The sequence below is a fragment of the Apium graveolens genome, chromosome 5 (assembly GCF_009905375.1).
Source record: "Apium graveolens cultivar Ventura chromosome 5, ASM990537v1, whole genome shotgun sequence".
Classification (NCBI taxonomy): domain Eukaryota; kingdom Viridiplantae; phylum Streptophyta; class Magnoliopsida; order Apiales; family Apiaceae; genus Apium; species Apium graveolens.
Window position 1 is genome coordinate 103,691,513 of NC_133651.1, and position 72,089 is coordinate 103,763,601.

Consider the following 72,089-nt stretch of genomic DNA (forward strand, 5'->3'; position numbering starts at 1 on the left):
GAAATTCTTACAGAATATAGCTTGATATGTTTCTCTGAAAATAAGCCTGCTTTGTTTTTTGTTCTACTAGCTACTCTTGGTTTATATATATTACCAAGTTACATGACAGTAATACAAGATAATAAAACAAAATGAATCTAGTCTAACTTCATGTTGCTTCACTACTCTATTCCAGCATCTTTGAAAATCTTCACATTTGCATAAAAATGGTAATGCTTCTTTGTTCTCAAAATCCTGCTTAACAGGCTGCCACATTCCTTTTGCAAACACCCGACGCATGTGACGGTGTTGTCACTATCAACAGTTATTTTGAATTTGATCATCCGTCGGGACTATGTTGGTCATCCGTCGGGAGTCTTGTTGATTATCCGTTGGGAGTCTTATAGATCATCCGTCGGGAGTCTATCTGTCACTTGACTCTACTTCACTTATACAGAATTACAAGACATCTCATATTTACAATTAGTCAACCTATTCTGTATATCAATCTAGTAGTCAATCATGACTTAGAGAACCCTATAAAACTTTACTAAAACATGTTATTTGCAGAAATGTGCTACAGTACTTATTTGTTACATAAGCTACACTCTCGATGGATGTCAAATTATCATCCGTCGGGGCTATATTAGATCATCCGTCGAGAGCTACAAAATACACTAAGTCAAATATACTAAGGTGTTTTGTTTAACTTATCATCAAGTTCACAACATATTCCTAACAATCTCCCCCAATTTATGTCTACTGGAATTATAGCAATAAATTAAGAGAAACTTGATGATAATAAAACACCCTAAATATACAGATTAAAAGATAGTAGATAAAACTGATAAGTGCTACAAATTTATTGAAAATTGAACAAAGTAAAGTGAACAAAGAATTCTCACAATTATTATCAAGGTGCTCCTCTAGTCTGAGCAAATAATTTCTATTTCCTTGATTGTCTGGATTTCTTTCCAAGCTTCCTGTCATTTTCTTCTATTTGATTCTGGAGTTGTCTGTGGAATTCAAGTTCATCAGCTTCAGATAGATCCAGCTTTTCTTGTATTTCCAATAGAGTCTCATTGCTAGAGATACTCAATTGGTCATCCAGTCTGAAGAATCTTCTAACTCCCTTATCATCCATAAATTCCATTAGCCAATAGGGCCTCAAATGCACTCTACTTCCTGTGAAGGGAATTGTTAGAGTTCTTGGAAGTGCATTCTTGGCTTTATCACTCCTTAGATCTTCAATCTTCTTTAGGACCAATTTCCTTACAGTTACATTGAAACCAAAGTTGTAACACCCCCAGATCCGGGGTCGGGGATCCGGGTCGTCACGGTCTTTCTTTCCACAATATCACTTCACTTAATTAATAAATAACCTTAGGCTGTGACCCCACACTAACACACACCACAACCCGTTATAGTCTCAGAGATGAAATTTAAATAAGTACAAGTCTTTGAATCCACAATTTAAAAGTTATTACAACCCAAAATGATTACTTGATAAATTTACAGTTAATTGCCATTATCTGCCACAAGTTATAATTATACATAATTGATTCTCAAAAGTAGATGGTCTGATCTACAATAGATCTACCTCTGCAGCTATAGCAGCTACAACATTAACGGGAAGACGCAGGACGCTTCCCACGCGCTTGCGCTGGGTCTGCTGGAGTCTGGCCATCTTTCCTAACTGTTGTTGTGTGATGAAGAAATAAAGCAAGGGTGAGAAGCAAGCCCACCAAAATAATATGTATAATGATTTACAATATATGAGCCTACTCATAATACTCATGAAAGTCTTGGTCAAAAGAAATGAACCAAGTTTGATATCTTAATGCGATGAAGTCGCAAAATATTCAGTATATATACATATATACTTTTCAAAATATTGGAAGTCCTCTTCCATGCATAATATACACAAAGTCCCAGTATATAACTGTAAAATATCGTTGCAAGGTGATCTCATATATCTAACCTTGTCTCAACGTTTTTCTGAAAATCTTTGTCATTCATAAGACAATTATTAATTAGATATAAGTTTAAAAGATGAAGTTACAAGATACCCCAATATACTTATATCTTTCCCAAATACTACTTGAACTACCACCATTCAAGTTATAATTAGCTTGAAAAGTTCATCACATAGATGAGACTATAAGACAAGATTTGAATAGATTAAATCTTTAAAATATTATCAAAATAAAATGAAGTTACGAGATACTTCATTTGATGTAAACATCATTTTGAAAACTTGACCCTGCCAACACTCAACAATCGCCCAACCGTAGCCTTTCCATCGAAGTGCTCTGGGTAGTGTTGCAAAAATTATCCAATTGGATGATGAACTCATTACGGGAGTTTGCCGCGCCAGGAAGACCACTTACGATGATCAGTCGTAGTAGTACAACCCCACCATTTTCTACATGTAGAGGAGAACCTGTCGGATTTACTTATCAACCGAACACTGAACTCCTAAGGAATGGACCGCCTTAGCGGAACTTCCAGGCCATTTGGGCCAATATAATAAGGCTGGGCCGGCGCTACTCGACCACTTACGCCACTCCTAGTTCAGATGAAATCCATGACTCTGAAACGTAAAGCTCGTTTCCCCCTTTCCCCAAGTAGAAACTTGTTGATACGGCTCCACCAAGAAGTCGTACCTAGTTGGAAAGGAAAACTCACCGATATTTCCCAGGCGATGCCTGTTAATGGATTAACTTGTTCCAAGAATTTTACTTCCCGAATATTGGGTAAGTAATCAAAAACTCTTTTACCAAGACAGCAACCTTGTTGCGAATATAAAACACACCACCGAGCCGGATCCCCCAGGTTTTGAGCGAGTATTTAAATCCCCTTTTTAAAAGGAAGATCTTAAATATAAAAATAGTTTTGGGATCCGCTCTAACTTTTGAAAATCATTTTAAAGACTCGAAAACACTTTAAAGAGTGTTTGGAGTAAAACTGATTTAATGAAGTAAATCAGTCCCCAGAATATTTAGAAAATGTCTGAATATTATTATTTAAATAATATTCCCATAAAAAATAATCTTTATAAAATAATTGAAGTAGAAGTATTAAAACTTATACTTGAAATGAATAGCAAATAATCAAAGATATACTTATACGAAAGTAATATCTTTATTTGAATAATCAAAAATAAGTTTGATTATCGACACCTTATTCTTTAATAAAATAAAGAATATATCTCAGCAAATAATCGGAGTCATAGATCCTCAAATGAATATTCAAATAATATTCAATAAATAAAATAAGCTGAGTCATAATACCTCGAATGAATATTATAAATAATATTCATTAAATAAAATAAAGGAGTCATACATCCTCAAATGAATGTCCAGGTAATATCCAATAAATAATGTAAAGGAGTCATACGCCTTCGAATAATATTCGAAATAATATTCAATAATAAAATAAAGTTAAAGTTATCGAATAAACCTTATTCGATTAATAGTTTTAAAAACTATATCCATATATATATATATAAATAAATATATATATATATAATATACTCGGGAACATCGACTCCCGGTTTAGAAATATGTTCACCTTTTATCCCCTATACTAAGGGTATACGCAACTACTTGCTTATTTCTAGCATAGGTATTATGCAACTATAAGCATTGAAATCAACAGATAGATAACCAGATTACGAAACAGACATGCATATATACCATATTAGCATGCTCCAATATATCGCAAAATTTGCTAATAACAATCATGCAATATCACAAGATAATGCATATACATATATTTACATCACAACAACAGTATAACGGATAGAAAACTTGCCTGAGCGACTGGGGTTACGAATGGCTCGGGACGAGTCTGGTAACCTATAAACAACAAGTAAGTTGGAATTAAACCAAAGTCACTTGTAAATCTATACTTTAACTAACTTAGACTCTAACGCTTGTTTTGCGCTCACTGATTCGCTTAAGCCACTCGGGTACCCTCGGCTCCACCATTTTTAATAATTTAACCTTTACGAGTTTTAAAGCAATTCCTTCGCGAGTGTCTTACCAACTGCCTAACACACTTACCATAAATGTTTCATACATTAATTAACCCTTTTTGGTCTTTAACCTATGTTTCAAAGTAAGGCGAGGGGAAAAGTTTCGTTCGCGAAACGCCGTTACTTGAAACGGTCGTTTCTCCTAAACCGTGCATCGGAATCGAACGAACTACATATCAAAACGAAGCTCGTAACATGAGCTATCTAAAAATGGCAGTGGTCATAATCTAGCAGGGGGTTCTCGGGTCCTAATGTTATGCACAAAAACAGTCTACAGGAAATCAGACGTTACGACGGCTATGTTTACGCGATTTCCCAATTTTTTTACCATTCAAAACCAACCACAAACCAACCTCAAATCCAATATACAACCAACATCCATCCTCATCACATCATAACAACCCCAACCAATTCAATTTAATCATCATACTTATGCCTAAACTTAACTTTAATCATACTTAAGTTCTTTTAATCAAAACCACAATATTTACCATTCCATTTCACTACCATTCCAAATCCCAAACTCTAAATCACAACAACAAGCTATAATATCATCCTACTAATAAAAATCATCTTATAATATATAGGAATCTAGGGTTTGGAGATGGTATACCTTCCTTGAAGTGGTGGGATGAGCTAGGAAGCCTTAAGAAGCTTTGAGAAGTCTTAGGAAAGCTTGGATCTTCAAGAAAAACAATAAAACTTCAAGTTAAAAAACTTGAAAACACTATTCATAGTCTTCTTCTTTGATTAAATGAAGAAGATTGAGAAGGAATTGATGGCTTAAACTCATGGTATAGCCCTAACTAAGCATGAAGATGATTAGGGAATTTACTCACCAATTTAGGAAGCTTGGATCTTGAATTTTTGAAAATTCTTGCCTAATGAATAGTAAAAAGCCGAGAGCTTCAAGAACAAAGCCTTGGTTGCTTTTTGATTTTTGATGAAAATGATTTTTGTTTGGCTTGGTTGCTTGGTTTTTGTGCTTGCTTTAGTCAATTACCTTCTTGCCCTTGAATTTGTGTGGTTACAAAGCCACCACACCTCCTTCCTTCCCATGTCATGCTTATGTCATCCTCATGATGTCATCCTCCCTTCCTTGTCCTCTTTCTATTGGTTGGATGACATCATTCCCACTAATCCCTTTGATTAACTTCCTAATCGTTTGCCTAATGACCGCTGATCTGTTATACGGTTCGCTTAACTTTCGTTTTCGTTTATCGTTTGAAGGATCATACCCGGGATCTTATTACTTAGGTTCCCTGAACCTTTCTCAATACATTATATTCCTTTTTATGATCCTCTATTATAATCCTTTAATTTAAATCCTTTTTATCCTGTTACCTTATACTCAATTCTCTCCGTATCTTGTGGATTTCCGGGAAAAATCAAAGTGTTCGGAATTGGATTCTGACGATCTTTACATACACTTATATACCACATAGAGTACTAATAATATCCCATAAGATCAATAACAGGACCCCTACATAGCGTGGCATGAAAAGTTTTCTCGTTCAGCAAAAACACTATTCATAAGGGTTTCAAAATTTCTCAAAAATTGGGGTTATTACAGTCTCCCCTCCTTAAAAGGATTCCGTCCCGGAATCAGATAGAAAACAAATGGGGATACTTTCTTAGCATTACCCTTTCTAACTCTCGAGTCAATTTTCCACATTGTGGTTCTACCACCAAACTCTGCCTAGTTTGATAATCCTTCTCCTAAGCACTTGTTCCTTTTCACTCTATAACCCTTCCTGGTTGCTCCATATAGGTTACGTCGGGTTCCATATCTATGCGCTCATATGCCTCTATTTATCTGGCATCCGAATACACTTCCTTAACATTGATACGTGGAACACGTTATGAACTTGCTACAGGTTCGGGGGTAGGGTTAGCTCATATGCTAACTTCCCAAACGTCCTAATATATCCAAGGGTCCAACAAATTGTAGACTTAGCTTTCCTTTCTTTCCGAACCTCATCAATCCTTTCCAAGGGATACCTATAACATTACTAGGTCCCCTATTTCATACTCTTTATCCTTTCGTGTCAAATCAACATACTTATCATGTCCATCTTGGGCTACTACCAGCCGTCCTCTGATTAGATCTATCATATCCTTGGTCCTTTGGACTACTGCGGGTCCGAGCATCTTGCGCTCTACAACTTCATCCTAACATAAGGGAGATCGACATTGTCTTCCCTCAAGGATCTCATAAGGCGACATCTCGATAATGACATATGATCTATTGTCGTAAGATAACTCAATCCGAATTAAGTGATCATTCCAAATTCTTTCAAGTCTATTGCACAGACTCTCATTATTGCTTTTAGCATTAGAGCTTCTGCTTCTCAATACCCATTCTTTTCCAGTTCGTAATCGCTACTACCTTCCGTTCCTAATATTATACGGGTTATACTTTTGCTCGTTAGCGTTCTATAACCTTTTAATAACCATGTCAACCTTAGTATCACGAATGTGTTTCCATTCCGCATACTACCACCACTTTATTACTCCTTTTTCAGTTATTTCTATTCTCCAAAGTTTGATTAATCATATAGAAGTAAAGGAATTTGTTGAGAGATCACTATGATCATGAACACTTGTTATATCGCATAGTTAGTACAGAAGGTGGCCAGCCTTTAGTACTTGACAAGCAATTAAACAACATGTGGTATCCTACTAGGCTTCTATCACAAAGATAGATAGTCATTCGGCAATACCTCCCCTTCTGGAAGGGTTGTTCTTCTCAGCTTACATGAAATGAAAAGAAGAGAAAAGAACGAACTGAAGAGAATTGTATATATGAAAAAAATATACTGCCACAAAATATCTGGCTTGGAACCTACCTCTGAACTATAGAGGTTTGTCATAGGAGAACAAAACATATACGTATTTATATCAACATCAAGTATTATAGCATCGCATTTCACGTGCCTAAATATTTTCGCTATCCCGTCCATCATTCTATGGACCCATGCTCTTCCTCGAGCTTATACATAATCACCTTTGAAACTCCCTCGATATCGAAAATCGAATCTGGGATCTCATTCTATACATCACCGTTACTAAAATTCTATGCTTGTACCGCAACCTTCCTCATATAGTAATACGACTCTCTATTGATAATAAAGAATAAATATTCAATAGGTAGACACTCTACTTAATTAGTCTATCAATGATAACTTATACACTACCACGACCCGATTAGTGGTACTCAATCTCAACACCCATTCCAATACAACTCTCACGGTTGTAATCAGCTCAATACTCGCAGAATCATTGCTGCCTTACTATGGTCCACCACTGACCTACTGTCGTCATTCATTTTCCATGAAGTCTTAATAGCTAACCTTACGGAGTCCATACATGTCGTATCAAATCCTTCTAAGGAGGTAACATAATCACCATTCATGATTCATGGAGTACACTCCTGATCCTGACATACATACATGACATGAAGCATATAAGATTGCAGAAGAGTTTCAATCAAAGCACCGATAGCAGGTTAATACCATTCTAAATCATATGCCTTAAATAGAAGACTTACTCAAAGGTTCGTCTAGTCCTTTTTGAAACATGGTCCTGGCTTATCTCAAGATAGTACCTTCTAAGATAGATAGCCCGTTCATGGCGATTACACGAATTATACCTTTACCAACTACTATTACGGTTGGGTATTGCACAGTCATCAGAAGGAATGTCAATCTTCCAAACCATAATACCACCTTCACAGTTTTAACCATCATCACTGTATTCTTTTGGCACACGCGCCTATAATTATCCACTTACCTTTAAAGTGTCGGCCACCTCTTTGGCCTTTCCTGATAGTAAAATTTCCTTACAGTCAATGTCATTTTAACCACCTCCAAATAAATTTTCTACCTTATTTCAATCACAGCTTATGTGAAAATGCTTTTCTTTAATATCTGATGAGTAAATAAATAAAAAAAACAATATCACCATTTTTCCATAAGTTATTGCCTCGGTCTTTAGAGGCTAATCACTGTCAAGACTGACTCTCAATCATACTTAGAACATCTTTTATCTTAAGTCCTAATTGCCCTGAACAATTTCGACCATTATTGGTTCGATCCATACCTTCTCGTGGTTTAACACGTGCCTCACTTGGCATCATTATAATTACGTCCTATTTCCTTTATCAACATTTCTATTCTTGAAAATTTTGAATATTACCTTTCTCCTTGTAAAACCTCTAAGGTTATCCTTCAATCGTTCCTCCTGTATTCCCTATATACAGGGCATATCAAAATACCATATACTAATACTAGAATCATTGTCTATATACTTTTGAAAAAAAAAAATCTCCACTGATTCTTAAAGGTTGTTGTTACCTTAACCCTTTCCCAATCATACTGTCAAAACTCATACTGTCCCTATTAAGGGTGACATGCCAACCTTTATGCATTTCCCTAGGATTCGTTTTAAGTTACCGATGTTCTATCCTTAATTCCACCTTTAAAAAGGTACAAGCATCCTTCCATGGATAAATCAAGTCATACATCCTTGATAAGGGTATCTTATTCAATCATTTCCACCTCGATAGTCTATACCGAATTTCACAATAGCATCCTTATTCAAGTTAAGGTCAATCCACATGGCCTCCAAAAGATAACAATGGTCATCCACTTTTCTTTCTTGATTTGGTAATGATAACATGGATGTTCTGGAAGATATTGGTCATGTTCAACGTGAACTTCTTCTTAATAATTCCTTATTTACTTTTGTTGTTTATCTCAACAGTCATCTCAATGTTGGGATATCTTTCATATCTAGCGTCTCCCTTTCTGGGTATCATGCCACCGGTCTTACACTTTACCTTCTTGAAGGTCACTTCCTTCATCCAATTTTCTTAATTTCTTACTTTCTTGTCTCCTCAGTCTATCCGCGTCTCATTATTTATCCTTCGAATTATCTCAAGGTTTCCTCGAATCTTCCCAACTTACAGGGGATAAAATATATGTATCTCTTATACCTTCAACCATCAATTTAACTCATGGTGAATCACTCTCATCCGGACGATTACATACTTTTCTATTTCTATTTCTACGAGTCTTTAGGGTTTCCTCATACCCAACTCCCTTATCATTCCTCAAACTCTCTTGCCTTTATATTCCTTTCTCTTATCGTTATTTCATGAACCAACACAACATAAGCATTGATTTCAAACATCCCGTCATCCTGGATTCGTGTCTTCATAACGAATCTTGATAACTTTTACAACTTAGATTCATAATTCATCATACTCGTCTGCCTTTGTTCTGACTCTTAAGCTTTTACACTATCTCCATAACCTTGGGAAGTACTTTCCTGAAAACAATTGACTGGACTTAAATCAGTTTATTATAATCTCTTGCTCCGTGCCTTTCTTGGTCTTTCACCAGCGGGTGGTCTCTCTCTTAGGAGGGTAAGTGACAAAATAGTCTTTTGTGGTTCGTCAATCATTTAGAATCTCAAATGATTCATCTATTTCCTTTAGCCAGGCTCTTGCCTCGACTGGGTCAGCTTGTTCCTTGGAACTCTGAGAGCTTAGCGACTTAAAGGTCATGAAAGAATTTCTCACCGCATTGTTTCCTCAAGGTGGTGGTTGGGAATAAAATATAAGTTCTGTTTAGACAGGTTCATGAATTTCCGTATAGGAGTACCGTCTCGGGTCTCCTTATCTCGCTCGACTTTTGTTTCCTTAGTCTAAATATTTCTTCCTACTCCCCATAATTGGGGTCATCTTACATAATTTAAATCCTCATTTTCCACTTCATCATGTTATGGGTTCCTTTTGTCTTGGTGGCAACCTCCCTGACTATCACGTTCAGGGTTTGCTCTAACTCTTATTCCTCAAACTAGATTTCATCTAAGATTTCATCTTTAAGCTCTTAAACCTTTGGAATCCAAATTCTATAGGAATACCTCATTATTCCCTTATCATCACTCTCGGTATTAATCTCATACCTATTTGTTGGCTCTCTGCCTTCATTCATCACTTTTACTGGCATAATATGTTCTTTTCCAATACTTCGGGCTGTATTGCTATCTCAAACAGCTTTTCGGTACCGGCTCCGGTTACCTTCACTTCTATTTCCATTTTCTCAAAATCTCTTATAAACTCTCCAAAAGACATTATCATCTTGAGTCTCTCCTTTTTACTAAGGGCATCAGCCACCATATTGGCTTTCCTCGAATGATAAAGAATCTCCCAATCATTATTCTTGATTAGCTCTAACTGCCTCCTCGGGCATATGTTGAGCTCTTTCTACGTAAGAATGTACTAGAGCTCCTATGGTTTGTGAATATCACACTTCTCTCCATACAGGTAGTGCCTCAAATCTTTAGGGCAAAACTATTGCCACGAGCCCAAGCTCATGGGTGGGGATATCGAATTTTAAATTCCCTTAATTGTCTTGACGCAGACGCGATTATCTTGCTGTGCTATATAAGAAGCACCCTAATTCCTTATGCGAAGCGTCACTTACAAATCACAAAATCTCCTTTTTCCCTCCGGCAACACCAACATAGGGGCCGTCACCAACCTTTGCTTCAGTTCTTGAAAGCTGTTCTCGCATTTCTCTGTCCATTCGAACTTCTCAGTCTTACGAGTAAGCCGCGTTAAAGGGGCTACTATCTTTACAACTTGAACGAACCTCCGGTAGTGACCGGCCAATCTTACCTCTGGTAGTCGACCAAACCATGGTCATCAATTCATCAGTGGTCCTTTATCCAATCCTGTCAGGATCCTCCATGGGATCCTCCTCAACAACTATCCCTACTAGGACAACATCCTCAATATCAACATCATCCGGTCCTGCATTAGGACACTCTATCGGATCCACAATCTGATCTCCAATAACTAATAAAACATCATCGCGTTGATGTTCCTCAACTTCAGGGTTCGGAGTCCCGCTACCATATACGATAACGAACTACGCTCCTATCACGATATTTATAAGGGTTCCCATAAGGGTTTTAACTGTCAGTACTACGTTAGGTAGCCCGACTATGAACTTGGCAAGAGTTCTTATTATCTTAGTGAACTTATTATCTTAACGCCCCATCATCTCTGAGGTTTATAACGCTTAGCTCTGATACCATTTCTGTAACACCCCCAGATCCGGGGTCGGGGATCCGGGTCGTCACGGTCTTTCTTTCCACAATATCACTTCACTTAATTAATAAATAACCTTAGGCTGTGACCCCACACTAACACACACCACAACCCGTTATAGTCTCAGAGATGAAATTTAAATAAGTACAAGTCTTTGAATCCACAATTTAAAAGTTATTACAACCCAAAATGATTACTTGATAAATTTACAGTTAATTGCCATTATCTGCCACAAGTTATAATTATACATAATTGATTCTCAAAAGTAGATGGTCTGATCTACAATAGATCTACCTCTGCAGCTATAGCAGCTACAACATTAACGGGAAGACGCAGGACGCTTCCCACGCGCTTGCGCTGGGTCTGCTGGAGTCTGGCCATCTTTCCTAACTGTTGTTGTGTGATGAAGAAATAAAGCAAGGGTGAGCAGCAAGCCCACCAAAATAATATGTATAATGATTTACAATATATGAGCCTACTCATAATACTCATGAAAGTCTTGGTCAAAAGAAATGAACCAAGTTTGATATCTTAATGCGATGAAGTCGCAAAATATTCAGTATATATACATATATACTTTTCAAAATATTGGAAGTCCTCTTCCATGCATAATATACACAAAGTCCCAGTATATAACTGTATAAAAAAATATCGTTGCAAGGTGATCTCATATATCTAACCTTGTCTCAACGTTTTTCTGAAAATCTTTGTCATTCATAAGACAATTATTAATTAGATATAAGTTTAAAAGATGAAGTTACAAGATACCCCAATATACTTATATCTTTCCCAAATACTACTTGAACTACCACCGTTCAAGTTATAATTAGCTTCAAAAGTTCATCACATAGATGAGACTATAAGACAAGATTTGAATAGATTAATCTTTAAAATATTATCAAAATAAAATGAAGTTACGAGATACTTTATTTGATGTAAACATCATTTTGAAAACTTGACCCTGCCAACACTCAACAATCGCCCAACCGTAGCCTTTCCATCGAAGTGCTCTGGGTAGTGTTGCAAAAATTATCCAATTGGATGATGAACTCATTACGGGAGTTTGCCGCGCCAGGAAGACCACTTACGATGATCAGTCGTAGTAGTACAACCCCACCATTTTCTACATGTAGAGGAGAACCTGTCGGATTTACTTGTCAACCGAACACTGAACTCCTAAGGAATGGACCGCCTTAGCGGAACTTCCAGGCCATTTGGGCCAATATAATAAGGCTGGGCCGGCGCTACTCGACCACTTACGCCACTCCTAGTTCAGATGAAATCCATGACTCTGAAACGTAAAGCTCGTTTCCCCCTTTCCCCAAGTAGAAACTTGTTGATACGGCTCCACCAAGAAGTCGTACCTAGTTGGAAAGGAAAACTCACCGATATTTTCCAGGCGATGCCTGTTAATGGATTAACTTGTTCCAAGAATTTTACTTCCCGAATATTGGGTAAGTAATCAAAAACTCTTTTACCAAGACAGCAACCTTGTTGCGAATATAAAACACACCACCGAGCCGGATCCCCCAGGTTTTGAGCGAGTATTTAAATCCCCTTTTTAAAAGGAAGATCTTAAATATAAAAATAGTTTTGGGATCCGCTCTAACTTTTGAAAATCATTTTAAAGACTCGAAAACACTTTAAAGAGTGTTTGGAGTAAAACTGATTTAATGAAGTAAATCAGTCCCCAGAATATTTAGAAAATGTCTGAATATTATTATTTAAATAATATTCCCATAAAAAATAATCTTTATAAAATAATTGAAGTAGAAGTATTAAAACTTATACTTGAAATGAATAGCAAATAATCAAAGATAAACTTATACGAAAGTAATATCTTTATTTGAATAATCAAAAATAAGTTTGATTATCGACACCTTATTCTTTAATAAAATAAAGAATATATCTCAGCAAATAATCGGAGTCATAGATCCTCAAATGAATATTCAAATAATATTCAATAAATAAAATAAGCTGAGTCATAATACCTCGAATGAATATTATAAATAATATTCATTAAATAAAATAAAGGAGTCATACATCCTCAAATGAATGTCCAGGTAATATCCAATAAATAATGTAAAGGAGTCATACGCCTTCGAATAATATTCGAAATAATATTCAATAATAAAATAAAGTTAAAGTTATCGAATAAACCTTATTCGATTAATAGTTTTAAAAACTATATCCATATATATATATATAAATAAATATATATATATATAATATACTCGGGAACATCGACTCCCGGTTTAGAAATATGTTCACCTTTTATCCCCTATACTAAGGGTATACGCAACTACTTGCTTATTTCTAGCATAGGTATTATGCAACTATAAGCATTGAAATCAACAGATAGATAACCAGATTACGAAACAGACATGCATATATACCATATTAGCATGCTCCAATATATCGCAAAATTTGCTAATAACAATCATGCAATATCACAAGATAATGCATATACATATATTTACATCACAACAACAGTATAACGGATAGAAAACTTGCCTGAGCGACTGGGGTTACGAATGGCTCGGGACGAGTCTGGTAACCTATAAACAACAAGTAAGTTGGAATTAAACCAAAGTCACTTGTAAATCTATACTTTAACTAACTTAGACTCTAACGCTTGTTTTGCGCTCACTGATTCGCTTAAGCCACTCGGGTACCCTCGGCTCCACCATTTTTAATAATTTAACCTTTACGAGTTTTAAAGCGATTCCTTCGCGAGTGTCTTACCAACTGCCTAACACACTTACCATAAATGTTTCATACATTAATTAACCCTTTTTGGTCTTTAACCTATGTTTCAAAGTAAGGCGAGGGGAAAAGTTTCGTTCGCGAAACGCCGTTACTTGAAACGGTCGTTTCTCCTAAACCGTGCATCGGAATCGAACGAACTACATATCAAAACGAAGCTCGTAACATGAGCTATCTAAAAATGGCAGTGGTCATAATGTAGCAGGGGGTTCTCGGGTCCTAATGTTATGCACAAAAACAGTCTACAGGAAATCGGACGTTACGACGGCTATGTTTACGCGATTTCCCAATTTTTTTACCATTCAAAACCAACCACAAACCAACCTCAAATCCAATATACAACCAACATCCATCCTCATCACATCATAACAACCCCAACCAATTCAATTTAATCATCATACTTATGCCTAAACTTAACTTTAATCATACTTAAGTTCTTTTAATCAAAACCACAATATTTACCATTCCATTTCACTACCATTCCAAATCCCAAACTCTAAATCACAACAACAAGCTATAATATCATCCTACTAATAAAAATCATCTTATAATATATAGGAATCTAGGGTTTGGAGATGGTATACCTTCCTTGAAGTGGTGGGATGAGCTAGGAAGCCTTAAGAAGCTTTGAGAAGTCTTAGGAAAGCTTGGATCTTCAAGAAAAACAATAAAACTTCAAGTTAAAAAACTTGAAAACACTATTCATAGTCTTCTTCTTTGATTAAATGAAGAAGATTGAGAAGGAATTGATGGCTTAAACTCATGGTATAGCCCTAACTAAGCATGAAGATGATTAGGGAATTTACTCACCAATTTAGGAAGCTTGGATCTTGAATTTTTGAAAATTCTTGCCTAATGAATAGTAAAAAGCCGAGAGCTTCAAGAACAAAGCCTTGGTTGCTTTTTGATTTTTGATGAAAATGATTTTTGTTTGGCTTGGTTGCTTGGTTTTTGTGCTTGCTTTAGTCAATTACCTTCTTGCCCTTGAATTTGTGTGGTTACAAAGCCACCACACCTCCTTCCTTCCCATGTCATGCTTATGTCATCCTCATGATGTCATCCTCCCTTCCTTGTCCTCTTTCTATTGGTTGGATGACATCATTCCCACTAATCCCTTTGATTAACTTCCTAATCGTTTGCCTAATGACCGCTGATCTGTTATACGGTTCGCTTAACTTTCGTTTTCGTTTATCGTTTGAAGGATCATACCCGGGATCTTATTACTTAGGTTCCCTGAACCTTTCTCAATACATTATATTCCTTTTTATGATCCTCTATTATAATCCTTTAATTTAAATCCTTTTTATCCTGTTACCTTATACTCAATTCTCTCCGTATCTTGTGGATTTCCGGGAAAAATCAAAGTGTTCGGAATTGGATTCTGACGATCTTTACATACACTTATATACCACATAGAGTACTAATAATATCCCATAAGATCAATAACAGGACCCCTACATAGCGTGATATGAAAAGTTTTCTCGTTCAGCAAAAACACTATTCATAAGGGTTTCAAAATTTCTCAAAAATTGGGGTTATTACAAAAGTTTTTCTTGAAGGATGAGAAGATCTTTATCAATACTGAATAGCTTTCCTAAAGAATCTTGTGAAGTGGCCATGTAATTTCTCTCCCTCCCTTGTACTTAAACACCAGTCTTTCAGGAAGATGTCTATAAGTATCAACCCCTATTACTTCTTCCAATTCATCCAAGTAGAGGTTTATATCTGAAAATTCCTTGATGTCACAGATATATAAAAGATCTCCCTTGTTGACTGCAGGTTTAGATTTGGTTAGGGTCTTGGTTCTGAGAGTCATAGGCTTGACTTTCTTGATTGCTTTAGTCTTGGTTTTCTTTGGCTTGTTGAAAATAGGTAAATTGAGTTCAGGAATTGGCAGACTTTCCCAGTCTATTGGCTCATCCTTGGGAATTATAGGCTCACCATGAAAATTCTTTGTTGGATCTACCTTGAATTCCTCATGTACCACTGAGGGCTTGGATGTTTGAGTTGAAGTTGTAGACTGTTTGGGAATGTAGTCTTCCATTTCCTCATCACTGAAGTCCAATTTTCTTTTAGAGTGAAGTTTGTATCTAAATTTTCTTTTCTGTGGAGGTTCATTTTGTATTTGCTGATCTTGAGCTTCAGTAATCACATGAGGTTTTTCAGAGATTTCAATTGTAGATTTGACAGCTTGAAGTTTTGCCAAGATAGCAGCTTGCTTCTTCTTTTATTTAAGCTTCTTAGCATCTAAAGCAGTCTGCTTCTTTTCTTGCTTGATCCTTTCTTTTTCTTCCTTCTTAGCTTCTACAAACTAAGGGTGTCCAACCACCACACAGATTTCCTTACCATTCCTGGAGATCTGGCTTCTTTTGTACTGAATCAGATGGATCTTTGTAAAATGCTATGGACCTTGCCAACAACTTCTTTTCATCTGGTTTTGGAGTCTCAAACATGAGATCCAACGGATTCTTGTTTGATGACTTTGGATAGTTCCTTTTTGGTTTCAAAATCAGATTGGCTTTTGGAGATTTGATGCATGAAGTTTGGCCTTTTTCCAAGCTAGATAGACTCATTTCATCCACTGAGATTTGCTTGACTTGAGAATGATGATGAAAAATCTTGTCTAGTTTCTGTAGCTGACCAAATTTCTTCTGAATATTTGCATCAATCTTCTTCCATTTTTCATCCAGCTCCTTCTCAGCTGCTGCTACATCAATCATTTTCAGTTTATCATTTGATTCCAGTTTTGCTGCTACTAGTTTGATGAGATCAATGCTATCCATAGCTGGTGGCTTAGTGAAAGCAATTGCTGGCACAACTACTTTACTGACTTGGATGTTGAGCAGTTTCTCCCCCTCACTTGATGAGTCCCCTTGACTAACTAGGATGAGTGAATCTTCCTCGCCCTTTTTGTTAGCATCAAGTTGGTGAGAAATAGGGAGTTGTGCAACCACCAACTATTAGAGCAGAGCAGTCTGATCTTCCTGATTGGAAAATATCTTGGCTACTGACTTCTCCACATTTGTCAGTCTAGAGTCCATGGCCTCAAATTTCCTATTCAAATCAGCTTCTTTTCTCAATTTCTGAGCTATCTCAGTCATGGTGGTTCCAGGAAGTCTAGCATCTAACCTTGCTACAAAATCCTGTTTGACATCTGAAATTTCTTGCTTAAGTTCATCCACATTTTGACTGTGTTGGAGAGCCTAAATTTTATGCAATTGTAGAGCTTCAAGATATGTTGTGAGTACCCTTCTTGTGCTGGCACTTGTAGAGGCTTAAATAGCTGTTTGGGTGTCATGAATAAGCTTGAATAAAGTGGATTGGAAATGTGAATATGAACATTCTTTGGTTAGCATCCATGAAGGAATATGTGCACCTCCCCCTATGCTCATGATGTCATTCTTCTCATTATCCTCACCATCATCCCCAAAAGAGTCTTCAGACAATTCAAAATTCAAACTCACTACCAGTTGTGGATGGCATAGCAGTGATGGCATCCTTTGCCCTTTGCATTCAGGTAGTTGTATGCACCAGGTTCAGCATCCTCTCAGCATCCTCATTGCCCTTTCCACCTAAAGTTTGATAAGCCGGAACAGGATGAGTAAATGTCTAAGCATCCAAAGAGATAGAATATATAGCAGCTTGATATTCTTGCTGAAATAGTCTCTCTTTTTCTGCTTAATTGACATCCATTGACTCACTAGCAATGGTTTCCATCCTTATAACTCTTGTACCTGCATTTCTCTCAGGTTCTCTCTTTTGTTGCATCAAGGGCTCCCCTTGGCTCACTACCCTCACACCCTCACCTTTACCTTCTAAGGTGGAACTCCTCTCACTCTCTTTTTCCAAACTGGAAGAAATAGCCTGCAGTTGTTCACTCCTTTCCTCTCATTTTGCCTAGGAGCAACCCAGCCTCTCACTCATTTAACTCATTTCCCTCAGTCCTAAGAGTGACTGTACAACTACTAACTCATCTACACTTTTAACAATTATTGAAATTTCAGTGTATGTAGAGAGTACCGACGGATGATGAACATCCATCGGGATAGTAGTTTGGCTAGTCGAAGGATGACTGCTATTAGGCACATCTGTCAGGATACAATCACTAACTGACGGATGAACAATATCCACCGGAATAGAAGAAATGAATGAGTTTGGAGTGGAGACTATTGTAGACTCTGTGCACATTAATGAAAATTTAGGCACATATATCTCAATAGATCCTGAAAGAATTGGCAAGTGAGCCAACAAATCATCCAAAAGATGATGCTCACTTGCACCAGATTTTGGCTTCCCCAATAGAGTTAAAGAAGGGGAATCAGGAATTGATGTGTTGATCATATCCACATCCAGAGAATTTGTGGAAGAGTTTGGTGTTTGTGGTGATTCTATTACTAAAGATTTTGGCTGTGACTCCATATTTATTGGAGCTACATCAAATTGACTTTGAGATGGTGCAGTGACTGAGTCTTTAGCTTCAGTTTGCACAGTGTGTGTTCCATGTGCATCCCTAATAGTTTTAGATCTCTTCTTTCTGGAATAAGTTTGGGGTGAGCTTGTGTCCCTTCCCTTCTTGGCCTGTGCTCCTGGTTGGGAGCTTGTTTCAATAGTGACATCCTTTTGGGAGGATGAAACTAGAAGTGAGCTGATTTCTTTATTAATCACCACAGTTTGTTGAGAAGCTATGGTGTGGCTAGGTTTAGGTACACTTGCCTCTCCATCCTTATCCTTGGGATTTTTTTGATGTTCACCATGTCCATCACCTATCTCACTACCCTTCATACTCCCCTATTTAGTTTTGGTGGATTTTGCAACTGGTTTCTTTTGAGAGAAACCAGAGGGGGTTTTCTTTGTTTTGGATTTTGAAGTTTTTATTTTGGTAGCTTGGGTAGGCATCTGTTGGGTCATTGACACAGATGCCATAGCCACACTCAATGGCAAAGAAGTTTGTGAGATTGGAATAGTAGAGACAGTGGTGCTTACCTCACTTACCTGAGGCTCCTCCATGATTGGAAAATATACCAAGGGCACCTCCTTGTGGTGATCAGCTCTATTCAAGTCTGCAATTACCCTTCTTTCTTGAAGCCAACAATCTAATTTGTTGGTTGGGTTCTCAATTACAAGTTCTTCACAGATATGGTTAGAAATAATTATAAGGAATCTAGCATAATAGATATGTTTAGTTCTCTTATTAACCTCTCCTAACTTATATCCTAACTCAAACATAACATCATCACTGAAATTGAAGTACTTATCAGTAAGAAGCATGTAAAGTATGTTAAGCATAGTAGTATTGACAGAATCATAGTTACTTATCTTACCAGAAAACACTTTGGTAACTACATCACAAAAGAAAGTCCACTCTTTTCTAAGACCTAGCCTTCTAATCCCACTTAATTTAGTAGTAGGATGTGCATAGCCCATGGAGTTAAGCAAATTAACTATATCAACATCTGTGTGTGGATTAGTTGTGGTGTTATCTGGAATCTTAAAGCATGCTTTGATAATGTCACAGTTAATGCAGTGTTCCTTACCTTTGATGGAGAGAGTGATGGTTTTGTCACTAGCCTGATAAACAGCAGGTGTCCACATCTCCTCCAAAACTTTGCAGTAGATTCTCGGTGATTCCAGCATGGCATAATTAATCTTGCATCCCTTCATAAAATCCATCATTTTGTGATAGTTTCCAGATGCTGGAATCCCTTTGTTCATAAGTGCCACAAAATTGTTCTTCTCATAGATAAATCCTGACTGAGACGTGATTTTGACTACTGGTGCCATTGTTAGAGTAAGATAACTTGCAGAAAGAGAGAGAGTCTTTGCTTTGAAGAAGAAGAGAGTAGTTAATTGCAGTAGAGAAAGATAAAAGAAAAGAATGAAAATGAATTTAGCTTTTATACTATTTCAGAAATAAATTGTCAAAAGTAATAAAGTAACCAATCAAAATTTCCTAAAATAGCCGTTTAAAATAAAATAAACTGTCAAAATTCTGTCAATTATCCGTCGTGACATACTTACAGATTGTAAGTATATCTGACGGATGAGAATGAAACAGTTATCCGTCGGGTATGAAATAATCCAGAAAAAAATGTTTTTTACCAAGCTATTCTATTTCGACGGATGATCAAACTCGATAGATAATAAACATCCGCCGAGATGTAAATTTTGACTTAGCCAAAATTTCATCTAAAATCGAAAGATCAATTAAATTTATGGCTGCATCATAGTTTGCAAAACTATCAGAAATAATTTAAGAATAATTAAGCATACCTAAGTCACTTACCAACCTAGAAAAGGTGGATTCATCAAGTGGCTTGGTAAATATATCTGCAAGCTGCTTTTCACTTGGAACAAAATGAAGTTCCATATTACTATTGATCACATGTTCCCTGATGAAGTGGTACTTGATGTCTCTGTGCTTTGTTCTTGAATGCTATACTGGATTTTCAGTGATGGCAATTGCACTTGTGTTATCACATAAAATAGGAATTATGTCCACTTATAGACCATAATCCAATGGTTGGTTTTTCATCCATAAAATCTGTGCACAGCAAGTACCAGCTGCAATATACTCAGCTTCAGCTGTAGAAGTAGAAACTGAATTTTGCTTTTTACTGAACCAGGACACAAGCTTCTTCCCTAGAAATTGACAGGTTCCTGTTGTACTTTTTCTTTCTATTTTACAACATGCATAATCTGCATCTGAATAACCAGTTAGATCAAAACCAGAATCTCTAGGGTACCAAATGCCAAGTTTTGGTGTTTATTGAGATATCTGAAAATTCTCTTAATAGCTATTAAATGAGATTCTCTAGGATCAGCCTGAAATATAGCACCAAGATAATTAGCAAACATTATATCTGGTCTACTAGCTGTTAAGTACAGAAGTGAGCCAACCATGCCTCTATAGCTTGAAATATCCCCGGACTTTTCAGTAGTGTTTAATTAAAGCTTAGTTGCAGTGACCATGGGAGTTTTTGCAGATGTGCAATCCATTAGATCAATCTTCTTTAAAAGATCATAAATATATTTGGTTTGACTAATGAATATTCCATCACTAACTTGCTTAACTTGTAAATCAAGAAAGTAAGTTAGTTCTCCCATCATGCTTATTTCATACTTACTTTGCATCAATTTGGCAAACTTTTTGCAAAGTTTTTCATCTGTAGAGCCAAATATAATATCATCTACATAAATTTGAATAAGTATACTAGAGCCATTAACATTTCTAAAGAATAAAGTTTTATCAACAGTACCTCTTGTGAAGTGATTTTCTAAGAGGAACTTTGATAAAGTGTCATACCAGGCTCTAGGTGCTTTCTTTAATCCATGAAGTGCTTTCAATAGATAATAGACATATTTTGGAAAATTTGGATCTTTAAAACCAGGACGCTGACTGACATAAACTTCATCCTCCAAATCTCCATTTAGAAAGGCACTTTTGACATCCATTTGATAGATTTTAAAATTGGCATGGGCTGCATAGGCTAAGAAAAATTTGATGGCTTCAAGTCTTGCAACAGGAGCAAAAGTTTCATCAAAATCTATTCCTTCTTGTTGACAGTAGCCCTTGTCAACCAATCTAACTTTGTTCCTAACAACTATGCCATTTTCATCCATCTTGTTTCTGAATACCCACTTGGTGTTAATTGAATTCTTTCCCTTAGGCTTGGGTACCAGCTTCCATACCTTGTTCCTTTCAAATTGGTTTAGCTCTTCCTGCATAGCTAAAATCCAATCAGGATCCAACAAAGCTTCTTCTACCTTCTTTGGTTCTTCTTTAGAAAGAAAATTGCTATATAGACATTCTTCTAGAGTTGCTTTCCTTGTTTGAACTCTAGAAGATGCATCATCAATGATGAGCTCAAAGGGGTGATCTCTAGTCCATTTTCTTTGTTGAGGTAGATTAGCTCTAGATGAAGAGGCCTCATTGTTTTCTTGATGTGTGACTGAGTTTTGATTATAAAAAGCTCCCCCTGAGTTTGTGATTCTTTGATTTGAGGAAGGGGTTCTTTCTATAAATGATCTGTTTTGACTCTCAACTTCTCTCATTATTCCGACAGATGATGTACTTTGTATCTCGACGGATGAAGCTGATCGTCTATTGACGGATAAAGCAGATTATCTATCGATGAATGAAGCATTCTGTGACTCGACGGATGTGGAATTATGTGCTTCATTAGTTGTAGATTTTTGTGCATTATTCTTGGCCACTTTTTCTTGGTCACTTTCATCATCACTGTCATCACTAACCATCTCCACCTTATCAAATTTGAGGCTTTCATGGAAATCTCCATCTTGCAGTCCTTTAATCTCTTTATAATCAAACAAAACATGTATTGATTCCATAATAATGTTGGTTCTTAGATTATAAACTCTATATGCTTTTCCAACAGCATATCTAACAAAAAATCCTTCATCTGCTTTGGCATCAAACTTTCCATGTTAATCAGTTTGATTTCTTAGAATGTAGCATTTATAGCCAAAGACGTAAGAAATTTAGAGTTGGCTTCCTATTCTTGAATAATTGATAGGGTGTCATGCCTTTTGCTTGATTAACCAAAGAAATGTTTCGAGTGTAGCATGCAGTATTCACAGCTTCAACCCAAAAATATGCTGGTAACTTTGATTCTTCTAGCATTATTCTTCCAGCTTCAATAAGAGATCTGTTTTTCCTTTCTACCACTCCATTTTGTTGTGGGGTTCTAGCTGCAGAAAACTCATGCATAATCCCATTTTCTTCACAAAATGATCTCATCACAAAATTCTTGAACTCAGTTCCATTGTCACTCCCGATTCTTCTCATTTTGAAGTCATGATGATTGTTGACTTGCCTTATGTGATTGATGATGATTTCACCAGCTTCATCTTTGGAGTTCAGAGAATATGTCCAAGAGAACTTTGATAAATCATCTACAATTACAAGGCAAAAATCTTTTCCTTGAGATGGACAACACATTGACTGGTCCAAACAAATCCATGTGCAATAGTTGCAAAGGTTCTTTAATTATTGAATCAAGCTTCTTTCTGAATGATGCTTTGATCTGCTTTCCTTTCTGACAGGCATCACACAATCCATCCTCATTAAACTCCACTTGAGGGATACCTCAGACCAACTCTTTCTTGACTAGGTTATTCATGGTCTTGAAGTTTAGATAGGACAACTTCTTGTGCCATAGCCAGCTTTCATCTTAACCTGCTTTACTGAGAAGGCAAGTTACTGATTCTGCATTTGATGAGTTGAAATCAGCTAGGTACACATTTCCTCTTCTCACTCCAGTGAGAACCACTTTGTTCCACTTTTTGTTTGTCACAACACAGGCTTCTGAATTGAAAGTAATTGAATTGTCCTTATCACAAAGCTGGCTGATACTCAACAAATTGTGCTTGAGTCCATCAACTAAGGAAACCTCTTTAATGATGACATTGTCCTTTAAAATCAAGCCATATCCCACAGTATAACCCTTGTTATCATCTCCAAAAGTAATACTTGGGCCAGCTCTTTCCTTGAACTCAGTGAGCAGGGTAGAATCTTCAGTCATATGCCTTGAGCAACCACTGTCTAGATACCAAAGATTCTTTCTGTCTCCTTGTACACATCAAAACCAAATCAAGATGATTGTGGTACTTAAGTTTCCTTGGGTCCTTCCTTGTTAGCCTTTTTCTTTGGTTTCTGAGGTTTGATCTCATTTGACTTGGGGATCTCAGATTCATCCTTAGTCATTTGAGTTGAACCTTTGAAGCCAGTCATTGAAACAGAATTATCATGCACATTTTGGTTTACTTGAAAAGACATGCTATTTGCAAACGTGTTATTCCAGTAAGGCATGCTAAATGGCATTTGTGTCATACTAAATGCAACATAATAAGGATTAGGTGTAAATGGCATATTAGCAAATTATGCATTCATATTCTGAGCAGGCATTGCAGACATGGCTGTCATGTTGGAAAAAGGAGAGGGTGCAGTCATGGGAGTAGGCATAACAATCTTGCAATTAATAGACAAGTGATTAATACTATCACACTTAAAACAAATATTTCTTGGTGCATATTTATCAGGTATGTAGTTATGTTTGTTAATCCCTACCTTCCCATTTCTATTGTTTTTCTTTTTAGCTTCTATTATAACCTCAATCTTTTCTAGCCTGTCATTCAATTGCTTGATAGACATATGACCAACATTAACTTTCTTTTCTTTTCTAACTTGACTTGATTCTCCTGGAACAAAGTTTTTAGAGACTGATCCATATTTCTCATTCAACTTAACTAACTTAGCTTTGCTAATTGGTTTGCTCACAGCCGACAGATGTGGCTCCTTGTCTCTCGATGAGTAATCCTTCAACCATATTAGAGTCAAGCTTCTCTTTGATCTTTTTCCAGGCTGCATCAGAAAAGGATTCTATACCTTGAACTTTAGTAATTTGAGCATGAACATCTCTAGATGATTTTCATGCTTTAATTACTTCATGTTCTCTATCAAGCTGTTTCCTTAAAATCTCTTCTTTCTTCAAGGACTCAGTTAATTCATCTTTAGCAATTTTACACTCAATTCTCAATTTTTCAAATTCAATAAATTGAGACTCTAGCACATTATTCCTCTCACTTAAAAACAGACAATTTTCTTTAATTTTAGCATTTTCCTTAGTGAGGGTCTTAAGTGTAACACGTAGGTGATATAATTATGTAGACATGCCATTTATTGCATCATTACACTCAGCTTTAGATAAATGTGCTAGGTTAGTGGTGATTACCTGATTGCTTGAAAAACTGGTCTCTGTTTCATCTGATATGGCCATTAGGGCTAAATTGACATAGTTTGTTTCTTCATCTTCATCCAATCAATCTGCATCCCAGTCATTCTCATGTGTGATGAAAGCCCTTTCCTTTTATTTGAGAATCTCAAAGTATTTCTGTTTATAATCAACAGACTAAAACTTTTTTTTTCCTGGAATCAGACTTTCTACACTCACTAGCAAAATGACCTGCCAAGCCACATTTGAAACACTTGAATTTTGACTTATCAACCATGTTTCTATTTGGCTTGGCTGCTCCAAAATTCTTCTTGAATTTGAACTTGGAAAATCTCCTGGATAAAAATGCTAGATGCTCATCAATATCTTAGGTCCAAATATACATACAGAGGGAGGGGGTGAATGTATGTTCTTCGTTTTTCGTTAATTAATTGCAGTGGAAAATAAACCTCAAAAACGAAATAAACACACATTAAGAGATTCACGGAATAATTCTTATTTATTAAGAAATTAAACCATAAAGATTTGCTTACAACTCCGAATATAAATAATTCGAAGCAACAAATATAGAGGGAACCAAAATAATATCTATCAATCTAGATTCTATCTATCACTCTAAGAATTTAAAACTTCTGTCAAAAGATATTAAATACAATCAAGAGAGTTATAAATAATGAGTGTTACAAGTTTGTAAGGATTTAATTGATGTGAAATAAATTTGGTAGCACTTCTCTCTTTAATTTCAATAAATGAAATTAACTAACTCTACAAGAAAAATTCCGCAGAGCTTTGATAGTATTTTTGCTGAGAAGTGTTTAATCTGCTGCAAATCTTTGGTTTGTAGATGGTAGAATGTTGAGGAGAGATAAAAATTAAATATATGACTTAACCATGTCCACACATTTAAAATTTTACGACTTGCAGAAATAAGCTGTAAGGCGACCAAGAGGAAATAACACATGAAATAATTTATTAAGTCTCTCTGGTGACCAAGGACAGTTCTGTGGTGATCAGCTGAGTTTCCTGTATGTCCTGCTCTGTGGCGATTAGAATAGTAGAAGCAAATAATTGCATGCCTTTGATTTTCTATTTTTTCAACAGGTACAAGGCATCACATGAGGAGTTTTGTGGCTTTACACGGCACAAGCAGATGAGGGAGTCGCTACACGTGTTGTTCACGCGCGATAAAAGAAAACAACAGCCGCCTTCGCCTTAATACATTATTCGCCTATGGCGACCTATGACTTGGTTCTTTCTATTTAAATAAGCAAAAGAGAGACACCACATGCATGCACAGGTTCTCGCGGATAAAAGAAAAAGACGCTAGGAGGATGTTTGTGTTGCACGCCCGGCGGAAAGGAAGGGGAGCTTCGCGTCTGGCGCCACGCGCGCGTGGGAAATGGAATACAAATGAAACGCAGCATGACAATTCTTTTGATTGTACCTGATTTTGTTTCCATTTTTCTTTCATTTGCTTTGTTCTGGGTCCCATGGCAATTCTATGATTCAAACAAACAACAAAACACAGACCATTGCTCTGTTTTTTTTGTTTGTACAAGCCGAGTTTGATTTTTTTTGACAAAAATCAAACAAGTGCATTTGATAAACTAATTCTGTACACATCCTAACTTCTTTTATATTTTTTTTGTTTTGAATTCGATTGGCTGGTAATTAAAGTAAATATTTGATATTTACATAAATAAAAAATAAACTGTGAATTTATTTATTTATTTAAATAAAATTCAAACATTAATTTTAATTTACCAAAATTAAATATTGATAGCAAATTTAAATAAATGAATCTTTTGAGATTAATTTATTCATTTGATAAAAATTAATTTTTAATTTATTTATTTAAAAACAAATGTGATATTAAATTAAATAAATAATTGATTAATTTTCATTTATTCATTTAATAAAATCAGTCATTGATTTAAAAAATAAATCCCGTAAATCCTCAGGCTGTACTCCTCTGTATCTGCAGGCCTTCTAATCTCCAGGATTTTGTACCTCAACATATTTCCAGACTCCTCGAGTACAAAACCCACTTAACAGTGTTTCTAAAAATAATACTCTATTTCCTTTCACGGATCACTAACGTCTCGGGCACGGGTCGGATTCACAGACGACTAGTTCCGCTCTCAGGCCTTCGTAATATACACTTACAAACCACTGTTAAGATTCTCACCAAATATAACTAACTACACTAGGAATCCTTGAGGTTTTCACACTGATTCTGAAAACTGTTTCGAATAACTCTAACCATATTCCTCTGATGCCTGAACATATTAATGAACCTCATATGGATCACTGTTGACGTCTTCTTCACCGCAGCTAACAAAACATTTTGTTCATATACCTAATAAATAATCTGTACCGATTCCAGTGGAACATAGATTATTTCAAAGTCCTCGTTCTATGTTGAGTTATCCAAACCAGTATTGTTGAGATAAACATACAGCTTCAATCTTGCTCAACAATCTCCCCCTATTTGACTATTACACCTGACGGTCAAATAATAATGGAGAAGCAACAGTTTGGAGGATAACTCAACTAACCTTATCCAAAAATCTTCAATCAGCTTTCAACTTTCAATCCTGGACTTGGAAACAATACTATCCTATATCAACCGCATCTTCTATATTGTAACATCCGGGAAATTCGGGTATCATATTATTAGTATTTTTATGGATTGTGTGGTTTATGTGGAATTTTGTGAACTAGGGAATAATATTTAAATATATTTTATTCCAATTTGACAAGTCACTAAGTGAGTTACGATATAGTATGATTGTTATGTGAATCAAAATTTGGTCAATATGTGTTTTATGATTATATCGTAAAAATGAAAAATTATTAAATGATTAAATAAAAGAGAAATTAATTGAATAATACTTCTTGAGTGAAGAATGTATTCTAAATTTAAAATTATATGTTTACATGTCATGTACGTGTTTGTTGTGTAAGTAAAATTGTTTGATTTATTAAAAATGAATTGTTATGTGAAAATTCTAGTTTTAATGATCTTTAAATATTTTTTATAAAATTATTGGTACATGATAAAATCATGATTCCTATTTTTATATCTCTGGAATGATATTATAAATATTCTAAAAATATATGAGTATTTTACTTTGGTCGCCTTGCATTTTTAAATGATTTTCAAATCACTATTTTACTTAGTGACCGCTGATCTTGTAGAATTCATATAAAATAAACTGTTCGCTTAAAAATTATTTTAAAAATATGGAAAAAGAGATAACTTCAAGCTCTTTATTTAAAAATAGGATTTGTGATATTTTCTGATTTTATAAAGATGTTTTATATTTTACAAAAGAGAGATTTATTGATTTTAGAATAAAAGAGAGAAAAGAAAAACAAGTTTCTAGAATTAGTTGGCAAATGACCATTTTGCCCCTCCACTCACTTATAAATAAACCCACTCTTCCTTCCTTTCCTCCCCACTCTCTTCTTCCTCTTGGATCACTCTTTCTTTCTCTTTTCTTTTCTCTCTTCTCTCTATTCGAACTCTCTCCCCCTCCCAAACTTCTCTCTCTCTTGCATGCAAATGCTAAAACATATCCAAATTTCAATCTCTCACCATTAAACTTCATATTTTTCAAAGCTCTACTCCTCCATAGCTTGCATGTAACTAATTTTTATTTTTTTTAGAAACCCACTTTTTAGTTTATCCAAGAACAATTAAATTTCGTGAGGTGAACCTAAAAAGAGATGTTAGATATGTAGCATATGAAATGTGGAGGTCAAAACATGGTGAAAAATCTTATGAAGGCATCACCAAGCTTCAACCCCCTCTAGGCCATGAACAATATGAGAGTCGAGGGGATGTTTTTGAATGTTTAAGATTATGTTTTGATATTAATTGAAATATTGGTGTGTACTTGAGATGTATGTTAGTGGTAAGTAGTTTTCGAATTTTTGTAAATATTGTATCTTATTCGTTATATATCGGAATGCTTTGATTTTTGTTTTGATGAAAAGATAATTAGATTATCTTCGTTTTTTGTTCTTTGATCTTCCTGAAATTCGGCGTGTAAGCATGTATTTTATGCTAATCCTTTGGCATGAGTTTAAATGATGTTGATGCTTGATTTCATGCTATAAGACTTATTTTAATCTTGTGTGTGTTTGCATGTCATTGATTCTTGATGCATGTTGATAATTTGAATTGCATGTGGTTCATCATTGATGCATCTTGACATAGATAGTTGCATGTCATAATTTTTGGGTCAATCAGATGATGATCGTAATAAGTGGATGTGTCTTTATTTATTTTTTAACTGCTGCTTTTAGTCAATTCGTTCAGGACTTAATTAAATTCGGATCTTTAAAATAATTACATATTTGGATTCCTTGCGAAAAAATAGATGGAATAGGCTCTTGAATCATGTCCATTGAATTTAAAACGAACGAGTTATGTGTGGTCGAAGTTTGGCTTTATTTGTGTAAATTTTGATTCGAATTTTAAAGGTTTAATTCGAAAATTGATTTAATTGTAGATGATAATATCAAAATAAACTCCAGTTAAATGATAATATCATATGTGTAAGTGCATGTTAAGTACTAGGTGATTTTCTTAAGTTATGGTTGTAATTAAGTTATAATTTCATTCAGTATTAGTAAATGTAATTACAAGTAGTTTTGTTCTTGCGTATCCTGTTTCTAGCTCTGTGTTGCTCCCGTTATATGTCTTCTTTGCATTCTAAGTCTTCTGTGATTATGTGCAACCTAGAATCTAGTTTAGGCACACGAAAACTTAGTGTCATTTGATTTAACGAGTAAAACTTTATGCATATTTTACTCAAGTCTGTGGAGAGCAGAAATTTATGTGTTCTGTTTATAATTTAATCAGTTCGTTTTTGGTCTAAATAAACTAATTTCGAAATGAAATTTTTATGTCGATTTGAGATTATATTCATAAGGAATCCTGAATAATTTCTTGTCAAGTTGATTATTTTCGATTTACTAAAAATGTTTTAGTAAAGTGTGCGCGGTATAAAATTTTGGGATTTTGAAATTATTTAAGTCGATTTAAATAATTGTACATGCTTGTTTGATCAAGATGATTGTGGAATTGATTTGTTTGATAGTTTAATTTGAATTAAGAGGATATTTAAATCGAAGTTCATTTTTTTAACTGCTAAGTGGAACTTGTATTAGTAATTAGAATGGTGGTTAAATGTATAGTTAGTTGATCGTGAATGAGGCATATAATTGATATGTATAAACTACGTGGCCTATGTGTTAGTAAATGACTTGAGTCATCGAATGTGTAGGGACTTGTACGCATACATGTTAGTATATATAAACAATTTAGTATATATAAACAATGTGGTATTATCTTATATGATATGAGTTGTGGTATGTGATTATTTATGTTGGTTAAGTATAAAAGTATCGAAATGGTAGACTAGTGTTAGACGTTCAGGGTAAATGTCGAGATGATTATAAAAGATACTAAAGTAGTGTCAATTATTAGTGTAGATTCAAAAGGCAAGGACGTGAGTTGTAGAAAAGGAAAAGCTAAGTTAGGTGACGTGAAGTAAGTTCTTGTGAGAATACTGGAAGCGCTATAAGGCAAGTACTCCCACTCTAACTTATACCAATGTTTTCATTCGAATTGATTACACTTGTTCCAATACCCTTGTTTACATTGGAACTTATGATCATTACCTTACCATAGTCAGTCTTATTCTTGAACTATCCATGCTATGTTTATTTATCAATTGCCATGATACCATGAATCCTTGTTAAATAGTATGCTTCGATAATTCCTTATTTTGACACTAGCTCATTTTGAGATAAACCTTGTTATTCAAATCTTATAAATTTCATTCTATATGTTATGATCTAAGAATACCTTGAGAATTTATTTCTCTAGATACTTGTTTTTAAAAGATGATTCTTGGCATCAATTTTAAAAATGAGAAAGATTGCAAAAGATGTATTCAACAAAAGAATGTTTTCTTGAGATTAGTGGATATGGACTAAGACGCATGTCCTTTCCACATTTGTTATATTAGGCTTAAAAGATGCCTAGGGATCCCACCCAAATTGTTTAGAGCCCAACGAGGTTCGGGATTACATCGTGGCTGATCACCAGCTGTAATCCGTAGCATCATAAAATGATTTTTAAGCGGAGAATTGATTTCAAATGTTTTATAATTGATGCCTTTTATTTTCCATTAAATCGTGATTTGAGATTTTGTTATCATGTTCCTTTATTGGACTTGAAGAGCATTTGGCTCACTTCTTGCTATTCACCCATGTTATTTAAGCTAGCAAATATGGTTAGGATGAAGCAAACTGCTCGTAAGTCTACCAATGGAGTTGTTGAAAACTGTGTGAGAGCTCAGGAAGAATCTCCATGCTATTGAGTGAGGAACGATGATATTATACTATTGTAATAGTAGTTAGTGATGGGCTGTTCAAACTTTAAACCAAGCGATCTTGGATATTTATGTAATCGCACTCAGTTGTAATATTTATATATAAGTTGTTGATTTTTGTTATAATGTTCGGGGTGTGACAGCCTGATACCAGAGCGAAGATTTAGAGTCCCTGGACAGCCCAAATAGGTTATAGGATATATAAATATGTAGTATAATATTCGAGAGTGTAGTTATATATTTGAGTCGGACGCTAATAATCTCTTATATATATATAATTTGGCAGCAACGAGAGCATTCGTTCTCGACTTCCACACAATCTAATACCATTGCTTTCTCTGTGTATGCTAATTTGAGGCTCGAGTTTGATAGGCTTCAAGGCATATACGACCGGCTGATGGAGCGACTAGATGAGACGTCTACGGATAATCAACAGATTGGTATTATTAAACCAACCTACATTAACCTACAAAGCATTTCTAAAACTCACATAGAGTTTGAGATAAGATTATCAGATATAGTCTTGATTTCTAAGTTAGGATGGCGTTAGACTTAAGGTAAACTTATCAGATCGCGCATACTGCATACAATAGTATCATTACTTTTCGGACACTAGGATGGATGAGTCGATAGTCGCCAAATATTAAACGTACCACTCCAAATCTTTTGATACCTGGAATTGATTTAAGATGAGACTTCCGCAGACTTTGGTAAGAGAGAAACAAATGGATCTTCGTATGAATCCTTGGATGATTCCGTATAAGAGGATTCTGAAGCTGATAAAATTATTTAACATAAAGATCATAGGACCAGTAACTAGTGTGGCGCCCCCCAAACCCGGGTCAGAAGTTTGGGGTCCATACACACCTTATTTATAACCTGCTTATATCAATAATCAAGATAATAATAATATGCAGTGACCCTACTTATCAACTACCACGGATCACAACAGGTTAAAGTATGCACACAAGCCAAACACATCTACTTATATTACATATCGTTCAAATCCCAATCATTCAAACTCAAACTGAGTATTAAACATTATTACAAACTTTTACAAACTTAATTTTATTCCAAAAGAAGCCTACTAGCTCAGCTTCCTCAACCTTAATCCCTAGCTCTCGCGCTGGACTGGGGATCCTTGCTACCAACTGGTTCCTTTTTAACTGGAAAGAATATAAACAACATCGCACAAATGAGATAACTAGCTCAGCAAGTCACAATGACAAAACTGAGAATAATGATCATCAAGTAAATATGGTTATGATATCAAGTGGACAATGGATTATGATTTAGAATTGGATACTATATTTTTATTTTAAAAAAAACCAAGGTTAGGCTGCTGATCAGTCACGCACTAACCCTGAGCAAAGCACACAGCATTGCTCTAACTACTGGATCCAAGGCACATATTGGCCTAACTTGACCATTATATGGTATGACCACGAATCTGGTCCACAACTTTATAAAAACAATTCAATTCTAACATAATAACAGAATAAACAATAATAAACAATAACCGGAATCATTAATAACAGTGAGTGTTTAACAATAAAAGGGTTTTAATCCTTGTAAGGATCAATAAGGTAAATTTCAAAGCTTAGATGCTGGGTAATGAAAGAATTGGATAACAAAGGAATCAACATTTCAGGGTTTCAAAGATTTGGTCCTTTCAAAGCATAAGATACAATGGGTTGAGTATATAAGTAATTCTGTTTAGTGGTTGGGATTTTGTTTGTATGTATTTGTGGAGTAGTATCGTAGAATTGTGGTTCATGTTTGGGTATACAATAGTCAATGGCTTAGAAAGAATAAGGTTTACGGCTCAAGAACAATAACTGGAATCAGGGTTTAGGTTTCAGTGCTTCAAAGCACTTGCAATATCAACAGGACTATCAAGTACTACAATATCTCAAGAAAGTTCAGAACACTTGCCTGGTATTAGCTTACTACACTGCACTCGCTTCCAATCACAATCGTCTTACTCCTCAACTACCTGTTTCCCCTTCCTACGTCTTGCCTCTTCTGCTCACATATCATATGCATTTATCAATAACCAACTCATACGATTCTATTCAACACATACTTCTATCTACCCTTCGTTTCACCCAAATCCGATTGACGGATTCAAAGTTACGCAATAATCAAGTAAACACCGAATATATAGACCGATAGTCAATCCACAAGTCACGTATAACACATAATACATCACGTAATCAATGACATATCATTTATAAAGAAGTCTCGGGTCATAAATAGGCTTTCTGGTATTTAAAATGATTTTCAAAATATTTTTGGGAATTAAAACGGGTCATTGGATCAATTTCGAGTAAATAAACAATTTTATAATAATTATCGAGCCTTGGAAATAATTTAGAATAATATTTTAAAGCTCGAAACTATTTTTCGGAATTTTTATATAATTAAATCTAATTAAATAATTAATTAAAATCAATTAATAATTAATCAAATTAATTAATCAATTAATTTTCAAATTAATTGACCAATTAATCAATTAAAAATTAACTGAAATTAATTAACTAATTAATTCAGATTTATTTTTGAATTAAAAATAATTTTTTGGAATTAAAATAATAAACTTTAGAATTTTCAGAAATTAAAAACGAATTTTTATAATAAAAATAAATAGGAAATATGATTTTTAAACATTTTTAAAACAGGAATCCTAAATTTGCAAAGTCTGGAAACTTCAGGGACCTAACTGTATCGTTTTTAAAACTAAAGGGGCCTGTTTGCAATTTTGCCAGCCCCGCCGCAGACCATTTAACGAATCTGAAGAGATCAATCGGTAGTTAAATAGTCCAAGGAGCTTTGGGCATTGCCGGTGTAGCTGTCAGCTTATCGTGCTTCGTTCTAGTTATGCACGTACGTGCGGGTCTCCCCGCATGCGGCTCATGGGAAGCAGAAAAGGATTGCTTTTCAGTGGACATAAGGGCTAGATCCCGAGTGTTGAGTAGCAGGTCATGGTCCACAAGCCACATTTTATCCATGTATTGACGGAATAATTCCTACAGACCTCTTTGCACCTATCGTGACATATGATCCTTATTTCGACATACAGAACTGGACAGTGAAGGCTCGCGAAGTAGACAGCAAGCAACAAGCAACAGCTTCTCAGCCCCCTAACCTTTCTATTAGTCAAGCGCTAACGAGCAAGAAAACGTTGATCAGAGATTTCTCTATGAAAAAATGAATCGGAGTTTGAAGAAGGGGAAGGGGCCCTCGATCCGAAACAGGTAGAGGAGGATTTATTTAATCACATAGTCACATAGTTTGGGCTCCTAGAATATGTCACCCTTGGGGCATTCTATTTGATTGTATCCACTTCCGGTTCTCAAGCAGAAGATTCTGGGCATTCATCTGTAGCTGTTCCTATTTGTAGCTAATGCCTCCTCGACGCTTTCTTTCTTCGACGTGAGGCGCTCTCCCTTTACTGAAAGCAAGTAATGATTCTCGCGTAAAAGCGATCATAATTCGAACATGCCGCGTTTTACTGGGAAGGATCGAACCATGGGAACGAATCTACAGGGCCGTCGACTTCACGGGAGTGTGGTCGGAGAACACGATTCCGGCCACTTCAGGCCACCAAACTGTCCAGATCATAACTACACTTCACCAGGAACATATTCATGCAAACAAATCATTCTAATCATTCATGTTCTGGCCGGAAATTGGCCAAGAACATCGCCGGTTTCTGGCGAACATCGTAAACCTTCAAAACACAACTCCTTTCGATTCACTAATCCTCTGTTAACGAGCTATATATCAATCGATTGCAAATTTCATAAGGAACACAACCCACTATAAATCAACAGCTAATAACCCCTAAATCAAAAACTCCCAAATTTCAATTGAAAACATTCATACGGGTTATAAACCCTAATTTTAAAATTCGAAAATTAAACTCAAATTTGAACATGTTATTGAACTCTAAATCAGACGTATAATATACCAAAATCATCAGAAAAACAAGCTGTACAACATGCAATCATCTAATCATACAAACAATCATCCGAACAAAAATTCATATTTTTAATCAAAATAATTCAAAATTTAATAAAAATATATAAAATTAACCTTTGATTCTGCAGTAAAACAGGTTATGGAATCTGATAGAGCTCTTCAAGACCTTCAAATCTGATACTCGAGCTTTTCCAACAAAGATCAATAACACCTTCAAAAGTTGGTTTGATTCTTGGAACAGTTTATAAATATATGATTTTTCTCTGTAAAATTATATATTTATCTGTCTGCAAATGATTTTGATACGAAATAAAATACGGTAAAAGGCTATTTATATTTACGGAAAATTAGTATCCCGTTGGATCATTCCGGATATAAAACGGTACGTTTAATTGTAAAAACTGATCCAAACGGTATCGGTTTTCGGGATAATTATCCAAATCAGTACAATTTGTACTGCGGTCTTGGTCTCAGCGTCTGGTTACACGTATTACGAAGTGATAATTGTGATAGTTTAATAAAAAGCTCTCGTTTATCGAAAATACAAGTTTTATTGATTTACCGAAATGAATATTGTATCGAAAATGTTGCGCCGGGACCCGCGCAGGACAAACCGTACGCCCGATCGAAAAAGTTGAAACATGGAAAATACTCGGAATATTACAATTAGGTTAGGAAGGAGTTCTCGGAAGAGTTTTGGGTTCCAAAAACGTAACAACGGGTGACGTCGGTTGGTTCCCGTTTTTATAAAATAGATTTTAAATACCCGGAAAAAGATTTTATAAATTTCATATGATTCTTATAAATTCATAAATCAACATAAAGATAATTAGGAAGATATGACAATTATCTATATTTTATTTTGAACATATAAAAATTAAAATACTCAATTAATATTATTTTTGAATATCCAAATACAACTAACACTTAACAATTAATTCACAGAATAGATACTGAACACACATAATAATTATTTAATTAGCAAAAATAATTACACAATATATCCTGGATATTACATCCTTCCCCCCTTAAAAGGATTCTGTCCTCAGAATCTCCTAAGAAAACAATTGAGGGTACTTTTCTCTCATATCACTTTCTAATTCCCATATTGACTCTTCAACCTTTGGGTTTCTCCACAACACTCTTACTAACTTGACCACTTTATTTCTTAATACCTTCTCACTCTCCTCTATAATTTCTATCAGACTCTCTACATATGACAATTCTGCATGAAGCTCTATTGGCTCATATTCTATTACATGCCTGGAGTCTGGATTGTACTTCTTAAGCATTGATACGTGAAAAACATTGTGAATGTGCTCCATGTGCGATGGTAACGCCAATTCATAAACCACCTTGCCAACGCGCTTTAGGATCTCAAAAGGTCCGACATATCTTGGGCTTAGCTTTCCTTTTTTCCCAAACCTTGTTAGTCCTTTCCATGGTGATACTTTCAGTAATACCAAGTTTCCTTCTTCAAATTCCATGTCCTTCCTTGACTGGTCTGCATATTTCCTTTGACGATCTTGTGCGGCTATCAATCTTTTCTGGATAATTTCTACAACTTCCTTTGTCTGCTGCACCAATTCAGGTCCAAGTATTTTGCGTTCTCCTACTTCGTCCCAATATACTGGAGATCTACATTTGCGTCCATAAAGGGCTTCATAGGGTGGCATACCAATACTGGCGTGATAACTGTTGTTATAAGCGAACTCTACCAGGGGTAAATGCTCGTCCCAACTTCCTTTGAAATCAATAGCACAAACACGTAACATATCCTCGATTGTCTGGATCGTTCTTTCACTTTGACCGTCCGTCTGGGGGTGATAGGCCGTACTCATATTCAATCTCGTTCCCAAACATTCTTGAAAACTTTTCCAAAATCTTGAATTAAATCTGGGATCTCGATCAGATACGATAGACACTGGAACTCCATGACGAACTACGATTTCCTTTAGGTACATATGGACCAACTTGTCGAGCGAAAATCTTTCATTTATAGGCAGAAAATGAGCTGACTTGGTAAGTCTATCCACCATAACCCAAATGGCATCATGATTAGCCCTTGTCCTTGGTAATCCAACTATAAAATCCATGGCAATGTGTTCCCACTTCCACTCTGGAATCTCCAATGGCTGTAGCAATCCGCTTGGTCTCTGATGCTCTGCTTTAACTCTCTGACAGGTATAACATTTGCTAACCCATTCTGCAATTTCCCTCTTCATGTCTAGCCACCAATAATTCTTCTTTAAATCTCTATACATCTTGGTACTCCCTGGGTGGATGGAATACCTCGAATTATGTGCCTCCTGTAGAATTTCATTCTTCAACTCCGTCACCGGTGGAATCCAAATTCTAGATGAAAACCTCAAAATACCTTGGTCATCCTTTTGCGTGCATAATTCTTCACCTACCAAATGATTTATATCTTGATCCATTACATCTTCCTGACATTTTTTTATTTTCTCCAATAACTCCGGCTGGAAAGTCATACTGTATACTTTCTCTTTCTCAGGTTTGCAAACTCTAATTTCCAATTCTAATTTCTGAAATTCCTTATATATATCTTCAGGTACTGATAACATATTCAACCTTTCCTTCCGACTCAATGCGTCTGTTACAACGTTCGCTTTACCGGGATGATAATTAATCGAGCAATCATAGTCTTTGATCAACTCTAACCATCTCCTTTGCCTCATATTAAGTTCCTTCTGAGTGAATATATACTTCAAACTTTTGTGATCCGTATAAATCTCACATTTCTCTCCATACATGTAATGTCTCCAGATCTTCAAAGCAAACACTATGGCTGCTAGTTCCAAATCATGAGTAGGATAATTTTGTTCGTGTGGTTTCAATTGCCTTGACGCATACACAATCACTTTGTCGTGCTGCATTAGAACACATCCTAATCCTTTGTGAGAAGCATCGCTATAAATTACGAAATTCCCTTGACCGTCTGGAAGTGACAAAACAGGTGCCGTGATTAATCTTCGTTTCAACTCCTGAAAACTTTCTTCGCACTTGTCGTTCCATATAAACTTTTCATTCTTCCGTGTAAGCTTTGTCAATGGTGTTGCAATTCTTGAGAAATTCTGGACGAATCATCGATAATATCCTACCAATCCTAAGAAACTTCTTACTTCGGTGGGTGTTCTGGGTCTCTCCCAATTCGTAATTGCCTCGATCTTCGCTGGGTCCACTTTGATCCCTTCATTACTAACTATGTGTCCTAAGAACTGAACTTCCTGTAGCCAAAACTCACACTTCGAGAATTTACCATATAACTTCTTTTTCCTTAAAATCTCCAAAACTATTCTCAAATGTTTCGCATGATCTTCTTCCGTCTTTGAATAAATTAAAATATCGTCTATAAACACAATAACGAACTTGTCCAAATACTCCTTGAAAATTCTATTCATCAGGTCCATAAATGCTGCCGGGGCATTAGTCAATCCAAAAGACATTACTAAAAATTCATAATGTCCATACCTTGTTCGGAAAGCTATCTTTGGTATATCTTCTGGCTTGATCTTCAGTTGATGATATCCCGATCTTAAATCAATTTTGGAGAAATACTTGGCTCCCTTCAATTGGTCAAACTAATCATCAATTCTAGGTAACGGATACTTGTTCTTGATCGTAAGCTTGTTGAGCTCCCTGTAGTCGATACACAGTCTCATGCTTCCGTCTTTCTTCTTGACAAATAATACTGGTGCACCCCACGGGGACACACTGGGTCTGATTACTCCTTTCTCTAATAGCTCTTGCAATTGCTTCGCTAACTCTTTCATCTCAACGGGCGCCATTCTATATGGGGCCTTGGATACCGGTTCTGTTCCAGGTGCTAAGTCGATCGCAAATTCAATTTCTCTATCTGGAGGAAGTCCTGGCAATTCGTCGGGAAACACGTCAGGAAATTCATTTACTACCGGAATATCTTCAAGTTTTGTTGGCTCCTGACTTCTGTCAATCACATATGCTACAAAATGCTCGCATCCTTGCCTTAATAACTTCTTAGCTTGAATCATTGTTAAGAACTTCTTTACCTGCTTCTGGCCCTTGAACGTTACTATCCTTTCGTCAGGCGTCTTCACCATTACCTTCTTATTTCGACAATCTATCTGGGCATCGTGCTTAGATAACCAATCCATCCCTAATATAACGTCAAATTCTCCTAACTTAAATGGTATCAAATCTACACAAAACTTACTACCTGAAATCTCAACCTCACAATTCCCACAAACTTGATTCACAGTTACACGTTCTTGATTTGCTAATTCCACAGTCACTATTTCATTTAAATACTCAACTGGACAATTTAACTTACTAACAAAATCTTGTGAAATAAACGATCGAGTTGCTCCCGAATCTATTAACACTTTGGCACATAAAGAATTCACGTTAAGCGTACCTGCCACGACATCCATATCCTGGATCGCATCCTTCACAGACATGTCAAATACTCTAGCCCTTGGACTCTCATTCACTATTGGGGTAGATCCCATAATCCCCAATACATTACTGACTGGAGCTGGTATCTTGCAATCCCTGGCCATATGTCCTGGCTTTCCATATTTGAAGCACGTAAATCCAATGGCTGGAACCTTCACTACTGGATTCCGGATAGGCTGATCCTTATTTGCTGGCTCTCTAGCTGGCTGATTTCGGCACTCCCTCGAATAGTGCCCTTTCTGGTTGCATTTAAAACATACCACATTCAACTTGTTACAAACTCCTCCATGCTTCTTTCCATATACTTGACAATCTAGAAAAGTTAATCTCAACTGATTTGGCTGATTTGTATTAGCTGGACGGTTGCCCTGACCTCCGTCTCCTGCATTCTGTCTCCTGAAATTAAAATTTCTCCCTAGCTGAAACTTGCCCTTCTTAAAATTTGGAAACTTCCCTGGTTGTGGCTGACCCTCACTTCCCTCAACTTTCCTTTTCTTGCTTTCTTTCTCCTTCTGGGACATCTCACTCTCTGTCTCCGCAATCATAGCCTTCTGTACGACTCATGCATAGGTCTCCAATTCAAAAATAGCTACCTTCCCTCTGATCCATGGCTTCAAGCGTTGCTGGAATCTCTTGGCTTTCTTCCGGTCAGTATCTACATACGACGGCACATACCTTGACAATTCCTCAAACTTACTTTCATAATCTGCCAGCGACATGTTCCCTTGCTTTAATTCTAAAAACTTCAGCTCCATCTGATCCTGAACAAAATGGGGAAAATACTTTTCTAGAAATAATTCCTTAAACCTCTCCCAAGTAATAACATCTGTACCTTCCACTGTCTTCACATCTCCCACCAGTAGGTGGCCTCATTCTTCAGATAGTAACTTGTAAACTCAACTTTCTGTTCCTCCTTCACCTTCACTAAGGCAAATGCCTTCTCTATTTCCTTTAACCACACATTTGCTTCAATCGGCTCTAAGGAAACCTTGATTCTGGTGGGTTTATTGCTTGAAAAGTTTTAAAAGTTACCTGGGGATTGGTCTGCCTTTGCTTTTGTTGTGCCAGGTGAACTGTTTGTTGGGCCAAGATTTGAAGAATCTGGGCTATTGCTGGGTCTATGGGTCCTGGGTTCACATTCGGGTTTGTATCATCTTGGTTGTTGTTGTTGTTGGTTTCTTCATTCTGGGTGTTGGTGTGGGTATTTCTTCTGGGAGGCATTTTCTGTAAAGAATCAAACAACTTATTTAGTTTTTGAATCAAATCTTTTGCATAAAAGAAAAGTTTTGTAAAGCAGAAATATCTCTTTTTGAAAACAGTTGTAACTAAGTAAATTGCATGCTTCTTTACAGAATATAAACAGTTATGGAAAACAGGATACATGGTATCACAGGGTATAACTGGTGTAATAAATAAGGTAAAGTAAAACAGGTACAATAAAGTAAATGACAATGCTGGAAAAGAAAAGGTACTGATGTATATAGATCAAAAGTTTTAGGTAATACAAGCGTAAAGACGCTTCGAAAGTAAACGCAAAAGGGTACAACAACCTACTCACTAGTCAGCATCGCTAGTCTATAAATATAACTCAAAAGTCTACTGATACACACTGCGCACTACTGTACATACTATACAACCATAACAACACTGCTCAGCATCTCCAATTCTGAATCTCTATCTCAACTCCAAGGAAACTCTGGTCCTGCCAGCCTCTCAAAGTCCTCCATCACCTCAGTAGCCCAGCCCATCAGTGCTTCAGGGCCTCTGCCAGGCAGCGTAGCTCCATGTAGCCTAGCCTCAAGAACCCTCCTTGTCACATGAATCTCCTCTCGAAGCTCCCTCACACCACGATCAACATCTGTAGTCCTAATGATATGCTGTAGCTCCCTAATCTGAGCCAACAAGGAATCACGCTCCAATATAAGAGCCTCATACCGGTAATAAGGAACTGGGGGCAATGTAGACTGGAATGGGGCACTCGCAACTGAATGCCCAGTGGAATTTGAATCAGCTGGTGGGGGTCCTCTAACAGGTGGCCTCATGCCTGGGGGTGGAATAGCCTGCAGTGGTACGGGCTGCAACACCGGTGGAGGTAAAATAGCCAATGCTGGTGGAATAACAGGACGTGCATCTGATGTTGGTGCTCCAACTGAAGGCTCTGAGTGATCAGCTAATACGGGAATAAAAGAGTCGGCCATCGCTGCTATCTGAAATCATATCGCAGTATAAGAATCTTGAACCATGACGCGAATTATACTACTACTAGTTATACCATAACACTCAACATCTCGACGTTCTATCATTCTATTCCTTACTTCTAATCCTAACCCTCTACCCATTCCCCTCAACCTAGGCTTGTGTCAGTGACTTATAACCTGTAGCTCTGATACCAAACCTGTGTTGCCCCCCAAACCCGGGTCATAAGTTTGGGGTCCACACACACCTTATTTATAACCTGCTTATATCAATAATCAAGATAATATTAATATGCAGTGACCCTACTTATCAACTACCCCGGATCGCAAAAGGTTAAAGTATGCACACAAGCCAAACACATCTACTTATATTACATATCGTTCAAATCCCAATCATTCAAACTCAAACTGAGTATTAAACATTATTATAAACTTTTACAAACTTAATTTTATTCCAAAAGAAGCCTACTAGCTCAGCTTCCTCAACCTTAATCCCTAGCTCTCGCGCTGGACTGGGGATCCTTGCTACCAACTGGTTCCTTTTTAACTGGAAAGAATATAAACAACATCGCACAAATGAGCTAACTAGCTCAGCAAGACACAATGACAAAACTGAGAATAATGATCATCAAGTGAATATGGTTATGATATCAAGTGGACAATGGATTATGATTTAAAATTGGATACTATATTTTTATTTTAAAAAAAACCAAGGTTAGGCTGCTAATCAGTCACGTACTAACCCCGAACAAAGCACACAACATTGCTCTAACTACTGGATCCAAGGCACACATTGGCCTAACTTGACCATTATATGGTCTGACCACGAATCTGGTCCACAACTTTATAAAAACAATCCAATTCTAACATAATAACAGAATAAACAATAATAAACAATAACCAGAATCATTAACAACAGTGAGTGTTTAAGAATAAAAGGGTTTTAATCCTTGTAAGGATCAATAAGGTAAATTTTAAAGCTTGGATGCTGGGTAATGAAAGAATTGGATAACAAAGGAATCAACATTTCAGGGTTTCAAAGAATTGGTCCTTTCAAAGCATAAGATACAGTGGGTTGAGTATATAAGTAATTCAGTTCAGTGGTTGGGATTTTGTTTGTATGTATTTGTAGAGTAGTATCGTAGATTTGTGGTTCGTGTTTGGGTATACAATAGTCAATGGCTTAGAAAGAATAAGGTTTACGGCTCAAGAACAATAACTGGAATCAGGGTTTAGGTTTCAGTGCTTCAAAGCACTTGCAATATCAACAGGACTATCAAGTACTACAATATCTCGAGAAAGTTCAGAACACTTGCCTTATATTAGCTTACTACACTGCACTCGCTTCCAATCACAATCGTCTTACTCCTCAACTACCTGTTTCCCCTTCCTACATCTTGCCTCTTCTACTCACATATCATATGCATTTATCAATAACCAACTCATACGATTCTATTCAACACATACTTCTATCTACCCTTCGTTTCACCCAAATCCGATTAACGGATTGAAAGTTACGCAATAATCAAGTAAACACCGAATATATAGACCGATAGTCAATCCACAAGTCACGTATAACACATAATACATCACGTAATCAATGACATATCATTTATAAAGAAGTCTTGGGTCATAAATAGGCTTTCTGGTATTTAAAATAGTTTTTAAAACATTTTTCGAAATTAAAACGGGTCGTTGGATCAATTTCGAGTAAATAAACAGGGTTCGGTTAGCCAATTCTGGCTTCGAAACAATTTATAATAATTATCGAGCCTTGGAAATAATTTAGAATAATTTTTTAAAGCTCGAAACTATTTTTCGGAATTTTTAAATCATTTTCAAATAATTAAATCTAATTAAATAATTAAGTAAAATCAATTAATAATTAATAAATTAATTTTCAAATTAAATGACCAATTAATCAATTAAAAATTAACAGAAATTAATTAACTAATTAATTCAGATTTATTTTTGAATTAAAAATAATTTTTTGGAATTAAAATAATAATTGTTAGAATTTTCAGAAATTAAAAACGAATTTTTATAATAAAAATAAATAGGAAATATGATTTTTAAACATTTTTAAAACTGGAATCCTAAATTTGCAAAGTCTGAAAACTTCAGGGACCTAACTGTATCGTTTTTAAAACTACAGGGGCCTGTTTGTAATTTTGCCAGCCCCGCCGTCGACTTCGCCGGAGTGTGGCCGGAGAACACGATTCCGGCCACCTCAGGCCACCAAACTGTCCAGATCATAACTACACTTCACCAGGAACATATTCATGCAAACAAATCATTTTAATCATTCCTGTTGTGGCCAGAAATTGGCCAAGAACATCGCCGGTTTCCGGCGAACATCGTAAACCTTCAAAACACAACTCCCTTCGATTCACTAATCCTCTGTTAACGAGCTATATATCAATCGATTGCAAATTTCATAAGGAACACAACACACTATAAATCAACAGCTAATAACCCCTAAATCAAAAACCCCAAAATTTCAATTGAAAACATTCATACGGGTTATAAACCCTAATTTTAAAATTTGCAAATTAAACTCAAATTTGAACATGTTATTGAACTCCAAATTAGACGTATAATATACCAAAATCATCAGGAAAACAAGCTCTACAACATGCAATCATCAAATCATACAAACAATCATCCGAACAAAAATTCATATTTTTAATCAAAATAATTCGAAATTTAATAAAATATATAAAATTAACCTTTGATTCTGCAGTAAAACAGGTTATGGAATCTGATAGAGCTCTTCAAGACCTTCAAATCTGATACTCGAGCTTTTCCAACAAAGATCAATAACACCTTCAAAAGTTGGTTTGATTCTGGGAACAGTTTATGAATATATGATTTTTCTCTATAAAATTATATATTTATCTGTCTGCAAATGATTTTGATACGAAATAAAATACGGTAAAAGGCTATTTATATTTACGGAAGATTAGTATCCCGTTGGATCATTCCGGATATAAAACGGTACGTTTATTTTTAAAAACTTATCCAAACGGTATCGGTTTTCGGGATAATTATCCAAATCAGTACAATTTGTACTGCGGTCTTGGTCTCAGCGCCTGGTTACACGTATTACGAAGTGATAATTGTGATAGTTTGATAAAAAGCTCCCGTTTATCGAAAATACAAGTTTTATTGATTTACCCAAACGAATATTGTATCGAAAATGTTGCGCCGGGACCCGCGCAGGACAAACCGTACGCCGGATCGAAAAAGTCGAAACATGGAAAATGCTCGGAATATTACAATTAGGTTAGGAAGGAGTTCTCGGAAGAGTTTCGGGTTCTAAAAACGTAACAACGGGTGACGTCGGTTGGTTCCCATTTTTATAAAATAGATTTTGAATACCCGGAAAAAGATTTTATAAATTTCAGCTGATTCTTATAAATTCATAAATCAACATAAAGATAATTAGGAAGATATGACAATTATCTATATTTTATTTTGAATATATAAAAATTAAAATACTCAATTAATATTATTTTTGAATATCCAAATATAAATAACACTTAGCAATTAATTCACAGAATAGATACTGAACATACATAATAATTATTTAATTAGCAAAAATAATTACACGATATATCCCGGATATTACAACTAGGGCGACTAATTTAGATCTAAAACGAAGGAGGATCCATGCGGTAAAGGAATTCGCTAATGAAGAGATGATTGAGGTTGTCCGACTGATTGATCGAGACACTGATTTTCGTCACGTAGTTTTTCCTCTTAGTAGAGTTGAATTAAGCTTTGATGTATAGGTAAATAACAAGATTATCCAATTTGGCTTGGTGTACTGTGAACAAGAAGGCCAGATGTACCGCAAGAGTAGCAGCCACTTTTCTTCAAATTTTAATGTCTATTTACGAAGGCGAGTCGTAGTCAAAGATGGTATGAACGATCATCAAGTACAGGTTCATGTGGAACTACTATTGTTGAAGAGATTTTTTTTCGAATGCACCCCTTGCTCTCAAATTAAAAGTGATTATATGGCCGTATTAGATAACACGGATACCGTTCTTTTCCAAAAATTAAATCTCGACTTGATTAAAGCTGATATATATATGCAGTTACTATTTTTTTACCTAGAGCTATTCGTTTATTCCAATTGCCTAATTCTAAACCTGTGATATTGCAAGCAAATTATATAGTAAAGTGCCGCGTCGACGTACTGATGAAATTATTTGATTACAAATATCCTTTTAACACATCAGTACGTATAAATAGATTCCAAACCAAGTTTAGCTGATTACTAGAAAAATTGCTTGCATATCACAAGAACCATGCATCCTAAAAGAAACACTGACCCATATACCCAGTTATCATATAATTTTTAGCCCTCCTGCAATAGTAAACCGCTAACCCAGCACTGTAGCAGCAGCTGAAGCAGTAATAACGAATACCGTTCAAGATGAAGTCTTAAGCTGATATGTTGGTTAAGCAAGAAGAATGTCAGGGAATAAAAGTTGCTGAAGGGAAACTAACCATTATCGAATATAGAGACGATAATTGTTTAAGGGAAGTTTATAAGACTGTTCTTGGGAAAAGTGTCTTCCACAATACACACATAACGGAGGAAAATTAAGCTTTGAAATCAAAAACAAGGAATATGAGCGTGAAAACTAATAGTAAAAATCCATCGAGTCAGTAAGAGTCGTTTCTGAGAAGAAGGATACTAGCTAGAAGAAGTAACGAGAGACCAAGTTAACTTCTTATGCCGCATACATCCTGTAGTCAAATGTTTAATAAGCAACGATAAACAATGGAGAATAAGAGATCTTATTAAAGAAGGGAAAAGAAAAAGGGAGCAAAGCGTGAAGAGTTGGAAAGTGTCTCCAAGGAAAACGACTATCATGACTATCCTTCTTTGCTATCAATGAACCCTGATTACTGTTTCAAACCCTGTTTTTTTTTAAATTCTGCATTTTGATTTCCATAATAGCCTAAAACCCTGATTCATCGTCAAACTGTTCTATAAATGTTATAAGTACCGTTATAACCATTATACCTACCTTTTTGAAATGTTTTTGAACGAAAATACTAGGATTTTCTCTGAAAGCTTTTACATATCTTGGGTTAATATTATACAGGAAATCCTTGACCATTCTTATAAAATTGCTTTCATAATACAAATCAAGTGTTTTCTTATTAACCTTCTAATGGATAGTCATGATCATAACATACTAAAGAGATACTAGAAATTAACGAGTTTTCAGGTGTTTTCCCCGCTAAATACCTGGACTACCTCCAGATAAAGAAGTTGAGTTTGATATTACTTGACACCTTAAATGGATCTAATTTCAAGGGCATCGTACCAAATGGCACCCATGGAAATAAAAGTGTTAGCAATTTAGTTGTAAGGACTACTGGACGAGGAAGTAACAAAGTCGAGCGTATTCTTAGGGGACCACCAGTGTTGTTATGAAGAAAAAAGGATGGAAGTACGAGAGTTTACATTGATCATAGAGAGCCCTATAGGTTAATGATAAATAAAAATTATCTATCACCAAGGATTAATGACCTGTTTGATCATTTAATAAGGGTACCACGTTTCTCCAAAATTAAACTACCATCATCTAAAGGTCAATATAAAAGATATTTCAAAATGGTGTTTGCACACGTGTAAACACTATAAATTTTGATTATGTCTGTTGGAATGACGAGTAAGTCTGCAGCTTTCGTGAGTCTTATGAATAGGGTTATCAAGAAATACCCGGATAATTCCCAACTGCCTTCATCAATGATATCTTACTAAACTCCATGCCAAAGAGGAATAGTGCTAAATGATAACTTTCGATATCCTGACAAAGGAGAAGTAATATGAAAATTTCTCAAAGTCCAAGTTTCGGTTCAAAGAATATAATTTCTTGAGCACGTGGTCGGTGGTGAAGGAATCAAGGTAGATTATACGAATATTGAAGCGGTTATGAACTGTGAAAAAACAAACACATCAATGGAAGTCAAAGCCTATGGGATCAGCTGATTATTATAGAGCATTCGTTCAAGATGTTTTAAAGACGTGTACACCGCCAACGAAGCTAACAATAAAGGATGAGGAAGTCTGAGTGAGATAATAAGCACAAGGAAAATTTTGAGAGTTAAAAGAAAAATTAAGTAAACTAGTATTCAGTCTTGCCAGATGACAAAGGTAATGTTGTAAATTCCAAGGAGTCTCTCACATGGACTTAGAAGGTACATTAATACAACACGATAAAATCATCGCGTATAATTCCAGATAGTTGAAACTTTATGAGCAAGAGTACCTAACTTATGATTTAGAATGAACGACATCGGTATTCACATTTAAAGTATGAAAACGGGAGCGTATCACGGAAGTTAAAGTATTAGTTCCTCCTAGAAAGAGCTTATTACAAGATATCAAGGAATAAAACAGTTTGAGTACAATGACTACATCATCGGAAAAAATCAACAGAGTCATGATCGATAAGATATTTTATCCAAAATTATTAAAGAAGATTGAAAGATGTCCAGAACAAGAAACGGTAAGTGAAAGGGAAAGTTAAAGAGATGAGATAATGATTCAAAAAGATGATAAAGTTTCGCTAATATTTTTTTTTCTCGCATTTGGAACCCTAAAATTGTTGTAGCGAAGAATAAGGTGTAGTGTACACGACTTTTGAGTTGAACTAAGACCAAACATCTCGATGAACTAATAATATAGTGTTAAGAGTTGATTTGTTAGCGTGAATGGTTTCGAACCTATATGTGATACATGCCCTGATTAAATTAGATTAGTTGCGTCGGTTTTGCGCCGATTGGTAAGCGATAATACGAAGGAGGTGCTGCCCGATTTTTTCTTTTACCAGGTTTTCTAAAATAAAGAAGCAAGCCTTCCTAGTATTATGTAATATACTATTCCCAGTTTAAAAAGAGGATTTCTTAATATCGCATTTTCAGAAATATGTTTCCTAAAATCCCAACTTAGTTTGATTAACTCATATTTAATTTAGTTAATTATTTAAATGATGGAATTGATCAATTAAGTTGAATTAAATGATTAATTTTATTAATTTATAGTTAATTAAATATAAATAGGTTTTAATCGAGTTAAGTTACCTTTTTTTAGAGTTTTCAAAACTAGAACTCCTTTACTGTCTTTCATCAAATAATTTTCTTAAAAACGTTTTTGTAATGAAAATGGGAACAGTTCATAATGGAATACATGGTATATTTTCCAAGAACAAGAGCTAATTAGTATGTAGTTGAGTAACAAGAGATTGATTAACCCCGTCGGCAATTTTCTTTCGACTAATGAAGGGTTCTTACCTAACCAATTGGTTCATTTGTATTTGAACAAGATGGAATTGCGTCACAAGATTTCAACATCGGCTGTATCTAATCAAGATCCCAGATTTAACTCAAGAGCTTGAAATAAGTCTTAGGAGTGCTTTTCACACCCCAAACATTTACAAAAGACAATATACGAGTAATTATATTAGTTAACAAAAGGAAGTAAATACATCTGAATCCAAGATCTTACAGTTTATGGTTTGGAACAGCCCAATACTATTAACTATTGCAACCTGGTTTTAAATATCGAGTCCTCACACAAAACGATCACTAACTACCTGAGCTCGAACATACGAATCGGCATCACAAGTCTTACGCGCTGTCTGCTTAAATCTAACCATACATGCTAGCTCTAATATCAGGGTGAAAGCAAGTAGTGAGCCAAATGCTCAGCAAGCGCTATAATATACATAAATAAGAATAAAACATTAACAATGGAATTGAAAGATTCAATAATATAGTATCACGAGATAATCTTTCAGGGTGATGGCATCTTTTCTTGTAATAAAACCATTCAAAACCATTTCCTTATCAAAAACCATTTTATGACGCTACGGATTACAGCCGGTGATCGGCCGTGAAGTAATCCCGAACCTCGCTGGGTTCTAGAACATTAAAGGGATCCCTAGGCAACTTTTAAGCCTACAAATTAAGAGCGGAAAGGAATTGCATCTCAGTCCAGATCCACTATCTAAAGAAAATATTTGTCCCCCTTTGGGACTGGAAATCCAAATTTTAACTTTTTATTTTAAAAACTGATGCCAAGTGACGGTTAATTTCTTAAAATGTGAACATCTTTATAAAGGGTTCTAGATCAACTTTGAAGCACAGGGAATAGGTACACTAAATTTCAAGGCCATGATCAACTAGACTATACTATATCAAGGGAATTGCAAGGTTTCTATTCACAAGGAATTTCACAATGAGATTTGGCAGGGTTATCGGATAGTATGAAGGAACTAAGTCAAACTAGGTTCAAGGTAATGGTTCCAGATAAGACATAGGTATTAAAATATAAAGAAGGTGAGCATGAGTTCAAAGTATAACAGGGTATCATGTTTTAGGGGTAAGAATAGGGTTATCAAACAATCATGAACGACTTTTAAGGGATAGATGACTTTTAGGTATCAAGATAAGGTTACTGAGTATAACTTGCACATGGTTCCACATCACAATTACTTGGTATATTAGCATGGTATGACTTTTGAATTACTTGCATAGAAATCTCCAAGCAAAGTTAAACTACTTGCAATAGATGCTTGAGGGTTCATGGTATTTGCGTATAATACGAAAGATAGATTTAAAACCACTTGGATCATACATCAAGGTGAATTATAATACTCGCATCATATATAAAAGACGGGCTAACACTATCTTGTAGTATAAACAAAAAGGTAGGTTGAAACACTTGCCTTGAGAAATGATTGACTTGCCTGGTAGGTGGGAGCAACTAGAGCTTCACTCGACTTTAATAGAAAGTTTACCCTCGTCTCAAGATCCTACAAAAAATAATAATATCTTCATTATAATATATACTCACTAACTCAACCTAATTATAAATCGAAATTACACATATTGGCACTTAGGCCTATATACACATAAACGCTTATAATTACCTTATAAGCATAATAGTTCACATAGCCACACATGTTCACATAACACATTTAAGTACATAATAATATATCCATACTCACTGTACTACATCACTAGACTTGGATGATCTCACCCCACTTACTCAAGTCACTTAGTTATGCTAAACTAGCCAAAACTCTTAATATCGACCTCATAACTCGAAGTGCCTTTTCTAAACCATCAAGTTCTTATGGATCCTGACTTAGGCCTTACACTCCAATGACCTCATACTATCTTACAACTATGGTGGTCAACCTAGGCCTCACTCATAACTGCCCTAAAACTAAAAGTTAAGTGATTTTGCTCATTATAGTGATTTCAGGGTGACACCAATGGGTTTATGAGTACAATTGACACCCTTACACTTCAAATTTACCTCTCAAACTTCTACACTAGACTCTTCTGCCATGAGGCAACTCTCAAACTTGGTGTGGCTCAAGGGCCTAGCTTGGGCCTACCTGGGTCTAAGCTTAAAGTCCAATGTTCCCCTGTTTTCTGGACAGAAAAGTGTCCTGTTTTGCACTAACTTATGACACATGATTCTAACTCAATTCCTACGAACTATGGCTGGAAAAAATCATGTGACACTCCCTATAACTGGGGCTAACCAAGGCCTAGTGAGGCCCTACCCATGACATGGTCAAAACTCCTCATTTCTATGTTGCAACAAAACTGTCCCCTGCTGTACATATTCTAAATTTTGGTGTGTGCACCTCACTAAGTGGTTGGGTTTCTCTAATTTGTGACTTCTAGACTCAATTATACCCCAAGTCTTAACTCCCCATATCTTGGGACTAACAATGCCTAAGAAATGCCCATTCAAAATCAACACAAAACTCACATGCAAATCTGGAAAAATTTTCAGGATTCTATCCTAGACTTTCCACCTTAACTCCCACTTTAAAACCACGAATTAAATCTCAACCAAGGCAAATTTACTACTATAAGACTCTAAAATAAGGCCCCAACCAATAATGGAGATCATCCATGCCCTATAGTACCAACATGCAAAATAAAACCTAACATTCAACTCAAGATGATTACTAAATCAAGTTCGACTAAACAAGAGGGTTATAAGCTCATAAATTCAACTTAAAATACTTAACTACTTCAAAAGATCATGCACACTACCTTTTAACAACTAAGATCAAGCATAATATCAAGGAAATTTTTTTAAGCACATATAAGGTCGAATTTAACACAAACCAAGCATGCATGCACATTTTCGAAAAGAAGAGCATATATAACATGATTATACCTAAAAATAATGCCCTATCTCTAAAATGCAAAGTAGAATATGACTTTACAACTAAATATCAGTAGCATTCAAAGGTTTTAAAAGAGTTTTATTCATGAAAACACTTAGTTTATGCACATAAAAAGTATATCTCATAAAGAACTCTTTAATCCATATAGTTTCTCTTTGGAGATCACATAAAATCAAGACATGCAAGCATTAAACTTCATCTCCCAAGCATGGAACTTCTTGTAAGGTGTATATTATATGAATGGGTAATGGAATTACACTAGAATGGCAAGGATTTGATGAAGAAAAATTTAAAGGAATGTGGGAAGGGGCTTCGGCTGAATGAAGAAAAAGAGAGGGGGAGGAGAGGAAATTTGAGAGTGAAAATGATGAGCTTGAGTGGAGTGTGGTTTTGGGTTAACTCCTCTCTTTATGGTTCATCATGCACTAATTCAATAGTGGAATTTGGAATGTACTAAAGTGCCCTTCTCCAATAACCAAGCAAAAATGCATGCAAGGGTAGTCTAGTCTTTTGGTGGATAGAAGAAGGTTAGTGGGGTATGAATTGTCTCTTATGCCCTTTAAATTGACTGGGAGGGTATTTGCATGCATGGGCAACTAAGTAATTTATAATTTAAAAATCAACTAATTTATATAAAACAATTTTTATAAATATAAATGCACCTCCATAAATCACAAAATAAATATCATAAAATAGCTTATGATTTTAGAAATTTAATGACATAAAATTTAAAAATTTATTGTTAAAAGATTTTTAAAATCGATTTTTTATATAAAATGAAGTACTTTTGATTATCATTTAAAAATACTAAATGATAAGATTTTCTTTTTAAATTTTTTTATATAAACTAATACATTAAACACTTAGTTTATAGGCACTCAGTCATATAGATCATCCACATTTATAATCCCACACAATTTAAATTTTATTTATAAACACACAATTATATATAAATAGGGTTTAGAAATACCGGTCGTAACATCCTCTCCCCCTTTAAGGATTCTGCCCTCAGAATCTAGGAGAATAAGTGAGGATACCGGCTACGCATATCCTACTCTAGTTCCCACGTTGACTCTTCAACCTTGGGATTTCTCCAAAGTACTCTTACCAACTTGACCAACTTATTTGTAAGACTCTTCTCTTACCAGTCGAGTATTTGATAGGTTTCTCCACAAATGACAGGTCTGCCTGAATCTATATAGGTTCATATTCTATCACATGGTTGGCATCGGGATTATACTTCTTAAGTAATGACATATGAAACACGTTATGCACATACTGATACCGAGGCGGCAAAGCTAATTCATAGGCCACCTTCCCTACTTGACTCAAAATGTCAAAAGGACCAATATATCTAGGTGCTTACTTCCCTTTCTTGCCGAACCTACACAATCCTTTCCTTGGTGATACTTTCAGCAATATGGCTTCACCTACTTAGAATCTGATATCCTTACGTGCCGGGTCTGCATACTTTTTTTGCCTATCTTAAGAAGCAAGTAATCTCTTCTGAATCAATTTGACTGTCTCATGCATTTGTTGCACCAATTCCGGGCCTAAAATCTTTCTTTCTCCCACTTCATCCCAGCTGGTTGGTAATCTATATTTCCGTCCGTATAAAGCTTTGTATGGTGGCATGCCAATACTGGTGTGATAGTTGTTATTGGAGAATTCTACCAATGGCAGGTGGTCGTCCCAACTTCCCGCAAAATCAATCGCACAGCTACGCAACATGTCTTCAATTGTTTGAATTGTCCTCTCGCTTTGACCATCAGTCTGCAGATGATACGCCGTACTCGTATTCAACTTGGTGCCAAGACTTTCTTAAAATTGCTTTCAGAATCTCGTGTTAAATCGTGGATCTCTATCCGAAACTATTGATACAGGTACGCCATGTCATAATACGATTTTACGCACATACAGTTGGACCAATCTGTCCAATGAAGACCTCTCGTTAATCAGAAGAAAATGTGCTGACTTCGTAAGGCGATCAACTATAACCCATATAGCGTCATGTACGGATTTCGTTCGTGGTAATCCTACTATAAAGTCCATAGCAATGTTTTCCCACTTCCATTCTGGAATCTTTAAAGGCTGAATTAATCCACTTGGTCTTTGATGTTCTGCCTTCACTTTCTGACAAGTTTAGCACCTCGCAATCCATTCTGCTACTTGTTGCTTTATATTTGGCCACCAAAAGTTCTACTTCAAGTCCTGGTACATCTTGGTGCTTCCCGGATGGATTGAAAATCTAGAATTATGAGCTTCTTGTAATATCTCATTTTTCAATTCAGTCACATGAGGAATCCAAATTCTTGAGGAAAACCTTAATATACCTTTTTCATCCCTTTAAGTACAAATCTCTTTTCCGGCCAGTTGATTATTCTCCTATTTCATTACTTCTTCCTGATATTTCCATATCTTTTCCAATAATGATGGCTGAAAAGTCATAGTACGGCAAATCTCCTCAGCTTTTCCGCAACCAAACAGTTCCAATTCAAATCTCCTGATTTCTCTAGATAATTCCTTTCATACCGCTGTCATATTCAACCTCTCTTTCCTACTCAAAGCATCAACTACCACATTTGCCTTTCCCGAATGATAATTTATCAAGCAATCATAGTCCTTAATTAATTCCAACCATCTCTTTTGCCTCATATTGAGCTCCTTCTGAGTGAAAATATACTTCAAACTCTTGTGATCCGTGTAGATCTCACACCTTTCTCCGTAAAGGTAATGTCTCCAGATCTTAAGTGCAAATACTATAGCTGCTAATTCCAATTCATGTGTAGGATACTTCAATTCATGTGGTTTGAACTGTCTCGACGCATACGCAATAACCTTTTTTTGTTACATTAGCACGCAACCCAGGCCCTTATATGAAGCATCACTGAAAATCACAAAGTCTCCTTGATCGTCTGATAATACTAGTACCGGAGCTGTAACCAACCTCTGTTTAAATTCTTGAAAACTATCTTCACATTCTGCATTCCATTCAAATTTCTAATTCTTCCTAGTCAACTTAGTCAATGGCGTGGCAATTTTCGAGAAATCTTTAACAAACCTTCTATAATATCCCGCCAATCCTAGAAAACTTCACATTTTCGTAGGTGTCTTTGGTCTCTCCCAACTCATAATTGCCTCAATCTTTGCCGGATCCACTTTGACTCCTTCATTTCCAATAACATGTCCCAAAAATTGAACTTCCTTTAACCAGAACTCACACTTAGAAAACTTGGCATACAACTTCTCTTGTCGGAGTATCTCCAATGCTAACCATAGATTCTTCTTCTGACTTTGAATATATAAGAATATCATCAATGAATACCACTAAAAACTTGTCCAAATACTTTTTAAATACCCGGTTCATCAGATCCATAAATGCTGCAGGAGCGTTAGTCAACCCAAAAGGCATTACTAAGAATTCATAATGTTCGTATCTTGTCCTGAATGATGTCTTCGGCATGTCATCTTCTTTGATCTTCAATTGATGGTATCCTGATCTTAAATCAATCTTGGAAAAACACTTAACTCCTTTCAGCTGATCAAATAAATCATCTATCCTTGGTAGCGGGTAACGGTTCTTAATCTATTACCTCGTTCAGGGTCATTTATCACATTTAAGTTTATCAACGGAAGTTTCTGATATAAAAGATCTAGTAGCTCCAGAATAAATCAATACCTTACCTTCAATATTATTTATTAAAAGTTTACCTGCTATCACCTCAGAATTCTGAACAGCGTCCTTCATCTTTAAATCAAATGTCCTTGCTGTCGCTTGCGGAGTTGCGGTAGATGGTGGAGGTAATGCCAATACCTCAGCTGGCATGCTTGCACTAGGACTTTCCACGTTCATCAAAGCCTTGACTGGTCCGGTTGACTTGCATTTCCTAGCTATATGTCCAGTCTTTCCACAGTTATAGCATGTAACTCCCGACTTCGGGATCTTACACTCGTTAGCCGAGTATCCCTTCTGATTGCATCAATAGCATGTCATGTTCAACTTATTACACAGTCCTGGATGTCTTTTTCCACAATGCTTGCACTCTGGTCTTTGAAATCTATTTTCTCTAACTTGTCCTTGGATTTACTGGTTGTCCCCCTTAGAATCTTGTCTCTTATTCAAATTTTCCTTCTTCTGAAAATTTCCGCCTTTGTGGAATCCAATCCTTTAAACACTCTTGTCTTGTGAGCTTCCGACTTCAGACTTCTCTCCATAAAATGGAACCTTTCTCTTCTTGTTATCCTTTTTGTTGTGAATATGTTGTGTACTTGATGATTTTATTAAAAAAACACCTTGGTAGATTTTACTTGGTGAAAAATGTAGCACTCGACGGGTAAGGATTATAGTCCCGACGGATGACTCAATATAGTCCCGACGGATGATGATTTATCATCCATCGAGTGAGTAGCTTATGTAACAATAAGTCTGTAGCACATTTCTACATACACATTATTTAGATTCTATAAGTAATACTCAAGTCATGTTGACTTGAACTAGATATGCAGAATAGGTTGATTAATTGTACATAGATGATGTCTTGTAATTCTGCATAAATAAAATGAAGTCAAGTGCCAGATTGCTACCCGACGGATAAACAACAATGCCATTCAACGGATGATCAACAAGACAACCTGAAGGATGATCATGAACTCGACGGATGATCATGAACCTGACGGATAAAGAATTCAAACATTTGTTGATAGTGACAACACAGTCATATGCGTCGAGTGTATGCAAATGGAATGTGGAAGCCTATTCAACTGGGTTTTAGAGAACAAAGAAGCATTGCCATTTCCATGCTATTATGAAGATATTCAAAGATGCTGGAAAAGAGTAATGAAGCAACATAGTATTAGACTTGATAGTTTTTGTTTTATTATCCTGTCTTATTACTTTGTAATCTTGGTGATATATAAACCAATAAGTAGTAAATAGAACAACTAACTAAGCAACCAAGAGAGAAATATTTGTAAGCTAGATTTTTAGCATTTCTCTGCAATCTTAGTTGTTAAAATTTGTAAGCAGCTGTGAGCTAATTACTACACAGAGTTCTCTTGATATATATTATATATCTCTGGTGGATACATTCAAATCCACCAGAAAGTTTTTAAAGACCTGTGTGTTTAATTACTTGTGTTTTGATTCATTTCAAGTTATTATTCCGCATTCTGCAAATCAATTCACACTGATATATATATATAAGTTAGAACACTTTTTGGTTTTGAAAAAGTTTCAAGAATTCCATTCAACCCCCCTTCTGTAATTCTTGTTGTATTGTTAGGGACTAACAATTGGTATCAGAGCAGGCTCTTGATAAACAAAGGGTTTAAAAATCACAACAAAACAGCAAGATGAACAAGAAGGATGTTGTAGTCAAGATTCCTTTTCTGGACAAAGATAATTACCATCATTGGAAGGTAAAGATGCATCTTCATTTACTTTCTCAAGATGAGGCCTATGTAGATTGCATAGAAAGAGGCCCTCATGTTCCAATGAGAGCTGCAACTAGAAATGAGCCATCTGTTCCCAAGCCAAGGCATGAATGATCTGATCCTGATATTGAACAAGTCAGGAAAGATAAGAAGGCCATGAATATCATGTTCAATGGAGTTGATGGTGACATGTTTGACAACATCATCAACTGTAAAACTGCCAAGGATGTTTGGGATACTATACAGATTATATGTGATGGCACTGAGCAAGTTAGAGAAAACAAGATGCAGCTACTGATTCAGCAATATGAGCATTTTCATGGTCAAGAAAGTGAGTCTCTCACTGACATATTTAGTAGGTTTCAAAAACTACTAAATGCTCTGAAGTTGCATGGAAGGGTCTATCAGACAAAAGACTCCAATATGAAGTTCCTTAAATCTCTTCCAAAGGAATGGAAACCAATGACAGTCTCATTGAGAAACTGTCAAGATTATAAGGAGTTTACTTTGGAGAGACTGTATGGCATCCTGAAGACTTATGAGCTTGAAATAGAGCAAGATGAGAGGATGGAGAGAGGAAAGAAGAAAGGAGGGTCCATTGCACTAGTTGCTGAGTTGGAGAAAGAGAAGGAGATGAAGATGGAAGTTGTTGAATCAACTTCAAAGGTCTATGAAAATAAGGGCAAGGGGCTGATAGCAGAAATTGAAGATTCTTTGAGCCAAGATGACATGGAAGATATTGATGAACATCTAGCATTTCTTTCCAGAAGATTTTCCAAGCTCAAGTTCAAGAAGAACTTTGGAGCAGCTAAGCCAAGTAGAAACATGGTGGATAAATCAAAATTTAAGTGTTTCAAATGTGGCTTGGCAGGGCACTTTGCTAGTGAGTGTAGAAAGTTAGATTCCAACAAAAAGAAGTTTGAGCCTGTGGATTATAAACAGAAATACTTTGATTTGATCAAACAAAAGGAAAGGGCTTTCATTACATAAGAAATTGACTGGGGAGCAGATGGTCTAGATAAAGATGACGATGTCAGCTATGTCAATCTAGCCCTAATGACCAAATCTGATGAAACAGAGACAAGTTCTTCAAGCAATCAGGTAATCACCACTAACCTTGCATATTTGTCTAAAGCTAAGTGTAATGATGCAATAAATGACATGTCTACATAATTATATCATATGCGTGTTACACTTAAGTCTCTTACTAAGGAAAATACTAAAATCAAAGAAAACAATTTGTTTTTAAGTGAGAGGAATAATGTGCTAGAGTCTCAGTTCATTGAATTTGAAAAATTAAGAATTGAGTGTAAAATTGCTAAGGATGAATTAACTGAGTCCTTAGAGAAAGAAGAGATCTTGAAGAAGCAGCTTAAACGAGAACATGAGGTGATTAAGGCATGGAAAACATCTAGAGATGTTCATGCTCAAATCACCAAAGTTCAAGGGATTGAGTCCTTTTATGATGCAGCCTGGAAGAAGAACATGGAGAATCTGGAATCCAATTTGGTGGAAGGATTGCTAACAGATGTAGACTCGATGGATGATGAGGGTCATCCGTCGAATAACAAAAAGTGTTATCCGTCGAGTGATATAAATCCTCATCCGTCGACTATGAGCAAGCCTGTGAGTAAAGCCAAGCTTGTCAAGTTAAATGAGAAATATGGATCAGTTTCCAAGAATTTTGTTCCAGGAGAATCTAGTCAAGTGAAGAAGGAGAAGAAGGCTAATGTTGGTCATATGACTGTCAAGCAATTGAGTGATAGACTTGAAAAGATTGAGGTTAAAACAGAGGCTAAAAAGAAAAATAATAGAAATGGTAAAGTAGGAGTTAACAAGCACAACTACACACCTAATAAATATGCTCCTAGAAAAATCTGTGTCAAGTGTGGTAGTGTAAATCATTTGTCTGTTAATTGCAAAACTGCCATGCCTACTTCCATATCTGTGTCACCTCATTTTCCCAACATGAATGCCATGCCTTCTATGCCTACGAATGTTATGTCTACACAGAATATGAATGCACAGTTTGCTAATATGCCATTTGCACCTAATCCTTATTATGCTGCATTTAGTATGCCACAAATGCCATTTAGCATGCCTTACTGGAATAACATGTTTACTAATAGCATGGCATTTCCTGTTAATCAAAATATGCATGATAATTCTGTTGCAATGAATGGTTTCAAAGGCCCAACTCAAATGACTAAGGATGAATCTGAAATCCCTAAGTCAAATGAGATAAAGCCAAAGAAACAGAAAAAGAAAGCTAACAAGGCAGGACCCAAGGAAACTTGGGTGCCAAAATCAACTTGATTTGATTTTGATATGTACAGGGAAACAGAAATAATCTATGGTACTTGGATAGTGATTGTTCAAGACACATGACTGGTGATTCTACCCTACTCACAGAGTTCAAGGAGAAAGCTGGCCCAAGTATTACTTTTGGAAATGACAGCAAGGGTTATACTGTGGGATATGGCTTGATTTCAAAAGACAATGTCATCATTGAGGAGTTTGCCTTAGTGGATGGTCTCAAACACAATTTGTTGAGTATCAGCCAGCTTTGTGATAAAGGCAACTCAGTAACCTTCAACTCAGAAGCCTGTGTTGTGACTAACAAAAGGAGCAACAAAGTGGTTTTCACTGGTGTGAGAAAAGGAAATGTGTACCTAGCTGACTTCAACTCATCAAATGAAGAATCTGTTACTTGTCTTCTCAGCAAAGCAAGTCAGGATGAAAGTTGGCTATGGCACAAGAAGCTATCCCACCTAAACTTCAAGACCATGAATGAACTAGTAAAAAAAGAACTGGTAAGAGGCATTCCTCTATTGGAGTTTTCTAAAAATAGATTGTGTGATGCTTGCCAAAAAGGAAAGCAGATCAAAGCATCATTCAGGAAGAAGCTTGATTCAACAATTGAAGAACCTTTGCAACTGCTACATATATATTTGTTTGGACCAGTCAATGTGTTGTCCATCTCAAGGAAAAGATTTTGCCTAGTAATTGTAGATGATTTCTCAAAGTTCTCTTGGACATATTTCCTAAAGTCTAAAGATGAGGCTAGTGAAATCATCATCAATCATATAAGGCAAGTCAACAATCATCCTGATTTCAAAGTTAGAAGAATCAGGAGTGACAATGGAACTGAGTTCAAGAATTCTGCCATGAGAGCATTTTGTGAAGAAAATGGAATGTTGCATGAGTTTTCAGCAGCAAGAACTCCACAAAAAATGGAGTAGTAAAAAGGAAAAATAGATCACTTATTGAAGCTGCAAGGACAATGCTTGAAGAATCTAAATTACCAACATATTTCTGGGTTGCAGCTGTAAATACTGCATGCTACACTCAAAATATTTCTCTGGTTAATCAAGCAAGATGCATGACTCCTTATCAATTGTTCAAGAATAAGAAGCCAACTCTAAATTTTCTTCATGTCTTTGGCTGCAAATGTTATATCTTGAGAAATCAAACTGATCAGAATGGGAAGTTTGATGCTAAAGCAGATGAAGGAATTTTTGTTGGATATGCTGTTGGTAAAGCATATAGTCTACAATCTAAGAACCAACATTGTTGTGGAATCAATACACGTTGTGTTTGATGATAAAAAGATTGAAGGACTGCAAGATGGAGATTAACATGAGAGCCTCAAATTTGACAATGTGGGGATGGTTAGTGATGACAGTGATGATGAAAGTGATCAAGAAACAGTGTCAAATGATAATGCAGAAAAAATCCACTACCAATGAAGCATAAAATTCAACATCTGTCGAGTTGCAAAATGCTTCATCCGTCGGGAGACAATCTGCCTTATCCGTCGGGAGACAACCAGCCTCATCCGTCGGTACTCAAAATTCACCATCCGTCGGGTCATCAAAAGAAGCTGGGAGTCAGAATAGATCACCTACAGAAAGCTCTCCCTTCTCAAATCAAAGATCCATTAACTCAGGGGGAGTTTCTAATAATCAAAACTCAACCATACATCAGGACAACAATGAGGCCTCTTCATCTAGAGCTAATCTACCTCAACAAAGAAAATGGACAAAATATCACCCATTTGAGCTTATTATTGGTGATGTATCTGCTAGAGTTTAAACAAGGAGAGCAACTCAAGAAGGATGTCTATACATCAGCTTTCTTTCTAAGGAAGAACCAAAGAAGGTAGAAGAAGCTTTGTTGGATCCTGATTGGAGCTAAACCAATTTGAGAGGAATAAGGTATGGAAGCTGGTGTCCAAGCCTAGAGGAAAGAATCCAATTGACACCAAATGGGTATTCAGAAACAAGATGGATGAAAATGGCATAGTAGTCAGGAACAAAGCTAGATTGGTTGCTAAGGGCTATTGTCAACAAGAAGGAATAGATTTTGATGAAACATTTGCTCCTGTTGCAAGACTTGAAGCCATCGGAATTTTCTTAGCCTATGCAGCCCATGCCAATTTCAAAGTCTATCAAATGGATGTCAAAAGTGCCTTTCTAAATGGAGATTTGGAGGAGGAAGTCTATGTCAGTCAACCTCCTGGTTTTGAAGATCCAAATTTTCCAAAATATGTCTACTATCTTTTGAAAGCACTTTATGGACTGAAACAACCACCTAGAGCCTGGTATGACACTTTATCAAAGTTCCTTTTGGAAAATTACTTTACAAGAGGTACTGTAGATAAAACCTTATTCTTTAAAAATGTTAATGGCTCTAGTATACTTGTTCAAATTAATGTAGATGACATTATTTTTGGCTTTAAAGATGAAAAACTTTACAAAAAGTTTGCCAAATTGATGCAGAGTAAGTATGAAATGAGTATGATGGGAGAACTAACTTACTTTATTGGTTTACAAGTTAAGCAAGTTGGTGATGGAATATTCATTAGTCAAACTAAATATATTTTTGATCTTTTAATGAAGTTTGATCTAATGGATTGCACATCTGCAAAAACCCCCATAGCCACTGCAACTAAGCTTGAATTAAATACTACTGAAAAGTCTGTGGATATTTCAAGTTATAGGGGCATGGTTGGCTCACTTCTATACTTAACAGCAAGTAGGCCAGATATAATGTTTGCTACATGTTTGTGTGCTAGATTTCAGGCTAATCCTAGAGAATCTCACTTAGTAGCTATTAAGAGAATTTTCAGATATCTCAAGGGAACACCAAAACTTGGCATTTGGTACCCTAGAGATTCTGGTTTTGATCTAACTGGTTATTCAGATGCAGATTATACAGGTTGCAGAATTGATAGAAAAAGTACAACAAGAACTTGTCAATTTCTAGGAAATAAGCTTGTGTCCTAGTTCAGTAAAAAGCAAAATTCAGTTTCTACTTCTACAGCTGAAGCTGAATATATTGCTGCTGGCAATTGCTGTGCACAGATTTTGCGGATGAAAAAATCAATTGTTAGACTATGGTCTGCAAGTTGAAAGAATTCCCATTTTCTGTGATAACACAAGTGCAATTGCCATCACTGAATATCCAGTGCAACATTCAAGAACAAAGCACATAGACATCAAGTACCACTTCATAAGGGAACATGTAATGAATGGTACTGTAGAACTATATTTTGTTCCAAGTGAAAAGCAGCTTGTAGATATATTTACCAAGCCACTGGATGAATCCAGCTTTTCAAGGTTGGTAAGTGAGTTAGGTATGCTAAATTATTCTTAAATCTTTTTAGATAATTTGCAAGTTGTTATGCAGCCAGAAATTTAATTGATTTTTCAATCTTAGATGGAATTTTGGCTAAGTCAAAATTTACATCTCGACGGATGATCTTTATCCATCGAGTTTGATCATCCATCGGAATACTGTTTGTAAATAAAAATCAATTATTTTTCTGGAATACTTTATAACTCGACGGATAACAGTTTATCATCATCCGTCGAATTGTCTTAATCTTAGCCGTTAATTTCCTGAAATAGTATCCATCGAGTATACTTACAGTTTGTAAGCATAACACGACGGATAATTGATGGAATTTTTACAGTTTATTTCTTTTTTAAATGGCTATTTTAGGCAATTTTTATTGGTTACTTTATTTTACTTTATTATTTTTGACATTTATTTTTGAGATAGTATAAAAGCATATTTCATTTCCATTTGCTTTTCTTTTATCATTCTCAAATCATCTGCTCTAAATTCTCTCTTTCTCAAAAGCAATCAGTATCTCTATCTCTGCAATTTCCACTCTCTAACAATGGCACCAGTAGTCAAAATAATGTCACAAACTGGATACATCTATGAGAAGAACAACTTCACGACTCTAGTAAACAAGGGGATTCAACATTCAAGTAACTACCACAAAATGATGGATTTTGTGGAGAACTGCAGACTCAGCTATGCAATGCTAGAATCACCCACCATCTTCTGTGAGGTTGTTGAAGAGATGTGGACTACTGTTTCATACAACTCGACAGATAAGACCATCACACTCACCATTAAAGGTAAGGAATTCTATATTAATAGTGATGTTATCAAAGCATGTTTCAAGATTCCTGATAATACTGTGACCTCACCACAACAGACACTGATATAATTACTATGCTTAATTCAATGAACTATGCTCTCTCTACTTCTAAGTTAAGTGACATTAGGAGATTGGGTCTTAGGAAGGAATGGAGTTTCATGTGTGATGTAGTGACCAAGGTCTTTTCTGGTAAAATCAGTAATTTTGATTCTGCCAATATTTCCATGCTTAACATGCTTTACATGCTAGTTACAGATAAGTTCTTTAATTTTAGTGATCTTGTTTTGTTTGAGTTGGGATTTAAATTAGGAGAGTTAAATAAGAGAAGTATAAATGTTTATTATGCTAGATTTTTCATGATGTTAGCTAACCACCTCTCTGAGGAAATTGTACTTGAGAACCCAAACAATAAATTAGATTGTTGGGTTCAAGAGAGAAGAATTATTGCAGATTTGAACATGGCAAATCATCATAGAGAGGTGCCGCTCTTCTATTTTCCTGTAATGGAAGCACCTCAGGTAAGTGAGGTAAGTTCATCTGTCTCTACTATTCCAACCTCACAAATTTCTTTGAATTCTAGTGTAGCTATGGCAACTGTGTCAATGACCCAACAGTTGCCTACCCAAGCTGCCAAATCCAAAATTTCTAAATCCAAGTCAAAGAAAGCCCCCTCTGGTATCTCTCAAAAGATGCCAGTTGCAAAATCTACCAAAACCAAATAGGGGAGTGTGAAGGTGGGTAAGGTAGGTGAGGGACAGGGTGAACATAAAAGAAACCCTAAAAAATAAGGATGGAGAGTTGAGTGGTTCCCATCCTATCCACACTGCAGTTTCCCAACAAACTGCAGTGATTAATAAGGACAAAAGCTTATTTCTAGTTGCATCCTCCCAAAAGGATGTGACTATTGAACAAAGCTCTCAACCAAGAGCACAGGCCAAAAGGATAAGGGACACTAGCTCACCCCAAACTTATACCAGAAAGAAGAAATAAAAAACCCTTGGGGATGCACAGAGTTCCTACACTGTGTAAACTAGTGCTTAAGACACAGTCACTACACCTTCACAAATTTAGCTTGATGCGGCTCCAATAAATGTGGATTCACAGCCAAAATCATTAGTTATAGAAGCACCTCAAACACCAAATTCTCCCACAAACTCTCTGGATGTGGATATGATCAACACATCAATTCCTGATTCCCCTTCTTTAACTTTGTTGGGGAAGCCAAAATCTAGTGCAAGTGAGCATCATCTTTTGGATGATTTGTTAGCTCACTTGCCAATTCTTTCAGGAACTATTGGAACATTTGTGCCCAAAATCTCATCAATCAGCACAGAGTCCATAATAGTTTCAATTCCAAGTTCATTCATTTCTACTCTCTCGATGGATATTGCTCATCCGTCGAGTAGTGATTGTATCCCGACGGATAAGCTTAACGACATTTATTCATCGGATAGTCAAACTGCTAACCCGATGGATATTTCTCATCCGTCGGGTATCTCTGCACAATTTCAAATTTCATCCATTATCTCTTATGCAAAAGACTTAGTGGTTGTACAGTCACTCTTAGGATTGAGGGGAGAGAGTGTTATGAGTGATAGTCTGGGTTGCTCATAGGAAAAAGGAGAGTAAAAGAGTGAAAATATGCAATCTATTTCTTCAGGATTGGCAAAAGAGAGTGAGAGGAGTCCCACCTTAGATGGTGAAGGTGAGGGTGTGAGGGTGGGGAGCCAGGGTGAGAACCTGATGCAAAAAAAGAGAGAACAAGAGAGAAATACAGGTATATGAGCTATTATGATGGATGTCATTGCTAGTGAGTTAATGAATGTCCAGGATGCAGACAGGGTGAGACTATCTCAGCAACCTCAAGCTGTTATAGACTCCACCTCCCTTGATGCTGAGGCATTTACTCACCCTATTCCAGCTTATCAACTTCTAGCTGAACAGGGCAATGACAATGCAGAAAGGATGCTCAATTTGGTGCATACCACTCAGTCAATGCTAAGAGCTAAGGATGTTATGGCGCCCTCCAAACCTGGGTCAGAAGTTTGGGGTCCACACACACACCTTAATTATAACCTGCTTATAACAATAATAAAGATAATAATAATATATGCAGTGACCCTACTTACCAACCACCACGGACCGCAACAGGTTAAAGTATGCACACAAGCCAAACACACTAATATATTACAAACCGTTCAAATCCCAACTATTTCAAACTCAAACTGAGTATTAAACATTATTACAAGCTTTTACAAACTTAAATTATCCCAAAAGAAGCCTACTAGCTCAGCTTTCTCAACCTGAACCCCTAGCTCTCGCGCTGGACTGGGGATTCTCGCTACCAACTGGTTCCTTTTTAACTGGAAAGAATATAAACAACATCGCACAAATGAGCTAACTAGCTCAGCAAGTCATAATGACAAAACTGAGAATAATGATCATCAGGTGAATATGATTATGATATCAAGTGAACATTGGATTATGATTTAGAATTGGATATTATACTTTTAATTTAAAAACCAAGGTTAGGCTGCTGATCAGTCACGCACTAACCCCGAGCAAGGCACACATCATTGCTCTAACTACTGGATCCAAGGCACACATTGGCCTAACTTGACCATTATATGGTCTGACCATGAATCTGGTCCACAATTTTATAAAAACAATCCAATTCTCACATAATAACAGAATATGCAATAATAAACAATAACCGAAATCATTAACAACAATAAATGTTTAACAATGAAAGGGTTTCAATCCTTGTAAGGATCAATAAGGCAATTTAAAAGCTTGAATGCTGGGTAATGAAAGAATTGGATAACAAAGGAATCAACATTTCAGGGTTTCAAAGATTTGGGCTTTCAAAGCATAGGATACAATGATTGAATGTACAAGTAATTCAGTTCAGTGTTTGGGATTTTATTTACATGTATTTGTGGAGTAATATCGTATACTTGAGATTTGTGTTTAGGTATACAACAATCCATGGTCTAGAAAGAATAAGGTTTACGGATCAAGAACAATAACTGGAATCAGAGTTTAGGTTTCAGTGCTTCAAAGCACTTGCAATATCAATATGACTATCAAATACTATAATATCTCGAGAAAGTTCAGAACACTTGCCTGATATTAGCTTACTACACTGCACTCGCTTCCAATCACAAGCTTCTTACTCCTCAACTATCTGTTTCCCTTTCCTACGTCTTGCCTCTTTTGCTCATATATCATAAGCATCTATCAATAATTTACTCATGGAATTCTATTCAACACATACTTCTATCTACCCTTCGTTTTACCCAAATCCGATTAACGGATTGAAAGTTATGCGATAATCAAGTAAACACCGAATATATAGACCGATAGTCAATTAACAAGTCACATATAGCACATAATACATCACGTAATCAATGATATATTATTTATAAAGAAGTCTCGGGTCATAAATAGGCTTTCTGGTATTTAAAATGATTTTTAAAACATTTTTCGGAATTAAAACGGGTCGTTGGATCAATTTCGGGTTAATAAACAGGGTTCGGTTGGCCAATTCTGGCTCCGAAATAATTTTAGAATAATTATCGAGCCTTGGAAATAATTTAGAATAATATTTTAAAGCTCGAAACTATTTTTCAGAATTTTTAAATCATTTTTAAATAATTAAATCTAATTAAATAATTAATTAAAATCAATTAATAATTAATTAAATTAATTAATCAATTGATTTTTGAATTAATTGAGCAATTAATCAATTAGAAATTAACTGGAATTAATTAACTAATTAATTTAGATTTATTTGTGAATTAAAAATAATTTTCAGAATTAAAATAATAATTTTTAGAATTTTCAGAAATTAAAAATGAATTTTTATAATAAAAATAAATAGGAAATATGATTTTTAAACATTTTTAAAACAGAAATCCAATTTTTGCAAAGTCTGGAAACTAGAGGGATCAAACTGCATCGTTTTCAAAACTGCAGGGACCAAACTGCAATTTTGCAGTCCAGTCGCCGGAAAAAGTCGGGGATGGCCGGAGAACACGTTCCCGGCGTCCCCACCCCACCAACACCTCCAGATCACATCTAGAGGTTTCTAGGAACACAACCATGCAATCAATTCATCCTAACAATCCCTGAGTTGGCCGAAATTTGGCCGTGAAATTTTCCAGTTTCCGGCGAACATCGGAAAACTTCAAAACGCAACTCCCTTCTCTACAGACCTCGTTGGTTCATGAAACTTATACGACTAGATTGCAAATTTCACAGAGAACACAACCCACTATAACATAACATCAATCTATCACAGAATAAGAAACCCCAAATTTCAATTAAGAACATTCATACGGGTTATAAACCCTAATTTTAAAATTCAAAAATTAAACTCAAATTTGAACATGTTATTGAACTCCAAATCAGACGTATGACATATGAAAATCATCAGGAAAACAAGCTCTACAACATGCAATCATCAAATCATACAAACAATCATCCGAACAAAAATTCATATTTTTAATAAAATAAATTCGAAAATAAATAAATTTTTAGAAAAATAACCTTGATTTCTGCAGGTGTATGGATTACAGAATCTGGTAGAGCTCTTCAAGACCTTCAGATTGGTTACTCGAGCTTTCTAAACCGAATTCAATAACACCTCCAAATGCTTGTTTGATTCTTAGAACAGTTTTAGGAAATTAGGGTTTTTCTCTGAAAATTATATAATTATCTGTCTGCAAATGATTTTGATACGAAATAAATTACGGTAAAAGGCTATTTATAATTACGGAAAATTAGTATCCCGTTGGATCATTCCGGATATAAAAAGGTACGTTTATTTGTAAAAAACTGATCCAAACGGTATCGGTTTTCGGGATAATTATCCAAATCAGTACAATTTGTACTGCGGTCTTGGTCTCAGCGCCTGGTGACACGTATTACGAAGTGATAATTGTGATAGTTTAATAAAAAGCTCCCGTTTATCGAAAGTACGGGTTTTATTGATTTACCGAAACGAATATTGTATCGAAAATGTTGCGCCGGGACCCGCGCAGACAAACCGTACGCCGGATCGAAAAAGTCGAAACATGGAATATGCTCGGAATATTATAATTAGGTTAGGAAGGAGTTCTCGAAAGAGTTTCGGGTTTCAAAAACGTAACAACGGTTGACGTCGGTTGATTCCTGTTTTTATAAAATAGATTTTAATTACCCGAAAAAAGATTTTAGAAATTTCTTATGATTCTTATAAATCCATAAACCAACATAAAAATAATTAGGAAGATATGACAATTATCTATATTTTATTTTGGACATATAAAAATTAAAATACTCAATTAATATTATTTTTGAATATTCAAGTACAGATAACACTTAACAATTAGCTCACAGAATAGATACTGAACACACATAATAATTATATAATAGCAAAAATAATTACACGATATATCCCAGATATTACAGATGTCATCACAGCTTTGCCCTCTACAGCTGGTGATGTTGATTATGAGACTGGCGGTTCAGCAGATTTCTTTGGGGATGAAGGTGATGATAGTGAAGAAGAGCCATTGGACATAGGGGGAGAAGTAGGTTCCAGTTCAAGATCAGGCATGCCATCATGGGCATTTTCAAAACATTGTGATGAACACTACTTCAAGACAACCCTGATCCAACTCATAAATCAGACAAATTCTGCTCTTCAAACCACTACAAATGCTAACACCAAGAAGCTCCTTCAAGCACATCTTGCTTCTCTGCAACTATAACAGATTCAAGGCTTCCAACATGCTAGAGATGTCAACACCATCAAGGGTGATATTGATGAGATGAAAAGGGCTATTTCTGACAAGATGGACTCTAAGCTTCCAGAAGCTACAATGTTTGACATCAAGAGATAACTCATGAAAAATTCTGATCTTACCACAAAGATTGATGCCTTGAATACAAGAATGTCAGTTATGGAAGCATCTCTAACAGCCATTCATCTGCATCAAGCCCAACAAACAGACTTGCTTCAGAAACTGGTGGCTGCTCAAACCTCCTCCTCTACTCAACTTGATGATAACAAAAAGGGGGAGAAAGGACCAAGTGAGGGGAAGAAACAGCTTAAAATTTAAATCAGTAAAGTAATTATGCCTACAATTGCTTTCATTAAGCCACCAGTTACAGACAGTATTGATCTGATCAATGAAGCAACAACCAATTTAAGAGCAGCTGAAAAGGAGCAGCTGAAGCAAATCAACTGGGAGAAGATTGATAAGGACATTCAGAAGAAGTTTGGGCTAGTAAAGAAGCCAGAAAAGTCAGTCATTCATCACTCTCAAGTCAGACAAATCTCTGTGAATGAAATGAGCATGAACTATCTGGAAAGGGGACATGCATCCTGCATCAAATCTCCAAAGGCTGAAATAATTCTGACGCCAAGGGTGAACTATTCAAAATCATCATTAACGAACCCTTTGGATACAGTGTATGAGACACCTAAGCCTGATGAGAAGAAGCTTCTGTCAAGATCAATTGTCTTCTACAAGGATCCGGCTGATTCAGCTTTAAAAAGAAGGATTGCTAAAGTTTTAAGGAATGGGAAAGAAATTTGTGTGGTGGCTAGACATCCTCAATTTTCTCAAGCAAAGAGAGAAGAAAAGGCAAGATTAAAGCAGGAAAAGAAGCAAGCTATTCTAGATGATAAAAAGGCTAAACAAAAGAAAGAGCAAGCTGCTATCTTGGCCAGGCTACAAGGTGTGAAACCAACACAACAAATTCCTGCTCAGCCATCTGAAATCACTGAATCTCAAGATCCAAAGAAGCAAGTTGAACCACAACAGAAGAAATCTCAAAGATACAAGGAATTGGCCAAAAGAACCAAAAGGAAATTGAACTTTGTTGGTAAGGAATTGGAGGATCAGTTTCCAAGGAATTCACTCCAACTACAACTCAAGCATCAAAACCCTCTGTGGTATTTGAAGACATCAAGGTGGTGGATTATTACAGGAAAATTCAAGGTGAACCTATTGTGCCTAAGGATGAACCAATAGATTGGGAAAGCCTACCAATTTTTGACTTCAATCTGCCAATCCTCAACAAGCCAAAGAGAACAAAGTCAAGAGCAGTCAAGAAAGTGAAGTTGTCACCTCTCAAATCCAAATCCCTAGTCAAAGCTCAATCTAAAGTCAACAAGGGAGATTACATGTACTTGTGTGACATCAAGGAATTCTCTGATCTAAATCTCTATCTAGATGAACTAGAAGAAGTGAGAGGGATTGATGCATACAGAAATCTACCTGAAAGGTTAGTTTTCAAGTACAAGGGAGGAAAGGAGATTCAATGGCCACTTCACATGATCCTTTAAGAAAGCCAAGCTGTATTGATAAAGGTTTATTCATCTTTCAAGAAGAACTTTGGGTTCAATGTAACTACAAGAATACTGGTTCTAAATAAGATTGAAGAACTGAGGAGTATTAGAGCTAAAGATGCACTCCCAAAGACTCTAATTATTCCTTACACAGGGAGAAGAGTGCATCTAAGGCCCTACTAGCTGATGGAGTTCATGGATGACAAAGGAGTTAGAAGATTTTTCAGATTAGAAGACCAATTGAGCATCTCTAGCAATGAGACTTTTTTGGAGATGCAAGAAAAGCTAAATCTCTCAGAATCTGATGAACTGGAATTCCACAGACAGCTCCAAAATCAGATAGAAGAAAACAACAGAAAGCTTGGAAAGAGATCCAGACCTTCAAGGAACTAGATAAATCTGCTCAGGCTAGAGGAGCACCTTGAAAATGACTGTGAGCTAAACTTTGGACATTTTGTTAAATGAAGCACTTTACAGTTTTATCTACTTACTTTCAAAGTTTTATTTTTAGGGTGTTTTGTTATCATCAAGTTTCTCTTAATTTATGGCTACAATTCCAGTAGACATAAATTGGGGGAGATTGTTATGAATATGTTGTGTACTTGATGATTTCATTAATAAAACATCTTGGTAGATTTTACTTAGTGAAAAATGTAGCAATCGACGGATAAGGATTATAGTCCCGACGGATGACTCAATATAGTCCCGACGGATGATGATTTATCATCCATCAAGTGAGTAGCTTATGTAACAATAAGTCTATAGCACATTTCTGCATACACATTGTTTAAATTCTGTAAGTAGTACTCAAGTCATGTTGACTTTAACTAGATATGCAGAATAGGTTGATTAATTATACATAGATGATGTCTTGTAATTCTGCATAAATGAAATGAAGTCAAGTTCCAGATTGC